The 72,089-nt window shown below is 44.7% G+C and overlaps 2 protein-coding genes across 5 annotated transcripts; one reads left to right on the top strand and one right to left on the bottom strand.

Annotated features, from left to right (window-relative positions):
* The first annotated feature begins 42,776 nt into the window (after positions 1 to 42,776).
* On the top strand, positions 42,777 to 47,729 carry LOC125552250 (phosphoenolpyruvate carboxykinase (ATP)). Of its 2 annotated transcripts, none has more exons than XM_048715742.1 (12): positions 42,777 to 43,018; positions 43,146 to 43,422; positions 44,613 to 44,830; positions 44,929 to 45,082; positions 45,180 to 45,365; positions 45,445 to 45,743; positions 46,029 to 46,202; positions 46,304 to 46,369; positions 46,468 to 46,646; positions 46,741 to 46,910; positions 47,006 to 47,174; positions 47,267 to 47,729. In XM_048715742.1, the coding sequence occupies exons 1-12, from the start codon at positions 42,886 to 42,888 to the stop codon at positions 47,408 to 47,410; spliced, it is 2,169 nt and encodes a 722-aa protein (XP_048571699.1). In that variant the 5' UTR covers positions 42,777 to 42,885; the 3' UTR covers positions 47,411 to 47,729. The 2 variants fall into 2 exon arrangements, with proteins under 2 accessions (XP_048571699.1, XP_048571700.1); XM_048715743.1 differs by having other exon boundaries at positions 42,960 to 43,018; positions 43,141 to 43,422.
* Positions 47,730 to 49,489: 1,760 nt separating this feature from the next.
* Positions 49,490 to 54,744, bottom strand: LOC125552248. 3 transcript variants are annotated; one of them, XM_048715739.1, is made up of 6 exons: positions 54,291 to 54,744; positions 53,101 to 53,281; positions 51,690 to 53,036; positions 51,513 to 51,592; positions 51,274 to 51,412; positions 49,490 to 50,304 (listed from the first exon to the last, which is right to left on the bottom strand). In XM_048715739.1, the coding sequence occupies exons 2-6, from the start codon at positions 53,105 to 53,107 to the stop codon at positions 49,799 to 49,801; spliced, it is 2,079 nt and encodes a 692-aa protein (XP_048571696.1). In that variant the 5' UTR covers positions 53,108 to 53,281; positions 54,291 to 54,744; the 3' UTR covers positions 49,490 to 49,798. The 3 variants fall into 3 exon arrangements, with proteins under 3 accessions (XP_048571696.1, XP_048571697.1, XP_048571698.1); XM_048715740.1 differs by having other exon boundaries at positions 51,690 to 53,026; XM_048715741.1 differs by lacking the exon at positions 53,101 to 53,281.
* Positions 54,745 to 72,089: the final 17,345 nt, after the last annotated feature.

Genomic DNA, 72,089 nt, shown 5'->3' with positions numbered 1-72,089 from the left:
CTTAGTCTTGATCAACATTGAATCTTTCCAACTCTCTTCATTTGGATGATGTCTTGAAGGTAAACATGAATGATCACACAATCTTCTTCTTCAAGACATGCTTGCAATAAGCTCAACTCACACATGACCAATCTTTGGATAATTCCTTGAAAAGCACTTTGGCCATCCCATAAACTCCTTGAAACCAACACATGGACTTCAAGACAATCCTATGGACAAATCCTTCAAATATAACTCAAAGCAACCGTTAGTCCATAGAGATTGTCATCAATTACCAAAACCACACATGGGAGCACCGCATGTCCTTTCAATCTCCCCCATTTTGGTAATTGATGACAATCACTTTCAAGAGAGTTTATATAAGGAATTATTTATCACCATGCAATGCAACAACCAATAATGCATGTGTATGAGATGCAAATGCTTAGGTACAAAACCAAAGCAAGAAGAAAAAACTCTCTAAACTTATCCACAAAACTCTCTGAAACTTCTCCCCCATTGGCATCAATTGCCAAAATGGGCGAAAAGCTTAGAAGGCCAATATAAATTGTGTTCCTCCATAAGTTGTGTATTTCTCAACAAGAGAGTGGAATGCAATACACATATCCAACGGTAATACTTGGAGGAAGACCAACTATATTGAGGCACCAAGATTGCTAAAGGAATGATATGCCACAAGGACATAACAAAGAGAGACACAAGCAATCAATCAATCAAAAGGTACCAATTGAAGCAAGCAATCAACGGGTATCAATTGAACCAACTAGACCAAAGATCCTACGAGCTACATGAATAAAGGATATTATGATATGAGCAAAGGAGTGTTCTAAAGAAACTAGAGGAGCTCCCCATGATTTGTGCACACATAAGAATTTTTGTATTTGGATACAAAGTGCACAAAATAGGATCACAGCTCCCCCAAAATCAATAGAAACTTACAACAAGTGCAAGTGAGCATATAGGAAACTAAGCCTAGTACATGTACCAAACACATGGTTGAGCAACAAGTGAAAGAGGCAACTTAAGAATGGGCTCAACCAAAATGATGTGTGTGAGTCAAGGCAATGCACTTGAGAAGACTAATGTGTGTGAGTCAAGGCATAAGCACCAATAAAGTCTTGAAAGAATGAGGCACACGGTGCAAGGCCTATCATTCCCACACACAACTACCAAATGGGTTCACAAGCTTACTAATAAGCATATAAAGAACCTATGCTTGTGACAACCCGTGGTGAAGATAGAGGATGAAAGCCTCATCAAGACGAGGGATACCAATTAAGATGGCAAAACCCTCGTAAATATAAGCATGAGGAAAATAATCTTCACCACACAAGAGTGCATCAAGATGCAACGATATAAGACACGCACTCAAGGCAAAAGCTTTCACGGAGCCACCAAAGAAATAACAAGAGAAAGACAAGGTGGACGTGAAAGAAAGGATATCAACTAGATATGCAACTTCTCTCAAGTGTATAAGATTCTAGGTAGACGAAATCATGATGATATATATCTACAAAGAAGGATGTACACCCGAAATAGTTACAACACGAGGAACAAGATATCCAAAGGGAGGTCATACATATACCAATAAGATATTTGCTTGGGAGCATAGCACATGGCTAGATATGGTCTTATCGTATATAAATGAAGTCCACACACGAACAACAAAGACATCACAACTAGCAACAAGAGATCATTGTTGGGATGCTTTGAGAAAGGAAACAAGTATCACAAGAATGAATGAATAACATGCCATGATACAACCTACACAAGGTTGATGCAAGAAATGTGTGCATGAAGAATATGAAGATACTTGTTACCGAGTTAACATTGGAAGGATGTAGTAGATACCAATTGAAGGTAGATAGTAGTTCATTGATCATCCTAGCTCGACTCCAATAAGCACATGATGACAACACCTTCCTTGTGAGTGAGCCGAGCATCCAATGTATCTCCAATTGTTCCTAGAACAACAACACAAACAAAATGGTACCCAAACTCATTGGGACCAAAGAGTTAGAAACACCAACAATACATAGGACAAACTCCACATAAATATGTGCATATAGAAAAGGAAATGAAATTCATGCACATCTCATCCAATTTGAGACTTGGTGGAGTTTCCCCTATATATTGGGTCGAAGAAAGAAAGCATGCCAAAGATACTACATGAAGTTAATATGCATGCTCAAGACTTTCAAGAACCGATACTAAATGACAAAGAAAAACCAAGTGAAGAAAAGATACCAAATGAATAAAACATCACTTGGAGGATATCCATAAAAGATACATCAAGGAATGAGATATCCATTGATACACTCAAAAAAAGGTATCAAACTCCCAAAAGTGAGGATGGTTCCAAACAAACCAAGCTCTCTACAAAGTTTCATGATGGCACAAAGTACCAAAATGAAAACGACTTGCCTTCCACCAACACACACTTGATAAGGATCGCAAGACGAGTGTTTTATAGAAATAGGATAGCTCCCCCAAGACTAGTGCATTGAGAGAATTTGCATTTGAATACAAAATGCACAAGGTGGGATCACCACTTTCACTATATCTAGAAAACACTAAACAAGATCAAGAAATAAGCAAGATCCACAAGTGGTATGGAAGACAAAGGGAGATGATACAATCCTTGGCAAGAGAAAAGGCAAATAAAAAACAAAATCCAATGTAAAGATGATCAATAAATTCTACCACAAAAGTGAGTACCAATTGTCAAAAGACAAGAAGTAAATGGAAATAATTCCCGGTGGTAGTTAGCAAGGATATCCGACATCATCTTCACACCAAACAAAAAAGCAAATTGCAACTTGTAGAGCTAACATGCCACCTAGGAACAAAATAATTTACAATATCAACTCTAGATGACAATATTTCAAATGTACACATTTTCTAGGCTAGTAATATACATGTAGCATATTACTCCCCCATAATATGATACCAATTAAAGATAGACAAGAGGCAATTAAAGGATCCAACAAGAGATAATTAATGGACTATTTAGAATTTGAATTTCTCATGAGAAGACATACCACATAGTGACTGGATAAGCTTGCAATATCAATACTAAGTGGTATTCCCCATGTACCCACCTTTATAGGATTGTGAAGTGCACAAAGCACATCACTCCCCCATAATGGGATATTCCATTAATCTCTCATAAGAGCCAACTAAGAAATAAACAAGATGCAAAAGGCTCAACGCATGACACACACGTACATGATGTGCAAACCAACACACACATACTTGATTGCTCAAGATAATCAAGTTGGAAGCACAACATATACAAACACATGCAAGGAACAAAACCAAAACATGCAAGGGGGCAAGTAACTTTCAATGTAAGCAATTGAGGTACAAGTTACCGCAAGGAGGCACATTGGATATAAGATATAATCTTGATGATTCAATTGACTTGGCTTGAGACAATAAGAATGATGAAGTCCCCTTAATTCTTCACAATGTAGCCAAGTCTCCAATCACCTCCAACATCACCTATTGATCAAGTTTGAGCTTGTTGGTCCCCAACCAAGTTGGGTCCTAAGAGGTTAGTTACAATAGGCTTGGATACCCAAATGGTTCTTTACTTCAAACCACTTTGAGTACCAACAAACTTGGCAACCACATTTCCAACCTTATCCTTCCCAAGAGAATATACATCATCAATAATAATTGGGTTGGATAAGTTACCACTAGTGCATGAAGAGGCGAGGTGACCTTTCTCGCGACATAGGTAGAAACGTCTACTCTTCACTTTCTTCTCACTTGATTTCTCAACTTGAGAAGCATAAGCTTGAGTCTTCTTGGGAAGAGGCTTTTCTTCAACTTGAGGTTGAGAATGAGAGTGTACTTGTGGCCGCTTCCCTTGTTGCTTGTCACTAATGGGCTTCTTCTTCAATGGGCAAGATCTACATGATGCCCTTCTACTTTGCACTTGAAGCAAACAATCTTGGCCGAATTCTTGACTTGTTCTTGGCCCTTCCTTTTGTTCACCTTGGACTTCTTCTTCTTGTTGGAGTTGAATCCAAGTCCACCTTTGTCATTGGGGATTTTTGCACACTCAAGATATTGTTGAGTGTGGATTTCCCTTCATGACTTTTTTCCAAGTCTTTCTTCAAAGAAGTGACTTGGGCCTTGAGCTCTTTGATTTCCTCTACATGGTTAGTCTCAACACAAGTACTAGAGGAAGTATAAGCTTCATCGTTAGAGCAACAAGGTAAGGAAAGAAATTCATCACAAGATGTACCAACATTGTGAGTAGATGAATTACAAGGACTAGCACATGGCAATATAGCATTTTGACTAGAATTAGTGCTAGTATCCACATGAGGCTCACTAGATGTTACCTTAGAAATCATGGCCTCATGAGATATCTTTAGCTCATTATGGGATACTAGAAGATCATCATGAGAGCTTGAGAGCTTTTCATGGTTTTCTTCCAATTTCCCATAATTGCTAGATAGCAACTCAAGTTGAGCCCGAAGCTCAACATTCTCCTTCAAAATGGATGCTTCACAAGTAATAGAGTTAGTATCCCAAGCATCATCATTAACAACAATAGGAGAGGACACCTTGGCAAGCTCTTTTAAATAAGAAGCTTCAAGTTGAGCATGAGACTCGGTGAGTTTGATGAGCTCACCCTTGATGATCCTTGAGCCATTTTTGAGGTGCTCAAAATCCTCAAGGAGTCTAGCATGAGCAACTTCAAGATTAGCATTTTTAGTTTTGAAAATCATTGGCCACCTCGAGTGCTCTATCATGAGATTCCTTTATTCTAGATAATTCTATAGCAAAGGTCTCCTCAAGAGATTCGGATGAGGTTTGTTCATGTTCAAGAGCTTGAGATAGCTCCGCGATCTCATTTGCGTAATCACGCTCATGAGCTTCCATTTTCTCAATGGTGACCTCATGCTCCTCTAGATGAGATTCCAACTCCTCAATGTGTTTCTTGCCTTCAATGGCAATAGACATGATTTCCATGAAGTTGGAACGAGCAAGTTTATTTTTGTGAAGAGCTTTAAAAATCATTTCCCCCTTAGTTTTTAAGGAGGCAACATTATCATTCTCTTCATCATAATCAACATCATCATCACTCTTGCCATCATCACAAGATATATTGGGATTCAAAGTGGGAGATACCTTTGAAGCCTTGGCCATAAGGCAAAATGCAATAGATGATGATGTAGGATCCGTTGAAGCACCATTCAAGACCACATCTTGTTCCATGGGGTGTTGGGTTTCCTCTACATTGTTAGCACAACAATTCGAGGACATATATGCATTTTTATCATGGCAACAAGACATAGTAAACATATCATCATGAGATTTAGTCAAGCAATTTCTACATGATATGCAAGGACCATCAACACAAGCATGTGAAACATTTGGAGTGCTCGAAGTGTTAAATCCCAAAGAAGGAGCATTGCAATAAGATAGTGATGAAGGATCATCCACAATAAACACACTATCATCATTGCAATGACCAACACTACTCACCATATCATTACCTTGTGGCAAACCACATGTAGGTGAAGTAGAAGAAGTTGAGAAGACTATACGGCCGGATGTGGAGGGAGAACATGTTGGGGAACGTTGCAGAAAACAAAAAATTTCCTACGGTTTCACCAAGATCCATCCGCGGAAGCGTTCAAAGAACGAGGATGAGGAAGTCGTACTCGACGTGATCCAAATCACCGGAGATCCTAGCGCCGAACGGACGGCACCTCCGCGTTCAACACATGTACGGTCAGCATAACGTCTCCTCCTTCTTGATCCAGCAAGGGGGGAGGAGAGGTTGAGAAAGATGGCTCCAGCAGCAGCACGACGGCGTGGTGGTGATGGAGCTGCAGTACTCCGGCAGGGCTTCGCTAAGCTCTATGGAGGAGGAGGAGGTGTTGGAGAGGGAGAGGGAGGCACCAAAGGCGTGGGGTGAGAGGCCCTCCTTCCCCCACTATATATAGGGAGCCTAGGGGGGGCGCCGGCCCTAGGAGATCCAATCTCCTAGGGGGGCGGCGGCCAAGGGAGGAGTCCCTCCTCCCCAAGGCACCTAGGGGGTGCCTTCCCCTTTTGGGACTCTTCCCCTTTTTTATCTCTTGGCGCATGGGCCCCTTGGGGCTGGTGCCCTTGGCCCATATAGGCCAAGGCGCACCCCCTACAGCCCATGTGCCCCCCCGGGGCAGGTGGCCCCACCCGGTGGACCCCCGGGACCCTCCCGGTGGTCCCGATACAATACCGGTGACCCCGAAACTTGTCCCGATGGCCGAAATAACACTTCCTATATATAATTCTTTACCTCCGGACCATTCCGGAATTCCTCGTGATGTCCGGGATCTCATCCGGGACTCCGAACAACATTCGGGTTACTGCATATACATATCCCTACAACCCTAGCATCACCGAACCTTAAGTGTGTAGACCCTACGGGTTCGGGAGACATGTAGACATGACCGAGATCGCTCTCCGGTCAATAACCAACAGCTGGATCTGGATACCCATGTTGGCTCCCACATGCTCCTCGATGATCTCATCGGATGAACCACGATGTCGAGGATTCAAGCAACCCCGTATACAATTCCCTTTGGCAATCGGTATGCTACTTGCCCGAGATTCGATTGTCGGTATCCCAATACCTCGTTCAATCTCGTTACCGGCAAGTCACTTTACTCGTACCGTAATGCATGATCCCGTGACCAGACACTTGGTCACTTTGAGCTCATAATGATGATGCATTACCGAGTGGGCCCAGTGATACCTCTCCGTCATAGGGAGTGACAAATCCCAATCTTGATCCGTGTCAACCCAACAGACACTTTCGGAGATACCCGTAGTATACCTTTATAGTCACCCAGTTACGTTGTTGACGTTTGGTACCCAAAGCACTCCTACGGTATCCGGGAGTTACACGATCTCATGGTCTAAGGAAAAGATACTTGACATTGGAAAAACTCTAGCAAACGAACTATACGATCTTGTGCTATGTTTAGGATTGGGTCTTGTCCATCACATCATTCTCCTAATGATGTTATCTCGTTATCAATGACATCCAATGTCCATAGTCAGGAAACCATGACTATCTGTTGATCAACGAGCTAGTCAACTAGAGGCTTACTAGGGACATGTTGGTGTCTATTATTCACACATGTATTACGATTTCCGGATAAACACAATTATAGCATGAATAAAGACAATTATCATGAACAAGGAAATATAATAATAATGCTTTTATTATTGCCTCTAGGGCATATTTCCAACAGTTCTCCCACTTGCACTAGAGTCAATAATCTAGTTACATGTGATGAATCGAACACCCATGGAATTCTGGTGTTGATCATGTTTTGCTCTAGGGAGAGGTTTAGTCAACGGATCTGCTACATTCAGGTCCGTATGTACTTTACAAATATCTATGTCTCCATCTTGAACATTTTCACGAATGGAGTTGAAGCGACGCTTGATGTGCCTTGTCTTCTTGTGAAACCTGGGCTCCCTGGCAAGAGCAATAGCTCCAGTGTTGTCACAGAAGAGCTTGATCGGCCCCGACGCATTGGGTATGACTCCTAGGTCGGTGATGAACTCCTTCACCCAAATTGCTTCATGCGCTGCCTCCGAGGCTGCCATGTATTCCGCTTCACATGTAGATCCCGCCACGACGTACTGCCCCACCATTCAAAATATACACGTATCCGGTTTGTGACTTTGAGTCATCCAGATCTGTGTCGAAGCTAGCGTCAACGTAACCCTTTACGATGAGCTCTTCGTCACCTCCATAGACGAGAAACATTTCCTTAGTCCTTTTCAGGTACTTCAGGATATTCTTGACCGCTGTCCAGTGTTCCTTGCCGGGATTACTTTGGTACCTTCCTACCAAACTTACGGCAAGATTTACATCAGGTCTGGTACACAGCATGGCATACATAATAGAACCTATGGCTAAGGCATAGGGGATGACACTCATCTCTTCTATATCTTCTGCCGTGGTCGGACATTGAGCCGAGCTCAATTTCACACCTTGCAACACAGGAAGAACCCCTTCTTAGACTGATCCATATTGAACTTCTTCAATATCTTATCAAGGTATGTGCTTTGTGAAAGACCTATGAGGCGTCTTGATCTATCTTTGTAGATCTTGATGCCTAATATATAAGCAGCTTCTCCAAGGTCCTTCATTGAAAAACTCTTATTCAAGTAGGCCTTAATGCTGTCCAAGAGTTCTATATCATTTCCCATCAAAAGTATGTCATCTACATATAATATGAGAAATGCTACAGAGCTCCCACTCACTTTCTTGTAAACGCAGGCTTCTCCATAAGTCTGTGTAAACCCAAACGCTTTGATCATCTCGTCAAAGCGAATGTTCCAACTCCGAGATGCTTGCACCAGCCCATAAATCGAGCGTTGGAGCTTGCACACCTTGTTAGCATTCTTAGGATCGACAAAACCTTCCAGCTGCATCATATACAATTCTTCCTTAAGGAAACCATTAAGGAATGCCGTTTTGACGTCCATTTGCCATATCTCATAATCATAGAATGCGGCAATTGCTAACATGATTCGGACGGACTTTAGCTTCGCTACCGGTGAGAAAGTCTCATCGTAGTCAACCCCTTGAACTTGTCGATAACCATTAGCGACAAGGCGAGCTTTATAGATGGTCACATTACCATCCGCGTCTGTCTTCTTCTTAAAGATCCATTTATTTTCTATGGCTCGCTGCTCAACGGGCAAGTCAGTCAAAGTCCATACTTCGTTTTCATACATGGATCCTATCTCGGATTTCATGGCTTCTAGCCATTTGTCAGAATCCGGGCCCGCCATCGCTTCTTCATAATTCGAAGGTTCACCATTGTCTAACAATATGATTTCCAAGACAGGGTTGCCGTACCACTCTGGTGCGGAACGTGTCCTTGTGGACCTACGAAGTTCAGTAGCAACTTGATCTGAAGTTTCATGATCATCATCATTAACTTCCTCTCTAGTCGGTGCAGGCACCTCAGGAACATTTTCTTGAGTTGCGCCATTTACCGGTTCAAGAGGTAATACTTCATCAAGTTCTACTTTCCTCCCACTTACTTCTTTCGAGAGAAACTCTTTCTCTAGAAAGGACCCATTCTTGGCAACAAAGATCTTGCCTTCGGATCTGAGGTAGAAGGTATACCCAATAGTTTCTTTAGGGTATCCTATGAAGACGCATTTTTCCGATTTGGGTTCGAGCTTTTCAGGTTGAAGTTTCTTGACATAAGCATCGCATCCCCAAACTTTTAGAAACGACAGCTTAGGTTTCTTCCCAAACCATAATTCATACGGTGTCGTCTCAACGGATTTTGACGGAGCCCTATTTAAAGTGAATGCGGCAGTCTCTAAAGCATACCCCCAAAAAGATAACGGTAAATCAGTAAGAGACATCATAGATCGCACCATATCTAATAGAGTGCGATTACGACGTTCGGACACACCATTACGCTGAGGTGTTCCAGGCGGCGTGAGTTGTGAAACTATTCCACATTTTCTTAAGTGTGTGCCAAACTCGTGACTCAAGTATTCTCCTCCTCGATCTGATCGTAGGAACTTGATTTTTCTGTCACGTTGATTCTCAACCTCACTCTGAAATTCCTTGAACTTTTCAAAGGTCTCAGACTTGTGTTTCATTAAATAGATATACCCATATCTACTCAAGTCATCAGTGAGGGTGAGAACATAATGATAGCCACCGCGAGCCTCAACACTCATTGGACCGCACACATCAGTATGTATGACTTCCAATAAGTTGGTTGCTCGCTCCATTGTTCCTGAGAACGGAGTCTTGGTCATTTTACCCATGAGGCATGGTTCGCACGTGTCAAATGATTCGTAATCAAGAGACTCTAAAAGTCCATCTGCATGGAGCTTCTTCATGCGTTTGACACCTATGTGACCAAGGCGGCAGTGCCACAAGTATGTGGGACTATCATTATCAACCTTACTTCTTTTGGTACTCACACTATGAATATGTGTAGCATTACGCTCGAGATTCATTAAGAATAAACCATTCACCATCGGAGCATGACCATAAAACACATCTCTCATATAAATAGAACAACCATTATTCTCGGATTTAAACGAGTAGCCATCTCGTATTAAACGAGATCCCGATACAATGTTCATGCTCAAAGCTGGTACTAAATAACAATTATTGAGGTTTAAAATTAATCCCGTAGGTAAATGTAGAGGCAGCGTGCCGACAGCGATCACATCGACCTTGGAACCATTCCCGACGTGCATCGTCACCTCGTCCTTCGCCAGTCTCCGCTTATTCCGCAGCTCCTGCTTTGAGTTACAAATGTGAGCAACTGCACCGGTATCAAATACCCAGGAGCTACTACGAGTACTGGTGAGGTACACATCAATTACATGTATATCACATATATCTTTCGTTTTGCTGGCCTTCTTGTCCGCTAGGTATTTGGGGCAGTTCCGCTTCCAGTGACCACTTTCCTTGCAATAAAAGCACTCAGTCTCGGGCTTGGGTCCATTCTTTGGCTTCTTCCCGGCAGCTTGCTTGCCGGGCGCGGCAACTCCCTTGCCGTCCTTCTTGAAGGCTTTCTTACCCTTGCCCTTCTTGAACTTAGTGGTTTTATTCACCATCAACACTTGATGTTGCTTTTTGACTTCTACCTCTGCTGATTTCAGCATTGCAAATACTTCAGGAATGGTCTTTTCCATCCCCTGCATATTGAAGTTCATCACAAAGCTCTTGTAGCTTGGTGGAAGCGACTGGAGGATTCTGTCAATGACCGCGTCATCCAGGAGATTAACTCCCAGCTGAGTCAAGCGGTTATGCAACCCAGACATAGTGAGTATGTGCTCACTGACAGAACTATTTTCCTCCATCTTACAGCTGAAGAACTTGTCGGAGACTTCATATCTCTCGACCCGGGCATGAGCTTGGAAAACCATTTTCAGCTCTTCGAACATCTCATATGCTCCGTGTCTCTCAAAACGCTTTTGGAGCCCCGGCTCTAAACTGTAAAGCATGCCGCACTGAACGAGGGAGTAGTCATCGGTACGTGCCTGCCAAGCGTTCATAACGTCTTGTTCTGTAGGGAGAACAGGTGCGTCACCCAGCGGTGCTTGTAGGACATAATCTTTCTCGGCAGCTATAAGGATGATCCTCAGGTTCCGGACCCAGTCCGTGTAGTTGCTGCCATCGTCTTTCAGCTTGGTTTTCTCTAGAACGCGTTGAAGTTGAGGACTACGTTGGCCATTTGATCTACAAGACATATTGTAAAATTTTAGACTAAGTTCATGATAATTAAGTTCATCTAATCAAATTATTCAATGAACTCCCACTTAGATAGACATCCCTCCTCTAATCTAAGTATATCATGATCCGAGTTAACTAGGTCGTGTCCGATCATCACGTGAGACGGACTAGTCAACATCGGTGAACATCTTCATGTTGATCGTATCTTCTATACGACTCATGCTCGACCTTTCGGTCTTCTGTGTTCCGAGGCCATGTCTGTACATGCTAGGCTCGTCAAGTCAACCTAAGTGTTTGCATGTGTAAATCTGTCTTACACCCGTTGTATGTGAACGTTGGAATCTATCACACCCGATCATCACGTGGTGCTTCGAAACAACGAACTGTCGCAACGGTGCACAGTTAGGGGGAACACTTTCTTGAAATTATTATGAGGGATCATCTTATTTACTACCGTCGTTCTAAGCAAACAAGATGCAAAAACATGATAAACATCACATGCAATCAAATAATAATAGTGACATGATATGGCCAATATCACATAGCTCCTTTGATCTCCATCTTGGGGCTCCATGATCATCTTGTCACCGGCATGACACCATGATCTCCATCATCATGATCTCCATCATCGTGTCTCCATGAAGTTGCTCGCCAACTATTACTTCTACTACTATGGCTAACGCGTTTAGCAATAAAGTAAAGTAATTTACATGGCGTTTCTCAATGACACGCAGGTCATACAAAAAATAAAGACAACTCCTATGGCTCCTGCCGGTTGTCATACTCATCGACATGCAAGTCGTGATTCCTATTACAATAACATGAACATCTCATACATCACATATATATCATTCATCATTCATCACAACTTTGGCCATATCACATCACCAAACACTTGCTGCAAAAACAAGTTAGACGTCCTCTAATTGTTGTTGCATGTTTTACGTGGCTGCAATAGGGTTCTAGCAAGAACGTTTTCTTACCTACGTGAAAGCCACAACGTGATTTGTCAACTTCTATTTACCCTTCATAAGGACCCTTTTCATCGAATCCGCTCCAACTAAAGTGGGAGAGACAGACACCCGCCAGCCACCTTATGCAACTAGTGCATGTTAGTCGGTGGAACCGGTCTCACGTAAGCGTACGTGTAAGGTTGGTCCGGGCCGCTTCATCCCACAATACCGTTGAAGCAAGATAAGACTAGTAGCGGCAAGAAAGTTGACAACATCAACGCCCACAAAAAATTGTGTTCTACTCGTGCAAGAGAACTACGCATAGACCTAGCTCATGATGCCGCTGTTGGGGAACGTTGCAGAAAACAAAAATTTTCCTACGGTTTCACCAAGATACATCTAGGAGTTAATCTAGCAACGAGTGATTGGATTGCATCTACATACCTTTGTAGATCACGCGCGGAAGCGTTCAAAGAACGGGGATGAGGAAGTCGTACTCGACGTGATCCAAATCACCGAAGATCCTAGCGCCGAACGGATGGCACCTCCGCGTTCAACACACGTATGGTCAGCGTAACGTCTCCTCCTTCTTGATCCAGCAAGGGGGGAGGAGAGGTTGAGGAAGATGGCTCCAGCAGCAGCACGACGGCGTGGTGGTGATGGAGCTGCAGTACTCCGGCAGGGCTTCGCTAAGCTCTATGGAGGAGGAGGAGGTGTTGGAGAGGGAGAGGGAGGCACCAAAGGCGTGGGGTGAGAGGCCCTCCTTCCCCCACTATATATAGGGAGCCTAGGGGGGGCGCCGGCCCTAGGAGATCCAATCTCCTAGGGGGGCGGCGGCCAAGGGAGGAGTCCCTCCTCCCCAAGGCACCTAGGGGGTGCCTTCCCCTTTTGGGACTCTTCCCCTTTTTTATCTCTTGGCGCATGGGCCCCTTGGGGCTGGTGCCCTTGGCCCATATAGGCCAAGGCACACCCCCTACAACCCATGTTCCCCCCCGGGGCAGGTGGCCCCACCCGGTGGACCCCCGGGACCCTCCCGGTGGTCCCGATACAATACCGGTGACCCCGAAACTTGTCCCGATGGCCAAAATAACACTTCCTATATATAATTCTTTACCTCCGGACCATTCCGGAACTCCTCGTGACGTCCGGGATCTCATCCGGGACTTCGAACAACATTCGGGTTACTGCATATACATATCCCTACAACCCTAGCATCACCGAACCTTAAGTGTGTAGACCCTACGGGTTCGGGAGACATGTAGACATGACCGAGATCGCTCTCCGGTCAATAACCAACAGCGGGATCTGGATACCCATGTTGGCTCCCACATGCTCCTCGATGATCTCATCGGATGAACCACGATGTCGAGGATTCAAGCAACCCCGTATACAATTCCCTTTGTCAATCGGTATGTACTTGCCCGAGATTCGATCGTCGGTATCCCAATACCTCGTTCAATCTCGTTACCGGCAAGTCACTTTACTCGTACCGTAATGCATGATCCCGTGACCAGACACTTGGTCACTTTGAGCTCATAATGGATGATGCATTACCGAGTGGGCCCGAGTGATACCTCTCCGTCATACGGAGTGACAAATCCCAGTCTTGATCCGTGTCAACCCAACAGACACTTTCGGAGATACCGTAGTATACCTTTATAGTCACCCAGTTACGTTGTGACGTTTGGTACACCCAAAGCACTCCTACGGTATCCGGGAGTTACAACGATCTCATGGTCTAAGGAAAGGATACTTGACATTAGAAAACTTAGCAAACGAACTATACGATCTTGTGCTATGTTTAGGATTGGGTCTTGTCCATCACATCATTCTCCTAATGATGTGATCTCGTTATCAATGACATCCAATGTCCATAGTCAGGAAACCATGACTATCTGTTGATCAACGAACTAGTCAACTAGAGGCTTACTAGGGACATGTTGGTGTCTATTATTCACACATGTATTACGATTTCCGGATAACACAATTATAGCATGAATAAAGACAATTATCATGAACAAGGAAATATAATAATAATGCTTTTATTATTGCCTCTAGGGCATATTTCCAACAGAACAATCATCCCCACAAAACTTGGACACGCCATATTTATCTTGAAGCTTTGTCCACAACTCATGAGCATCCCGGAACGACATGAGTTGAAATATAACTACATTGCTCAAAGCATCGAAAAGCACATTAGAAGCTTGAGCATTGAGATAAGAGTTTCTTCATCCTCTAAAGATAATCTTTGGGGATCATTTGGAGGAGAAAAACCCATATCTACAATTCGCTCTAAATTTGGGTCCATGAACCCTAAAGAGATTAAGCATGTGAATTACCCAAACATCAAAATTTGTGCCATCGAAACTAAGAGTGTCAGAGAATCCTAATCCTCTAGTCGACATCTTTACTCTCTAGGTGGTTAAGCCTACAAAGAGAGACGAGGCTCTGATACCAATTGGAAAAGATCGTGGATGTCGCCTAGAGGGGGGTGAATAGGCGTTTTGAAAATAATTACGATTTAGGCTTGAACAAATGTAGGAATAAACCTACGCGGTTAATTTGTCAAGCACAAAACCTAAAACAACTAGGCTCACCTATGTGCACCAACAACTTATGCTAAGCAAGATAAGCAACTATGGTGATAGCAAGATATATGACAAGAAAATATGGCTATCACAAAGTAAAGTGCATAAGTAAAGAGTCGGGTAAGAGATAACCGAGGCACACGGAGACGAACGATGTATCCCGAAGTTCACACCCTTGCGGATGCTAATCTCGTTTGGAGCGGTGTGGAGGCACAATGCTCCCCAAGAAGCCACTAGGGCCATCGTAATCTCCTCATGCCCTCGCACAATGCAAGATGCCGTGATTCCACTAAGGGACCCTTGAGGGCGGTCACCGAACCCGTACAAATGGCAACCCTTGGGAGCGGTCACCGAACCCGTACACTTTGGCAACCCTTGGGGACGGTCACCGGTACCCGTCAAATTGCTCGGGGCAATCTCCACAACCTAATTGGAGACCCCGACGCTTGCCCGGAGCTTTACACCACAATGATTGAGCTCCGAACAACACCAACCGTCTAGAGCGCCAAGGCACCCAAGAGGAACAAGCTCTAGGTGCCCAACACCCCCAAGAGTAATAAGCTTCTCAAACTCCACTTCCACGTATCACCGTGGAGAACTCAAACCGATGCACCAAAGCAATGCATGGCGGCACACGGAGTGCCCAGTCTTCTCTCTCAAATCCCACCGGAGCAACTAATGCTAGGGAGGGAAATGAGAGGAAGAATAAGACGGAGAACACTAAGAACTCCAAGATCTAGATCCAAGGGGTTCCCCTCACATAGAGGAGAAAGTGATTGGTGGAAATGTGGATCTAGATCTCCTCTCTCTTTTCCCTCAAAAACTAGCAAGAAACCATGGAGGGATTGAGAGTTAGCAAGCTCGAAGAAGGTCAACAATGGGGGCAAAAACGAGCTCAAGAGATAGGGAACCATTGGGGAAGAAGACCCCCTTAAATAGGTCCCCACGAATCTGCCCGTTATGTACAGAATAACATAGGAGCGGTACAACCTCTATGAGCACAGTACAACCGGTAACAGGCAATAAGTACAACCCCACACCGCCCAACACGCACCACAAAACAGAGACCAGTCCGGTGGTAGAGAGGTACATGACCGTACAACCTCCGGAGCAATTCTGGAGCGAGTACAACGCTCCAAACACCGGTTGTAACCGGTCAAGCGGTACAACCTCTCCATGGGGCGGTACAACTCTCTGTGTAAAACAGGCCAATATCAAAACAACCACAACTTTCGCATTACGAGCTCCGAATTCAACGAAACCAAGTTTGTTGGAAAGCTAACGACAAGGGCTAACACAATCTTGAGAGAAATAACAATAAGAAGCAAATGAAAAAAAGACCATAATAAAATGGTGAGAACCCATCCTCGGAAAATAACCGGTAAAACCTCCAACACCGAAAACATCATAGAAGATGCATGCGAACTCCGTTTTTGATGAACTCAAGCTTGTCATCAAGATGACCATAAGCTCTAAGACTCACAAATGGAACCAAACAAGAACCAAGAAAGATGATGCAAGGATGCAATGGTTTGAGCTCTCGACAAATGATACGATCAAGCTACTCCCTAGAGAGCCCCCCTTGATAGTACGACAATCGATCCTACAACCCAGTCTCCCAACTACCACTATGAGACGGGTAAAATAGAATACCTATCAAGGGAAAACCTTTGCCTTGCACATAGTCCACTTGAGCTAGATGATGACGATCTTGAATTCCTCAAATTGGACCACCTTTCTTGATTGTGTTGGCTCGATGAAGACTAGTTGATTGCTCCCCCATACTCCACTATGGTGAGCCACTCTTTGGCACATCTTCACAATTCCATTGACACCACAATGGACGGCAAGCTTCAAGCTTGATTGCTCCCCCATACTCCATTATGGGTGAGCCACTCTTTGAGTTGCTCCACTTGAACTTGCACACTGCAAACTTGATGACGATCACCACTTGATGTCATACTCCATGGGTTGTATGAGATCTTCCTCTTGGCGCAAGACCATGAAAACATACCTAACCCCACAAAGAACTCTCACGTAGACCATGGGTTAGTACACAAAGCATAATGGACAATGCTTACCATACCATGGGATCACTTGATCCCTCTCGGTACTTCTTCTACGCTTTGTGAGTTGATCAACTTGATTCACTCTTGACTTAGTCTTGATCAACATTGAATCTTTCCAACTCTCTTCATTTGGATGATGTCTTGAAGGTAAACATGAATGATCACACAATCTTCTTCTTCAAGACATGCTTGCAATAAGCTCAACTCACACATGACCAATCTTTGGATAATTCCTTGAAAAGCACTTTGGCCATCCCATAAACTCCTTGAAACCAACACATGGACTTCAAGACAATCCTATGGACAAATCCTTCAAATATAACTCAAGGCAACCGTTAGTCCATAGAGATTGTCATCAATTACCAAAACCACACATGGGGGCACCGCATGTCCTTTCACGCGGCCTCACTAAGGGTTCTCTGTGATCCTCGGTCACTTGTACAGCTTAGGAGCAGTAGGCTTTTATTGTCACCTCGAATTACCTCCACATCCTAAACCTATGCAAAGAAAGTGACATACTTCATGGCCTACAAAGGTACAAATGCTGAGTGGGCCCCTTCACAACATTCACGAAGTTATTAAACTAATCATTCAACGGGTGATCTCATATCCACATTATACGTTTCAGATCCTACACATGCCAAGGTTCATCCATATCCCCGGCAACTAGGGGTTTACTCACACATAAGAACAACAAGCATCATGAGGATGGTAATGGGATACATGGGCGAGTGATTCAACCGCTACACCCAAGGATCCACTAGGGTTCTTGATGTTGCAGATGATAAGGATGTGGATGATGATGATGATGATGTAGATGGTGGTGATGTAGACGTTGATGATGATGACGTTCCTCCCGTGGTGAGAGGAATCCCCCTCTTCTCCTGGTCGATCCTCTCTCCATATGGGACCTAGAGGCCAGGGTTCTGCCTTCTGGATGAGTTTCTGGCGTCTTTGTTCATCCCCTCAATGATCTGTTTCCACAAGGTGAAAATAGTTGATCCCTTGGAGGCACCGGCGCACCAAACGACCTCTCATACCGTCACGCGTGGTCGCTTGGAGCGCCACCATTCGCTCTGGAGGCGTAATGACGGCTATTTCTTTGGCCTTCTTCCTTGATTTTTCTATGGAATGTGTTTATCACCTTTAATACGTGATTCCACTGCCGTATTTGGTTGGTTTCTCCATAAAATGAATATTGCTCCAAAATACATAACCTGAAGGATCAACAACAAAAAGAAGTGTGTGAATGTGGTAAAATTCCAGAAAGCCCACCTTGTAGGTACAAAATATAAGGGAAAACATCACGTAAATTGGACTCATCACCCGCCGGTGTTCCTCGACACTGCACCGATCCTCGACCTCCCGGTGCCCTGGCTCGGGTTGGCCATGGGGCATCAACGCAACAAGGCAGTGGGATGTAGATTGGATCTTGGAGGTCCTACCAAAAGCTCTAGCTTTTACGGGGGCTATCGGGGTGATGGCCGTAGGTTGAGCATGTATTGGTGATTTCTCTAGGCGGCGCCGATAGTTCAGTGGTCAGGACTGTCCCAAGGCTCAGGGAAGTGTGAGGCAATGCCAAGTGAAAATTGTGCCTTTTGCTGATCGCAGGGAGGGGCAAAACAATGGCGAAGCCCTCAGGATCCGCTTTCTTCTTGAAGGTTCCATCAGGGTTTGGTGTTCACCCTCCCCCCAAACAACTCGGAGGGAACCTTGGATCTCCTTGGAATTGAACAATGGTGGCAATTTCACGTCATTCTCCCACTTATGAGAGTCGTTCTTGGAGTAGTCAGCGGTAGGAGGGACAAGCGAACCAGGGGAGTGATGTCGGGGTCATGAAAAAAGTGTCGATAGTCGACCCTTTGATGTATCCACTAGATTATCTTACATTCTTTGTTGTTGTGAAGTCGGGTACAACGACGACGGAGTCCATGCGGTAACGATGCCATGCGAAAGATGGTCGGTTCATTGACCTCCAAGGTGAACCTGTTGCATACTTTCTCCTTTTAACTCAATATCTAAATCGAAGATGCACTTTCGTAGGCATGCGTGCCTACTTGCTTGGTATGAATCTTCATCTGGCTTCTCATGGATTTTGCAGTGTGGGCTCTGTCAACGGTCTCTTGCGTAAAACTGAACTCACTTGCTTAGAGAAAGTGAAGACAATGACACTAATGTGCAACATCAACGATGTTTTCTTCACAGTGGAATGTGTTGTATCTTTTGTGTGAGTAATCAGTCAGTTGTAGTAATCTTCATCAGATTTTCACTAATTAATCACACATTTTTCTTCTTAGTTAATGAAAATGGTAAAAAAATACCATGTTTTAAAATATATGCACAGGTCGATGCACATAAGCAATGGTGTTAGACAATTCAAGGTCAAGATAAGATCAGGTTAAGTGAGTACATCTTTCAAGCAATTGAAAGGTTTTGGTTCAATCTCAGTGAGCCGTATGAATTCGGGTTTAAAATAAATCTTTTTCTCAAGAGCACATAAATTGTGTGCCTTACATTAATAGAAGGCAGAGGGTTGAATACAAGAAAGAGCTTTCACCATCCCGGTGGGAAGCAAGAGGAACTCCTACACGAACGGACAAAATACAACCATAACACAAAAGAGCCTATTCTAATTTGACTAAACCAAGCCGTGTCTCGACCAATGCCAGTCACCTCCAAAGATTAACAACTCCAAAAGAAACTATCATTGCCTACGCACCAACCACCCTTGATCACCTAAAAGAGTTGGCAGGTGGATGGTGGGACTCGGATAGGCGTAAGAAAGCCGTCGCCTTGGAATTACCTGTGACGGTGTGTATAATTCCCTAGAAGACCAAGCTCGAACTACGGCGAACACCAAAGGAACTCAAAAGGACCTCCAAGCCATGTATCGAAACGATCTCTCATTATAGGAACGATGTCGAGACGCCACCATCGTCGATTCGGATTCGAACCTAGGCTATCGCCCAGAGATAACAACACAAAGTGAGAGAGAGGGAGAGAGAGAGAGAGAGAGAGAGAGAGGTGCCGACACATAACAGTGACACCTCCAAAGAGGGGAATGACATCCACGGGCGCAGTCACCGCTGGCATCAGCCGGAGTCGTGCAAGACTTTGCCTAGTGTCTGAGAGCACACCGCCTCCATCAGCACCACATGCCGAGTATACACCGCCGCTCGGATTGGAAAAGGTGGTAGGCGCAAGCGAGGCGGCTGGCCTATGCCTAGTGTCTGGGCGGTGCTTAAGCATCCTAGGCGCGGCCTAGGCGGTAATATAGTTTCTGCTATCAGGCTATATCTATGGTTATTATATGTGTATTACTGCCAGGTACTTCCAGTAGAATACGTCCCGTTTGGCATATTAGTGCAATATGGCATGATTTCTCACTTTGGTACACAATTTCTTGCTTTCCCTGCCTAGACTTTCGCTTATGCCCTAGGCAGGGCGTCTGGTCATTGCCTAGCGCCTAAGCGTGCCTAAGCACCTTCTAGGAACTGCCTTTTCCAACATAGACGCACCTCATGATGCCCGGAGGCCACTGAGACCCGACGAACACCATGCCTGTCATGCCGCCACGGCACGGCCCGATCACACCCAGATACATATCGAGATCAGGGGTCAAGAGCCCCAGGCCACGGTTGTCGCCGAGGCAGCACCACCAGACGGAGTCCTGCCCTCCACCCCCACCACAGAGTCGAACCGACGTCGATGCTTCACCGCACCACGTCGTTGTTGGGTAACATAGTAATTTCAAAATTTCCTACGCACACGCAAGATCATGGTGATGCATAACAACGAGAGGGGAGAGTGTTGTCTACGTACCCTCATAGACCGTTCACAGAAGCATTATATCAACGCAGTTGATGTAGTCGTACGTCTTCACGATCCGACCGATCCAAGTACCGAAAGCATGGCACCTCCGAGTCCTGCACACGTCGGCTCGGTGACGTCCTCGCCTTCTCGATCCAGCAAGAGGGGCGAAGTAGTAAATGAGTTCCGGCAGCACGACGGTGGTGACGGTGTTGGTGAAGAACAATCTTCACAGGGCTTCTCCTAAGCACTACGAAAACTATGGCGGAGAATAAACTAGAGGGGACGGGGTTGCCGGCACACGGCTTGGTGTTTCTTGATGTGTCTTTGGTGCTAGCCCTGCCCCTCTATTTATATGTTGAGCCCTGGGGTCGAAACTTGGAGCAAAAGCCTCCTCAACGTTGGTTTTACCCGAAAGGCAAGAGTCCCACTCGGACTCCAGGACCAAACACCACAATCCTTGGCGTCTCCGGCGTTTGGCCCCTGGCTTCCGCAAAACTCCTTTTGCACCGACTTATAGCCCCATGGGCCTGACCCCTTGGCCAAACCATATCATCCAATATATGAATCTTTACCTCCGGACCATTCTGGAGCTCCTCGTCATGTCCGTGATCTCATCCGGGACTCCGAACAACATTCGGTCACCAACATACATAACTCATATAATACTATATCGTCAACGAACGTTAAGCATGCGGACCCTACGGGTTCGAGAACTATGTAGACATGACCAAGACACCTCTCTGGTCAATAACCAATAGCGGGACCTGGATGCCCATATTGGCTCCTACATATTCTACGAAGATCTTTATCGGTCAGACCGCATAACAACATACGTTGTTCCCTTTGTCATCGGTATGTTACTTGCCCGAGATTCGATCGCAGGTATCTCAATACCTAGTTCAATATCGTTACCGGCAAGTCTCTTTATTCGTTCCGTAATACATCATCCGGCAACTAACTCATTAGTTTCAATGCTTGCAAGGCTTATAGTGATGTGCATTACCGAGTGGGCCCAGAGATACATCTCCGACAACCGGAGTGACAAATCCTAATCTCGAAATACGCCAACCCAACAAGTACCTTCGGAGACACCTGTAGAGCACCTTTATAATCACCCAGTTACGTTGTGACGTTTGATGGCACACAAAGTGTTCCTCTGGTAGACGGGAGTTGCATAATCTCATAGTCATAGGAACATGTATAAGTCATGAAGAAAGCAATAGCAACAAACTAAATGATCAAGTGCTAAGCTAACGGAATGGGTCAAGTCAATCACATCATTCTCCTAATGATGTGATCCTGTTAATAAAATGACAACTCATGTCTACGGTTAGGAAACTTAACCATCTTTGATCAACAAGCTAGTCAAGTAGAGGCATACTAGTGACACTCTGTTTGTCTATGTATTCACACATGTATTATATTTCCGGTTAATACAATTCTATCATGAATAATAAACATTTATCATGAAATAAGGAAATAAATAATAACTTTATTATTGCCTCTAGGGCATTTTTCCTTCAGTCTCCCACTTGCACTAGAGTCAATAATCTAGATCACATCGCCATGTGATTCAACACTAATAGTTCACATTACCATGTGATTAACACCCATAGTTCACATCGCCATGTGACCAACACTCAAAGGGTTTACTAGAGTCAATAATCTAGTTCACATCGCCATGTGATTAACACCCAAAGAGTACTAAGGTGTGATCATGTTTTGCTTGTGAGAGAAGTTTAGTCAACAGGTCTGTCACATTCAGATCCGTATGTATTTTGCAAATTTCTATGTCAACAATGCTCTGCACGGAGCTACTCTAGCTAATTGCTCCCACTTTGAATATGTATCCAGATTGAGACTTAGAGTCATCTGGATCAGTGTCAAAACTTGCATCGACGTAACCCTTTACGACGAACCTTTTGTCACTTCCATAATCGAGAAACATATCCTTATTACACTAAGGATAATTTTGACCGTTGTCCAGTGATCTACTCCTAGATCACTATTGTACTCCCTTGCCAAAATCAGTGTAGGGTATACAATAGATCTGGTATACAGCATGGCATACTTTATAGAACCTATGGCCGAGGCATAGGGAATGACTTTCATTCTCTTTCTATCTTCTGTCGTGGTCGGTCTTTGAGTCTTACTCAATTTCACACCTTGTAACACAGGCAAGAAACTCTTTCTTTGACTGTTCCATTTTGAACTACTTCAAAATCTTGTCAAGGTATGTACTCATTGAAAAAACTTATCAAGCGTCTTGATCTATCTCTATAGATCTTGATGCTCAATATGTAAGCAGCTTCACCGAGGTCCTTCTTTGAAAAAATCCTTTCAAATACTCCTTTATGCTTTGCAGAATAATTCTACATTATTTTCGATCAACAATATGTCATTCACATATACTTATCAGAAATGTTGTAGTGCTCCCACTCACTTTCTTGTAAATACATGCTTCACCGCAAGTCTGTATAAAACTATATGCTTTGATCAACTTATCAAAGCGTATATTCCAACTCCGAGATGCTTGCACCAGTCCATAGATGGATCGCTGGAGCTTGCATATTTTGTTAGCACCTTTAGGATTGACAAAACCTTTTGGTTGCATCATATACAACTCTTCTTTAAGAAATCCATTAAGGAATGTAGTTTCGACATCCATTTGCCAAATTTCATAAAATGTGGCAATTTGCTAACATGATTCAGACAGACTTAAGCATCGCTACGAGTGAGAAAATCTCATCGTAGTCAACACCTTGAACTTTGTCAAAGACCTTTTTCTGACAAGTCTAGCTTTGTAGATAGTAACACTACTATCAGCGTTCGTCTTCCTCTTGAAGATCCATTTATTTTCTATGGCTTGCCAATCACCGGGCAAGTCAACCAAAGTCCACACTTTGTTCTCATACATGGATCCCATCTCAGATTTCATGGCCTCAAGCCATTTTGCGGAATCTGGGCTCATCATCGCTTCCTCATAGTTCGTAGGTTCGTCATGGTCAAGTAACATGACCTCCAGAACTGGATTACCGTACCACTCTGGTGCGGATTTCATTCTGGATGACCTACGAGCTTTGGTAGTAACTTGATCTGAAGTTACATGATCATCATCATTAGCTTCCTCACTAATTGGTGTAGGAGTCACAGGAACAGATTTCTGTGATGAACTACTTTCCAATAAGGGAGCAGGTACAGTTACCTCATCAAGTTCTACTTTCCTCCCACTCACTTCTTTCGAGAGAAACTCCTTCTCTAAAAAGGATCCATTCTTAGCAACGAATATCTTGCCTTCGGATCTGCGATAGAAGGTGTACCCAACAGTAACTTTTGGGTATCCTATGAAGACGCACTTTTTCGATTTGGGTTTGAGCTTATCAGGATGAAACTTTTCACATAAGCATCGCAACCCCAAACTTTAAGAAACGACAACTTTGGTTTCTTGCCAAACCACAGTTCATACGGTGTCGTCTCAACGGATTTAGATGGTGCCCTTTTTAACGTGAATGCAACTGTCTCTAATGCACAACCCCAAAACTATAGTGGTAAATCGGTAAGAAACATCATAGATTGCACTATATCAAATAAAGTACGGTTATGACATTCAGACACACCATTACACTGTGGTGTTCTAGGTGGCGTGAGTAGTGAAACTATTTCACATTGTTTTAACTAAAGGCCAAACTCGTAACTCAAATATTTCACCTCTGCGATCATATCGTAGAAACTTTTATTTTCTTGTTACGATGATTCTCCACTTCACTCTGAAATTCTTTGAACTTTTCAAATGTTTCAGACTTGTGTTTCATCAAGTAGATATACCCATATCTGCTCAAATCATCTGTGAAGGTCAGAAAATAACGATACTTGCCGTGAGCTTTAACACTCATCGGACTGCATACATCAGTATATATTATTTCCAATAAGTCAGTTGCTCGCTCCATTATTCCGGAGAACGGAGTCTTAGTCATCTTGCCCATGAGGCATGGTTCACAAGCATCAAGTGATTCCAAAAGTCCATCAGTATGGAGTTTCTTCATGTGCTTTACACCAATATGACCTAAACGGCAGTGTCACAAATAAGTTGCACTATCATTATTAACTTTGCATCTTTGGCTTCAATATTATGAAAATGTGTATCACCACGATCGAGATCCAACAAACCATTTTCATTGGGTGTATGACCATAGAAGGTTTTATTCATGTAAACAGAACATCAATTATTCTCTAACTTACATGAATAACTGTATTGCAATAAACATGATCCAATCATATTCATGCTCAACGCAAACACTAAATAACATTTATTTTAGGTTCAACACTAATCCCGAAAGTATAGAGAGTGTGCGATGATGATCATATCAATCTTGGAACCACTTCCAATACACATCGTCACTTCACCCTTAACTAGTCTTTGTTCATTCTGCAACTCCCGTTTCGAGTTACTACTCTTAGCAACTGAACCGGTATCAAATACCGAGGGGTTGCTATAAACACTAGTCAAGTACACATCAATAACATGTATATCAAATATAGCTTTGTTCACTTTGCCATCCTTCTTATCCACCAAATACTTGGGGCAGTTCCACTTCCAGTGACCAGTCCCTTTGTAGTAGAAGCACTTAGTCTTAGGCTTAGGTCCAGACTTGGGCTTCTTCACTTGAGCAGCAACTCGCTTGCCGTTCTACTTGAAGTTCCCCTTCTTCCCTTTGCCCTTTACTTGAAACTAATGGTCTTGTCAACCATCAACACTTGATGTTTTTCTTGATTTCTACCTTCTTCGATTTCAGCATCACGAAGAGTTTGGGAATCGTTTCTGTTATCCCTTGCATATTATAGTTCATCACGAAGTTCTAGTAACTTGGTGATAGTGACTAGAGAACTCTGCCAATCACTGTCTTATCTGGAAGATTAACTCCCACTTGATTCAAGTGATTGTAGTACCCAGACAATCTGAGTATATGCTCACTGCTTGAGATGTTCTCCTCCATCTTTTAGCTATAGAACTTGTTGGAGACTTCATATCTCTCAACTCGGGTATTTGCTTGAAATATTAACTTCAACTCCTGGAACATCTCATATGGTCCATGACGTTCAAAACGTCTTTGAAGTCCTGATTCTAAGCCGTTGAGCATGGTGCACTAAACTATCAAGTAGTCATCATACCGAGCTTTTGTCAAAACGTTCATAACGTCTGCATCTGCTCTAGCAATAGTTCTGTCACCTAGCGGTGCATCAAGGACATAATTCTTCTGTGCAGCAATGAGGATAATCCTCAGATTACGGATCCAATCCGCATCATTGCTACTAACATCTTTCAACTCAGTTTTCTCTAGGAACATATCAAAATAAAACAGGGGAGCTAAACGCGAGCTATTGATCTACAACATAGATATGCTAATACTACCAGGACTAAGTTCATGATAAATTAAAGTTCAATTAATCATATTACTTAAGAACTCCTACTTAGATAGACATCCCTCTAATCCTCTAAGTGATCACGTGATCCATATCAACTAAACCATGTCCGATCATCACGTGAGATGGAGTAGTTTCAATGGTGAACATCACTATGTTGATAATATCTACTATATGATTCACGCTCGACCTTTCAGTCTCCGTGTTCCGAGGCCATATCGCTTATATGCTAGGCTCGTCAAGTTTAACCTGAGTATTCCGCGTGTGCAACTGTTTTGCATCCGTTGCATTTGAACGTAGAGCCTATCACACCCGATCATCACGTGGTGTCTCAGCACGAAGAACTTCCGCAATGGTGCATACTCAGGGAGAACACTTATACTTTGATAATTTAGTGAGGGATCATCTTATAATGCTACCGTCGATCAAAGCAAGATAAGATGCATAAAAGATAAACATCACATGCAATCAATATAAGTGATATGATATGGCCATAATCATCTTGTGCTTGTGATCTCCATCTCCGAGGCACCGTCATGATCACCATCGTCACCGTCGCGACACCTTGATCTCCATCGTAGCATCGTTGTCGTCTCGCCAATTTTATGCTTCTACGACTATCGCTACCGCTTAGTGATAAAGTAAAGCATTATAGGGTGATTGCATTGCATACAATAAAGCGACAACCATATGGCTCCTGCTAGTTGCCGATAACTCGGTTACAAAATATGATCATCTCATACAAGAAAATTTAGCATCATGTCTTGACCATATCACATCACAACATGCCCTGCAAAAACAAGTTAGACATCCTCTACTTTGTTGTTGCAAATTTTACGTGGCTGCTACGGGCTTAACAAGAACCGTTCTTACCTACGCATCAAAACCACAACGATAGTTTGTCAAGTTGGTGCTGTTTTAACCTTCTCAAGGACCGGGCGTAGCCACACTCGGTTCAACTAAAGTTGGAGAAACTGACACCCGCCAGCCACCTGTGTGCAAAGCACGTCGGTAGAACCAGTCTCGCGTAAGCGTACGCGTAATGTCGGTCCGGGCCGCTTCATCCAACAATACCGCTGAACCAAAGTGTGACATGCTGGTAAGCAGTATGACTTATATCGCCCACAACTCACTTGTGTTCTACTCGTGCATATGACATCTACGCATATAACCTGGCTCGGATGTCACTGTTGGGGAACGTAGTAATTTCAAAATTTCCTACGCACACGCAAGATCATGGTGATGCATAGCAACGAGAGGGGAGAGTTTGTCTATGTACCCTCGTAGACCGTTTGCGGAAGCGTTACATCAACGCGGTTGATGTAGTCGTACGTCTTCATGATCCGATCGATCCAAGTACCGAAAGCACGGCACCTCCGAGTTCTGCACACGTTCGGCTCGATGACGTCCTCGCCTTCTCGATCCAGTAAGAGGGGCGAAGTAGTAAATGAGTTTCGGCAGCACGACGGCGTGGTGACGGTGTTGGTGAAGAACAATCTTCGCAGGGCTTCGCCTAAGCACTACGAAAACTATGACGGAGGATAAACTAGAGGGGACGGGGTTGCGGGCACACGGCTTGGTGTTTCTTGATGTGTCTTTGGTGCTAGCCCCGCCCCTCTATTTATATGTTGAGCCCTGGGGTCGAAACTTGAAGCAAAAGCCTCCTCAAAGTCGGTTTTGCCCGAAAGGCAAGAGTCTCACTCGGACTCCAGGACCAAACGCCACAATTATTGGCGTCTGGCCCAGACGCCATGGGCCTCGGCGTCTGGCCCAGGGCCAGACGCCAGGGTCTCCGGCGTTTGGCTCCCTGGCTTCCGCAAAACTCCTTTTGCACCGACTTATAGCCCCATGGGCCTGACCCCTTGGCCAAACCATATCATCCAATATATGAATCTTTACCTCCGGACCATTCCGAAGCTCCTCATCATGTCCGTGATCTCATCCGGGACTCCGAACAACATTCGGTCACCAACATACATAACTCATATAATACTATATCGTCAACGAACGTTAAGCGTGCGGACCCTACGGGTTCGAGAACTATGTAGACATGACCGAGACACGTCTTCGGTAAATAACCAATAGTGGAACCTGGATGCTCATATTGGCTCCTACATATTCTACGAAGATCTTTATCGGTCAAACCGCATAACAACATACGTTGTTCCCTTTGTCATCGGTATGTTACTTGCCCGAGATTCGATCGTCGGTATCTCAATACCTAGTTCAATCTCGTTACCGGCAAATCTCTTTACTCGTTCTGTAACACATCATCCCGCAACTAACTCATTAGTTGCAATGCTTGCAAGGCTTATAGTGATGTGCATTACCGAGTGGGCCCAGAGATACCTCTCCGACAATCGGAGTGACAAATCCTAATCTCGAAATACGCCAACCCAACAAGTACCTTCGGAGACACCTGTAGAGCACCTTTATAATCACCCAGTTACGTTGTGACGTTTGATGGCACACAAAGTGTTCCTCTGGTAAACGGGAGTTGCATAATTTCATAGTCATAGGAACATGTATAAGTCATGAAGAAAGCAATAGCAACAAACTAAACGATCAAGTGCTAAGCTAACGGAATGGGTCAAGTCAATCACATCATTCTCCTAATGATGTGATCCCGTTAATTAAATGACAACTCTTTGTCTATGGCTAGGACACATAACCATCTTTGATCAATGAGCTAGTCAAGTAGAGGCATACTAGTGACACTCTGTTTGTCTATGTATTCACACATGTATTATGTTTCCGGTTAATACAATTCTAGCATGGATAATAAACATTTATCATAAAATAAGGAAATAAATAATAACTTTATTATTGCCTTAGGGCATATTTCCTTCGGTCGTCAAGACCACCGTCGGGAAGGCTCGCGCTGCCGCAAGGGAGAGAGAGGGTCACGCCAGGGAGAGGCCATGCCGCCGCCTGCCCTACCCGGTTTCAAACAGACTTCACTCCCGTCCAAGGCTGCAAGGTATGCGACGTTCTGAAAACAACGGGCAGCGACCCCTGGTTTGGCAAATCTAGGAGAAGAGGAAAACCAAAACTGACGTATGTTTGTTTTGCTTTTACATGCTCAGGTCTCGCATCGACTGCCTAGTACTACCATTTTCGCGAGGCGGCAAAGCACGAGCAGCCGGGCAGCTACCAATGCTAGACCGGACCGGAGCGGATATGAAATTTCTTTATTTCAAGCGGGATTTAGTGTCACATCTACTATTCCATCCCGTAATGTAAGACGTTACGGAGGGAGTAGTAATTATTGGTATTGTTTTGTCCGAAATGTCATTGTCTAATAAAGGGGCTAGTGCTTCTCGGAGAAGGTGCCTAACTAATCTTTTGTTCTGTGTGCGTGAAGTTTTTTGTGTGGATTTTGCAACAAAGGAAGAAACTTGTGCTGTGTATGCCATACTTCCTCTTGACTTTTACGCGGAGCCATGCCTGTGCCTTGCCTATTCGATCGACTATTAATACCTACCTCCACCCCTCGTGCCTGCACCTGCATGGACATGCAGTCCCTTTCGTGGAGATCACAGCCCGGGCTCATGGTAGGTATTCCTACCTACGTAGGACGTAGCTTGCGTCCATTGAAGTTGAAGATCGATGAATGTGAACGAACTTATTAGGTCCGGAAAAAAGGATGGCAAGGTCCTGCCCGGGGGAGGCATGCACCGGTGCACCACCGCACCAGACCCAGAAGAAAACGAAGGCTCTCCCCCGACGTCTGCAATTGACACTAGTGGGACTGGGAGTACGATGCGCGCCCCCTGCAAAAGTCGAGCCACGGCAGCAGCACGCGCACACACACGGCGAAGGGTGCTTCGTCCTCGCGTGCCAGGCTCCGTTGGTTCATTTCCTCGCGACGATTCTGGGGTCAGTTTTTTTTAAAAAAAAAACAGAGGCAAAAGACTTGCCTCATTCATTAATAAAGGAGAAGAGTTTTAGAGTACAAATTAGTGGCTCCACAACATAGCCCGTCCGTGGGGTCAGTTTTTCAAGGCGCAGAATCAACCCGTGGGCTCGGCCGGGTGCGCCACTCGCAGCCTCGCGCTCAAACAGCGCACGCAAACCACAGAACCGTCGTGCCATGCCAGCGCCGCACTGCACTTCTACTAGCACGACGCGGAAAATCTGAAGAAAACGGGCTATACCTTTTTTTGCGGAAAATGTGGAGAAAGCGAGTCCGTCTGGTGGAGGAAAACGGGAAGGGCTGACAATATTTCCGTTTTGGCAAAAATCGGCCGTATGTGGGCGTGAGGCGACGTCTGCGGCGAGCCGCACGGACGCAACCTCTGGATGGCCCGCGCGCGAGGCGTGCATCCAATGGGGTCGAATCAGGCAACGCCGGCACGTATGCACCCAATCCGAATCCAATGTGTGTTGCTGTGTTTGAATCGTACACAAGCTGGCCAGGCGCCGCGGCACCGGAAGAGCCCGCCCCGGATGCCGCCTCTCAAGCCTCCCCTCGAGACAAGAACAGGAGCGCGTGGCGACGTGACGCCTGTGACCTGTGTGTGTTGTGCACGGCGCGGCGCTAGGTCGGCTCCAGTCCGTCCACAGCACACAACGGTCGGCACTCGGAGGTATTTGCGGTGCACGCACGCACGTACTACCAGTATCTTTTTTTTTGCATCGAAAGGGGATTTATTCAAGTAATAATGGTTCGGTTACAATCTGCCCGAAGGCTACTAACCAAGAAGTCTGGGCTATGACCAATCCAGCTATCAGTACCCTCAAGCGTACAAGCACGCTGAGCACAAAGGTGAGCCGGAAGGTTTTGTTCCCTGCCAATATGCCGAACCAGAAACGAAGAGAAACTAGATATGATGTTCTCCACTTCATTCAAGATAGGCGCTGCAATTGATCGAGAATTACGGCGCGAATTTCATAGGTTGACAAGCTCCAGGCAATCAACTCCATTATCACATGTGAGTATCCACGTAGATGTGCGAAGATCACCCCTTCGCGGAGAGCTAAGAGCTCGGCAACAAAGGGGTCGGACACACCTGGTAGAGGCTTGCTCCATGCTCCAAGGAACTCCACATGAGATCAGGCCACACCACCAGTGCCTCCTGTCGAGGAGTCCGTAAAAACAGAACCGTCAGTGTTTATGGTGGTCCAGCCCGCCTCGGGCGGTTTCCAACCATGTACTCCCTGTGACTTGCGGCCCTTCGGGACGTCGAGGATGGAGAGGGTTTCATGTACCCACTTGATGGCCTGAACCGGATCAAAGCCATGCCGATCGTGAGTCCATCTGTTGCGCGGAGACCAAATGGTATGCATAATAGAGATGATCTTGCATCTTGCGTCCTCTGAGAACATTGGATCTAGCAAGATGTCGCAAGCCCAAGTTTGTAGATGCAGCCTTGGAAGGTGAAGATCAAACCTGTGTTCAACTGCCACCCAGAACTGTTTTGCATGTATGCATCCAACCAATGCATGCATCAAATCTTCCTCCATAGCTTGGCATACACCACATATGCCAATGGGTTTAATATGTCGATACTTCAAGGTCATCGAGTCTGGTAGAATGCGGCGAAGAACTCTCCACCAAAAGACCCTCACTTTCGGTAGCACATGCAATTTTCATAAGGCAGTCCACAACTGTTTGTTTGCCGATGAAGATTCTGTAATCGCCCCTTCCTCATGAGCACGAAGCTCGTTTCGAGTCACAAGAGAACGATACGTCGATTTAACAGTGTAGTTCCCCGATTTTTCTAGAGTCCAAGCAAGGCTGTCTTCTCCACCATGTGCGCTCAAAGGGATGTTGAGAATAGATTCTGCATCTGGATGGAGAAAATTTTGCCATACTAGTTCAATGTTCCATGTTCCTGTATATTGATCTATCAAATCTGAAACATGCGATAATGGTGCAGACCCCAGTCGTCCCCTAGGTTCCAGAGTTGTAGTATTGGGTATCCATGGATCAGTCCAAGTTGATATACTTGTGCCGTCGCCTATCCTATGGATCAGCCCCTGCTTCAATGCTTCTCTGCCCGCCACAATGGCCTTCCACGTCGTCGAGGCCCTCGCCGGAACAGTAGCATGAAGAAAATCTATGTTGGGGTAGTACTTCCCCTTCAGCACACGAGCACAAAGGGAGTTTGGATGTGTTAGAAGACGCCACCCTTGCTTGCCAAGCATAGCTAGATTGAATAGTGGGAGATCCTTGAAACCCATCCCGCCCTTGATTTTTGGTGACGCCAGTTTGTCCCAAGACAGCCAGTGGATAGCCCTTTTATCAATCGAACTCGACCACCAGTACTTTGCCATGCAGGATGAAATACCCGTGCATACTTTTTTTGTCAACTGAAAGCAGCTCATGTTGTACGTTGGGATTGATTGAACAACTGATTTCAGCAGCACCTCTCGGCCGACACATGCCAGATTCCTTTCGGACCATCCGCGGACCTTGCTGCGAATACGTTCATTGATGTGCATAAACGTTCCGCTCGTAGTTCTTCCAATTGCTGTCGGTAGCCCCAGATATTGCTCTGAAAAAGCTTCTACCGAGATCCCAAGTGCAAATTTCAGGGATTCTCGAAGGGGTGCGCCCGCATTAGCACTGAAGAAAATTGAGCTCTTCTCCTTATTTACCGCCTGGCCGGAGCACTCGGCGTATATTCGAAGAATGTCATTGAGCCTGTCTACACCTTGGGTCTTTGCACTAATAAAAATAAGACTGTCGTCAGCAAATAACAAGTGATTAACCCATGGTGCATGGATACTCACCCTGATCCCTCTGTCAATGTATGCTCCACCATAATTATTCAGGAGGGATGTAAGTCCTTGAGCACAAATGAGGAAGAGATATGGTGAAATAGGGCATCCTTGTCGCAGCCCTCTCGAGGGGCTGAAAAAAGGAAGAAGTTCACCGTTGACCTTGATCGTGAACCGCGCCGAGGTGAAGCACTTCATGATCAACCTGATAAAATGATCATCGGAGCCCAGTCTCGTCAACATTGCTTCAAGATAATGCCATTCCTGTTGGGGAACGTAGTAATTTCAAAAAAATTCCTACGCACACTCAAGATCATGGTGATGCATAGCAACGAGAGGGGAGAGTGTGTCCACATACCCTCGTAGACCGAAAGCGGAAGCGTTAGCACAACGCGGTTGATGTAGTCGTACGTCTTCACGATCCGACCGATCAAGTACCGAACGCACAGCACCTTCGAGTTCTGCACACGTTCAACTCGATGACGTCCCTCGAACTCCGATCCAGCCGAGTGTTGAGGGAGAGTTTCGTCGGCACGACGGCGTGGTGAAGGTGATGATGTTCTACCGACGCAGGGCTTCGCCTAAGCACCGCTACGATATGATCGAGGTGGATTATGGTGGAGGGGGGCATCGCACACGGCTAAGAGATCAAGAGATCAATTGTTGTGTCTATGGGATGCCCCCTGGCCACGTATATAAAGGAGTGGAGGAGGGGAGGGGCCGGCCCTCTCTATGGCGCGCCCTAGGGGAGTCCTACTCCCACCGGGAGTAGGATTCCCCCTTTCCTAGTAGAACTAGGATCCCTTCCAAGTAGTAGGAGTAGGAGAGAAGGAAAGGGAAGGGAAAAGGAGAAGGAAGGAAGGGGGCGCCCCCCCCCCTCCCTAGTCCAATTCGGACCAGCCCATGGGGAGGGGTGCGGCCACCCTTTGAGGCCTTTCTCTCCTTTCCCGTATGGCCCATTAAGGCCCAATACAAATTCCCATAACTCCCCGGTATTTCCGAAAATACCCGAATCACTCGGAACCTTTCCGATGTACGAATATAGTCGTCCAATATATCGATCTTTACGTCTCGACCATTTTGAGACTCCTCGTCATGTCCCCGATCTCATCCGGGATTTCGAACTCCTTCGGTACATCAAAACACATAAACTCATAATATAACCGTCATCGAACTTTAAGCGTGCGGACCCTACGGGTTCGAGAACTATGTAGACATGACCGAGACACGTCTTCGGTAAATAACCAATAGTGGAACCTGGATGCTCATATTGGCTCCTACATATTCTACGAAGATCTTTATCGGTCAAACCACATAACAACATACGTTGTTCCCTTTGTCATCGGTATGTTACTTGCCCGAGATTTGATCGTCGGTATCTCAATACCTAGTTCAATCTCGTTACCGGCAAGTCTCTTTACTCGTTCTGTAACACATCATCCCGCAACTAACTCATTAGTTGCAATGCTTGCAAGGCTTATAGTGATGTGCATTACCGAGTGGGCCCAGAGATACCTCTCCGACAATCGGAGTGACAAATCCTAATCTCGAAATACGCCAACCCAACAAGTACCTTTGGAGACACCTGTAGAGCACCTTTATAATCACCCAGTTACGTTGTGACATTTGGTAGCACACAAAGTGTTCCTCCGGTAAACGGGAGTTGCATAATCTCATAGTCATAGGAACATGTATAAGTCATGAAGAAAGCAATAGCAACAAACTAAACGATCAAGTGCTAAGCTAACGGAATGGGTCAAGTCAATCACATCATTCTCCTAATGATGTGATCCCGTTAATTAAATGACAACTCTTTGTCTATGGCTAGGACACATAACCATCTTTGATCAACGAGCTAGTCAAGTAGAGGCATACTAGTGACACTCTGTTTGTCTATGTATTCACACATGTATCATGTTTCCGGTTAATACAATTCTAGCATGAATAATAAATATTTATTCTGAAATAAGGAAATAAATAATAACTTTATTATTGCCTCTAGGGCATATTTTCTTCAATTCCACCCTATCATAAGCTTTGAGCATGTCAAGTTTGATTGCACGACATGGATTGTTGCCCCTTTTCCTCCTCTTGATAGCATGGATGGTCTCATAAGCCACCAGGACATTGTCCGTAATCAAGCGACCAGGGACAAATGCACTTTGTTCTTCTCCAATGACATCATCAAGAATGGTCCGAGCCCTGTTAGCTATTGCTTTAATGGCAATCTTATAGAGCACCGGGCACAGCGCAATGGGCCTGTACTGTGAGATTTTTTGCGGATGGCGAACTTTCGGAATCAAGGTAATAGCTGTGTCATTCAATCCAAGAGGTAGTTCACCACCATTGAGGAAACCTAGCACTGCCATAGTTACATCCTCCCCAACAACATCCCAATGTCGTTGATAGAAACCAGCTGTGAAGCCGTCGACGCCCGGAGCTTTGGACGGTGCCATATCAAAGAGTGCCTTCCTAACATCTTCAACCACATAGTCCTTCTCAATAAACTCATTCATGGCCTCAGACACACGAGGTTTCACACATGCTAGTAGCTCATCCATCGGGAAGTACCCTTGCGATTGGTACAATGCTTGATAGAAGCTCATAATTTCATGTTTTACCTCCCCTGGGTCGCTGCATGACTGACGGTCCGCTCTCTCCAGGGATGTTATTCTGTTTATGCGCTTTCGATGGGCAGTCTGGGCCTGGAAGCATCCAGTATTCCGGTCAGCCTCCTTAAGCCATGTCACGCGGGATCGCTGCTTAAGCCATATTTCCTCCTGTCAAAGGGCTTCTCGCAGCTGTGATTCCACCGCTTTCTCTTCCTCCATTGGTCCGCGACCCAACGAGGTACATCATAGACGATCAAGACACTGCTGAAGTTTGCGTACTTTTTCCGTTCAGTCTCCAAACTCACGCTGACCCCAGGTGCCCAGGTCGTTCTGGACCACCGAGAGAGCATCAACCAGCCCTTGAAGCCCACCTTGCCCAGCTCTTGTCCGCCATAGTCTCCTGACCATATCATCATAGTCTGGATGAGATTGCCATACTTTTTCATAGCGAAAGGAGCGTTGTGCACGTGACCATCCCGGCTCCATTGTAGCCTTTAGCTTCGCAAGTAAGAAGCAATGATCAGACTCAACACTGCTGATGTGCTTAACACACGAGAATTCAAACAAGTCAAAAAACTTTTGGTTGACCAATGCACGATCCAATCTAGCTTTGACGTTTCGATCTCCTTGCTGTTTGTTATCCCATGTGAAAGGGCCGCCGCGCCAACCCAGCTCCTGGAGTGCACAGTCAGCTAGCTACCACATCCCGGAATGCACGCATTTGTCCTTCCGGTCTTGGGTTAATTCCAAGCTGCTCGTCCGCCTGAAGAATTTCGTTGAAATCTCCCATGCATATCCATGCTTCATGCGGGACAACAAATAAAGTGTGCATGAAGCACCAGCTATGGTGTTTGTTTTCCACCCGTGGCTCGCCATAGAAGCCCGTGAAACGCCAAATTTTATTTGCTTGTCTCACGGTTACATCAATATGGGAAACACTATAGTTTTGCAAAGTTACATTGACATCACTTGACCAAAAAAGGCCAATCCCTCCACTAAGCCCGTCGCTGTCGACAGCAAAACAACATGAGAAACCTAATGAAAACTTCAGATCCTCAACTCTCTTGCCCTTGATCTTCGTCTTCGTGACAAATAACAGGGTGGGCCCTTCTTGCTTCACAAGTTTGCGAAGCTCACGAACTGTCCAGGGGTTCCCAAGCCCCCGACAGTTCCAGGACAAAGTGCTCATTGACTCGGGCAGGGCTGTCTAGCAGCCTCTGCCGATGCTTCAGATGATGGAGGGGTGGGCTTCTTTTTCTTCTGTTCCCTCTCGGGAAAGGCCTCCTTGAGGTCTCCCTCTTCCGACTCTGTCACAATATGCGTCCCCTCCCCGATATCCTGATCCATGCGTGCTTCGCCATGTTCAGTAATGGCAAGCTGTGTAGGTATCACCTTGCGGTATACCTGAGTGGATTGAGGCCCTCCTTTGCGCTTGTTCTTCTGTTTTTTCTTGACAGGTGAGGTAACCTCCGTACCGTTCTACTGCTTGGTGTTGGACTCGCGTGACTCGCGCGTGCTACGCTGTGTGTCAGGTCTCTCCTTGGCCTCTGCTCGCCTGAATTTGCTTTCTTTCTGTCCTCTGGCGCCCTGATGCTGGATTTGAAGGGTAGACCCCCCCTCCCCCCCTTCTCATCACGAGTCCCCGGCGTATGGCAGAATAAATCCGAATGTCCCAAGCGGCCGCAAGAGAAGCAGAAGTGCGGAATATTTTCATATTGGATGTCATAGCAGTCCGTGCTTTTCCTCTTGGCCGACTCAATCAAGATCCATCTGCGTAGGGGGTTTTGCACCGCAATGGTTACTCGAGCTCTAAGAAATCCCCCCACAGGATCAATCTCCACCACGGTGGCCTTTTGATAAATCTGTTTTGCAATAGCCAGGCCCCGAGTGTTATTCTTCAGGTTATAAGGGAGATTCACAACCCTAGCCCACACCATCAGCCGATCAAAATTGAGTTCCGATGGCTGCATGTGTGATTCGAAATCCTCAAGAATCACTGCGTGTTTGCTGATATGCCACGGGGATCCCTCCCAGATGCGATCCCGATCTCTCTTAGATTCAAACTCCGCAGCAAACATGTTTTCCCCTAATGGACGAAAAGCCAAGCCCCTAGGGTTTCCCCATGCTGGGCGAAGGGTGTTTGATATGGTATTGATGTGGAAAAGGTTTCTGTGCAGGACCTTGCCCGCCAGGAGCCACTTGGGTGCTGCGCCGTCGTCCATGTCGTTGATCACCAGAGGCTTCGCCTCCTCTTCGGAGATATCGAGCTTGCCGAGCGCCTCTTCCATCTGCTCCCGCACCGAGCGCGGAGAGAGAGAGCCGCTACCTTGCTTGCCGTTGCCCGCGCCTGATGTCGCCATCGAGCGCCCCGCCGAAGGAATCAGCCGCCGCCGTCAGAGTCGCCTAGCCCTAGTCGCCGTAAGGGTTTTAGGGAAGAAATTAGCGGCCTGTATCTAAACCATGGTCGAGAAATAGCGGAACAACGTGTCGACGACGACAGGCCTGGCCTATCCCGATGTACCGGCTGGTTATAGGTAAGTGACGTCGAGCACACGGCCCCTACCGGTGTGGGGAGTGGACTGTTACGGCGGCCATGACGAGCTGATGATCCCAACGGCCCGCGGTGGCCCTGTGACTTGCGAGAGGGCGTGCGGCGCGGCGCCGCCCGGCAAGTTTACGCCGCCAAGCGATGCCGTTGCCGGCTCCTCGTGCGCCTACGTACGTCGGCGCCTCACCAACGCTGTAGGCACCATCACGCCCTCGTCCCCTGCTAAAAAATGCTACACCGACGTGGTTTCCGCAGTAAGCTGGACCAAACGAAAATAAAATGATAACAAGCACGGGATATCAGAAGCAGGCGCACCAACTGGCAGCCATTTTGACCAGCAATGGATCCAACACATGCGCGGTTCCTCCCTAGTCGCCGGCACATAGCTTCGGCGAAACTCCTATGGCTCTTCCCAGTGCTGCCCCGTCGAAAGGGGAAGGCCGGAAGGGCACGTTGCCGGAGCTAGGACCAGATCAAGTCATGGACACAGAGGCCGCCTATCGAGGGCATCCAGTCCATCCGGTGGTTGAGTCGGGAGGATAATGTTAGACGGTGCGCGCGCGTGTGACACGGATTAGCGTCGGATAACGGACGAACCGGTAAAAGAAAAGGGATCTGTCTGCACATGGACATACGATCGCAGCTGTACGGTACTCTCAATCAAGAAAAACAAACGTTTCCCACCACCGATCCTCCATCTTGCTTATGCGGGAAACAAGTCAAACACCAGTATTAAGGACGGGTTCGGTGCACGCAACGCAACGCAACGCGAGCATCCAATCCATTCCCAAGTTTTATTTTCTTCCCTTGCCACCTCCTGTAACAGCGGATGCACATTTGATTAAACGCCGCAGATGATCTCTCTCGCTTTGCCAGGAGCCAGTCAGTAATGGCGAGCTCATCCGAAAAGTCAAAATAAATATCGCACTTGCATTTCGCTTCTGCGTGCAGAATTCTCTAGTGGAGTTCACAAAGATCATGCCCCAAACGCAAGGTAATGTCACGCTCGCTGTGCGTTTGATTCACTGCATTCACGGTCATGCCTGATTTATATAAAATGGATTCATGGGACCAATTTGGTTGCCTTCTCGACCGAATGACTCCCTTGCTGCTTCACGGCAGTATCCTCCTCATGGCTAGCCAAAAATCCTAAGAACGATCTTATCAGAGAAGTTAGCAGCCAGTAAACGGAAGAGCAGAGCGACAGATGAAAAGGACCGATACACACACAAACACAAGAAAAATAAAAAGTTGGAGGGGACTAATCCATGAACACCTGTCAAATCAAATTAGTTAATGTAATATAAATTCCGTTGACCTCAGAATGCACCGCGAGTTCCTTGCTTTTAGACTACGGCCATCTTCTATCATACTCAAAAAAAAAATTGTCTGCATATAAGATTTGATCAAAGTTAAATTTTACAAAGTTTGATTAACTTTATAGAAAAAAATGTCATCATCTACAATACTAAAGTTATATGCTATGAAAATTAATTTGATCATTCATCTAATAATGTTAATTTCAGTGTGAATGTTGATATCTTTTCCTCCAAAGCTAGTATGACTTTGACCAAACAGAAATATCATCATTTACAAAGTTTGATTTTGACCAATTCTTATATGTGAACTAAAAAGATACAGAGGGAGTACTACTAGTACTGAACCTGATGTTGCTCCTAAGATCTGACTTGTGTATTCCATTAAAAAATAAGCGAGTAGTAGCATACATGTTAAGCAGATAACAGGTGGAGAAAATGGTGCTTTGTTTTCGCAAGGGGCAATACGTACGTTGTCATCCCTATCCATCCATATCACACACACATTGACACATGTGCAATGGCAACGCACGAACTCTGGCTAGCTAAGCCAGTGCTCGATCAAACGTTGACACCCTCCGATCTTATTTATTTTTTATACTACATGACATGTCGAGCTGCTCAGCAGTGCTAGCCTAATTTTCTGTTGGATTATCCTGAGAGGTTGGATAGAAGCTGGAGCTAGGCCTGCAGCGACCCGGTAAGATGGTCAGATTATCTGCAAATGATAACGCCAATGACAGAGGGCCTGGATGCATACTAGTAATAACCTGGCTGGTCACTTGGCTATGTACTGGATGATGATAAGCAGGCGGGGAAATCCCATTTGAAATCACCTACTGCATTGTCAAGTCAAAAGTGTTATAGTATTACAGTAACACAACACATACATAATGTCATCCTGTCAGTGAACGGGCTGCACCTCCTGCCGCGTTTCGCAAAACGAGAAACGATGAATTTCTATTGGAATTCTCTTGGTTACGATTCGAATTGGTATTTTAATCCACTGCGTGCGAGGATATTCATAGTTATCCATCACCCCGTTGTGCTGATATCTGTCATTTCATTGATCTCTGTTTTGGATTACAAAGAAAGAGGTTTACTTTGCAGTTGCTGAACAGTGTGTGTGTGTCTGTTGTGTATTTATAATCTGTTGTAGAAAATTAGCCATAAAAACATGCAAAAGTGAAAAGTGGGTCTAACAAACAGTAAATGAGGGTAAGGGATGGGGCAAACTGGATTACATAACTCAGTTTTTTTCAGTAAAGTATTACATGAGCAAATAAGTCTAAAAAAATAATTAAAAATGTATATTGCACAAACTAAAGGCTTCGATGATATTTTTGCCATAAAACTTATATTGGGGTGTATAAGATAATAAGCCATTTGTAGATAAAAAGGCAACAATTTTGCAACGAGTTAATATTTGCACTTGAAAAGGTAAGTTTGAAGATGGTCGAAACTTCATGCCATTGTGTAACCAAGCACTCTTGTAGCTTTGAAAACTTTGTGTTCAGAGACAAATACATCACCAGTTACCTCCAAGATATCTGAAATCCTCGAGATCACAAAGAATGATAACAAAAATAAACGGCTTCTTTTATGTACTATTCTGAATGTGGGAGTAAATACTTCCTACAAATGTTGAAATTCTTTACTACTCCTTCCGTCTCTGAAAAGAACACGTATAAATCGTCTCCTAATTCAAATGGTGTAATATATTACCAATTTTGTAGAAAAAAAATCCAACAACTACAATAAAATTTAATATCACTAAATACATAATAAAAGTGTTGGCTTCCGTCTTGATGTAACTTGGTACACCGAAAAGTAATGTTCACACTTTTGTATCCAAGACCTGGCCCCTTCAAATATTGGAAAAGAAGGCTTTTGCCATCAATGGTTACAACATGCGGGCAGCGTTCTAGCGGTTGCAGCTTGCTAGGTTGATGTACGATGATTCTGTCATCAACGATTACAACACATCATTGCAGTGGCGGCCGCTTAGCCGCCCTCAGAACCGCAACACCATCAACATCATCATTGCAGATTTTCGCGCAATGGCTCTCTGGCTGGCACCGCCGCTTCCTCCACCTTCATCAGAGCCGGATTAGCCCTTCATGGCTTGTGTTGCCGCCTTTTATTTTCTCTTTAGGGCTTGTTGTCCTTAGCAGAACCCTCTGTTGCACTTTCTTTGTTGTCTGTTACTTTGGCGTACGTGTGTAGTGTGAACGTTTGTTGGACCTTGTGCTTCTGGTGGTAGATTTATTTATAAAGCGGGGTGAAAGCCTTTTCTGATACGATTACAACACATAGACACCGCCGTCGTGGCTCTTTGGTCGTCGTAGTTCGCAGCCCACCCCGCGATTGCAGCTCCTGCGTGCTATAACTCTACCGTCCATCAACGGTTGCAACGCCACCGTCCACAGGTGGTAGCATCATGTGGTCAAACTACGCCTTGCCTTTATCACATCCGTCGACGTAACTAGCCATCTCCAACGCCATCTGGCAACAATCAACAGCGTCGAGTAGCTCCCGGGAAACGTCACACTTTGCCTTTATCACATTTGGTTGTCCATGTAACTAGCCATCCCCAACGCCATCTAGCAACAATTAGCGGCATCGAGGAAGCTCCCGGGCAACGCCACACCTTGCCTTTATCACATCTGGCCGTCAACGTAACTAGCCATCTCCAACGCCATCTGGCAACAATCAGCAGCGTCGGGGAAGCTCCCGGGAAACGTCACACCTTGCCTTTATCACATCTGGCCGTCAACGTAACTAGCCATCTCCAACGCCATCTGGCAACAATCAGCAGCGTCGGGGAAGCTCCCGGGAAACGTCACACCTTGCCTTTATCACATTTGGCTATCGATGTAACTGGCCATCCCCAACGCCATCTAGCAACAATCAGCGGCACTGAGGAAGCTCCCGGGCAACGCCACACCTTGCCTTTATCACATCTAGCTGTCAACGTAACTAGCCATCTCCAACGCCATCCGGCAACAATCAGCGGCGTTGGGGAAGCTTCCGTGCATTGCCACACATATCGCCTCCTCTCGTCTTTCATGCGGCAGCGCCAACGCCCGGGGTTGGTGGCGTAGAACAACGCCCCAAATCGCGCAGTCTAGCCTTGCGGCGTTTTCTCGGTGTGACAACTGCGCATGACACGCACCCTCAGTCTGCCGTGCTCGAGATAAGGTTGAGCGGTGTTCGGCGGCGCATGGGTCCACCGACGCCTGACCCGTGCGGAGCACAACCGATCGGTGCACGTGATCGGCCGCCCGATTTGAATCCTTTGCCACAATTCCAAAATCAACCCATCTTACACACCATCCTAAATAGCCAAAAAAAAATCACCAGTCCAATCGTTTTATTCCACACTACTAGTACTATATCACAATTCACACGCTGTGGTTCCTTTCATCATATGGGTCACAAGTCACAACCCAACGCGGGGGTGTATTCGTCCCCCATCTGAACTCATTTAGTGCGCGCGATGAACTTTGGTGGTGATTTCCCGCACCCGCTTTCACCACAAGCTTCCCTTCCCTCAAGCCAACCCGAAGGGCATGGTCAAGTAACCTAACCATGGTTAGCTCCGGCCCCTTTAAAAGCCTCCCTCGCCGGGGCTCTACACATCTCTCACTAGCTCCTTGTGCCGTCGTGTGCCACCGCCACCACCCCCCTACTGCCTCACGTACCCCTGTTCTCTCCTCTCCTCGTGCGTGCCTCGTACAAATCCTCTCTCTTCCTCTGGTTCTTGCTCGCACCAATGGTGCGTAGCGTAGCGTAGGATCGCTGGGTTGCTAATGTTGGTTGTTCTTGTCGTTGTTTTCTTGGAAGAGCAGAAGAAGGCGGGGCGGCCATGGCGGCGCCGAACGGGCTGGCGCGGATCGACACGACGCACCCGGAGAAGAAGGCGGCGGCGGCGGCGGCCAAGCACGAGAACGGGATCTGCCACGACGACAGCTCGGCGCCGGTGCGGGCGCAGAACATCGACGAGCTGCACTCCATGCAGCGGAAGCGCTCGGCGCCCACCACGCCCATCAAGGACACCGGCGCCTCCCCCTTCGCCGTCGCCGTCTCCGACGAGGACCGCCGGAAGCAGCAGCTCCAGTCCATCAGGTCAATCAACCGATCAATCCTCTCCTCTCCTCTCGCGCACCCCCGTTCGCTTCTGCCTTTGCTTCTACCCTGACATGATAAAAGCGGCCATTAATATTTTCTTGGCAATTATACAATTAATTGGAGAATGGCGAATATTTTAAGGCCTCCTTTTATTTGACGCTTTGCTTTTCGCTGGACTTGGGAAGAAAGAACGGAGGACGGGACATGCACGATAATAATCTTCTACTGTACTTGTCCATTTGACCGCCACGTGCGCGTCGGATGACGGCAATATACGTCACCGCTCGGTCCACCCTTGAGCATTTCGCCTATAGACACTGGACGCTGGGCCATAGTTTTTGTTTTTACAGAAAGTAACACCAAGTTAAGAAGGAAGAAGAAGGAAGAATATAAAGTTTTTTATTTTGATGAGACGGGAATAGTCTGGATGAAACTTTTTAGGCGAGGGGTAAATCCGTAAATGAATTGAATTGAAGAAAACTGGAATCACTAGGGCAGAAAAAAAAGAGGGCTGTGACGACGATCACCCCGCTGGTCGTTTTCCAACCAAAAGTGCCTGTGCCACCGTCGCAATAAAATCTGCGCCACATCTTCTGGGCATGGTTCCACGTATGTATTCACGTGGCCTCATGCCTGCATCGAAGTGCCAAAATGTCACTTAAATAGTTTTGTTCTTATCGCACCGCAGAGAAGTCCCATATACTAAAAGCTCGCACCACAAAGTTTGTTCCTTGATTATTCATACTACAATACAAAAAATAACAAGGGCGGCAACATCTTTTCTAGAGCGTAATGTCAGCACAAGCATTCTAGGAAGCGCACAATCACAAAGGGGCGGTGGTTCACGCGCGTAGCGGACACGATCGCGCACGCGATCTGGGATGATGCACGCATGGGGCCGGCGGCAACTTGGGCATGGGGGTGCCGGAAACATTGGCTTGACGCGACGTCGCCGTCGCCGTCGTGCCGGTGCAGCCGGCCACCGTATTCCCAAGAAACCTCGTGTCCTTTTCGTATTAGTTCCTCAAACACTGTCTTTTTTTGGTCTAGCTCATCGCGTACATAGATCGATCTGCTGCGTTGACAAATGAGCTCGCGTTACATGGTGAACTCACTGCCGGGTGCAATTTTAGTTCTGATGAAAATGGTTTTGTACCACATGCAAACTGACGCTGTGATGGATGCAGCGCGTCGTTGGCGTCGCTGACCCGTGAGACCGGGCCCAAGGTGGTGAGGGGCGATCCGGCCAGGAAGGGCGAGGCCGCCGCCAAGACCAGCGCGCCGGCGGCCGCGCCGCCGCCGCCGCAGCCCCATCACCACCACCACCACCACGTCGCCCCCACCATCAGCGTCAGCGACAGCTCCCTCAAGTTCACCCACGTCCTCTACAACCTCTCGCCCGGCGGTACGCGCCTGTCGTCTGAAATCTGTTAAGATATCTCTGCATGCCGTGGCCCGTGTGTTCTGATGCTGTGTTCCAAACAACTCAAAAAAAAAAAACAGAGCTGTACGAGCAGGCCATCAAGTACGAGAAGGGGTCGTTCATCACGGCCACCGGCGCGCTGGCGACGCTGTCCGGCGCCAAGACCGGCCGGTCGCCCAGGGACAAGCGCATCGTCAAGGACGAGGCCGCGGCGCAGGAGCTCTGGTGGGGCAAGTGAGTGCTCTGCCGCCATAGCTGAACTGAACATGTGCTTCTTCCTTCTTCTTCCTTCTTCTTAGTCTTCAGACAAGTGATGAACATGTAATTGCAGGGGCTCGCCGAACATCGAGATGGACGAGCACACGTTCCTGACCAACAGGGAGAGGGCCGTGGACTACCTCAACTCCCTGGACAAGGTGTACGTCAACGACCAGTTCCTCAACTGGGACCCCGAGAACCGCATCAAAGTCCGCATCATCTCCGCCAGGGCCTACCACTCGCTCTTCATGCACAACATGTAATAATAATACTACCACTTGCAGTACGTTTTTTACAGTAAGAATTGTAGTAGTGACCACTCATGGTATGTGCATCAGGTGTATCCGGCCGACGGAGGAGGAGCTGGAGAGCTTCGGCACGCCGGACTTCACGATATACAACGCCGGCAAGTTCCCCTGCAACCGCTACACGCACTACATGACGTCGTCGACGAGCGTGGACATCAACCTGGGGCGGCGGGAGATGGTCATCCTGGGCACGCAGTACGCCGGGGAGATGAAGAAGGGCCTCTTCGGCGTCATGCACTACCTCATGCCCAAGAGGCGCATCCTCTCCCTCCACTCCGGCTGCAACATGGGCCGCGACGGCGACGTCGCCCTCTTCTTTGGACTCTCAGGTACGTTCGTTAACAGAACGGAACAGACCCATCATCCATGGATGGATCCGGCCGCAAGAACGCTGCGGTGCCGTTACCTGCCCAATCGCATGCACCTGACTGACGCCTTCGCCTTGCTCATCAGCCTGTCCATACCATACAGCTCTAGTTTCGTTATCGTGTGATGTCACTTTTTCAGTTTTCCAAAAATATGAAACGCATTTTTTGTCTGCATTTGCCACATGTTTTGTGAAAAAGTTGGGAAAATTGATTTGTATTTTGTTTCTCTCGCAACAACAACAACAGGTACTGGAAAGACGACGCTGTCGACCGACCACAACAGGCTCCTGATCGGCGATGACGAGCACTGCTGGAGTGACAATGGCGTCTCCAACATCGAGGGCGGCTGCTACGCCAAGTGCATAGACCTCTCCCGGGAGAAAGAGCCTGATATTTGGAACGCCATCAAGTTCGGAACAGGTAGCTCTCTCTATCTCTCTGGTCTTTTCAAACCTGAACAATTTAACAGTGGGAATCGTATTTGCCGTGGCTTGCATCCGACTGAAATGTTCTTCGTGCAGTGCTGGAGAACGTCGTCTTCGACGAGCACACCCGCGAGGTGGACTACACCGACAAATCTGTCACAGGTAAAAACCCATCATTATCGCCAACCACAGATAAAATCTGACAGAAATCACGTAGCAAAGATGGTAGTAATAACATTGCATCCCGGACCGTATCGCAGAGAACACCCGTGCCGCGTACCCGATCGAGTACATCCCCAACGCCAAGATACCGTGCGTCGGGCCGCACCCCAAGAACGTCATCCTCCTGGCGTGCGACGCCTTCGGCGTGCTCCCGCCCGTCAGCAAGCTGAACCTGGCGCAGACCATGTACCACTTCATCAGCGGTTACACTGCTCTCGTAATAACACTCTGCTAAGCATTCGTTGATTCACCAGCTTGTTTGTTCCTCAGGGATGCCTCTCTGATCGCTTTTGCCATCGTCATCGTGACAGGTTGCCGGTACAGAGGACGGCATCAAGGAGCCGCAGGCCACCTTCTCGGCCTGCTTCGGCGCGGCCTTCATCATGCTCCACCCGACCAAGTACGCCGCCATGCTCGCCGAGAAGATGCAGACCTACGGCGCCACCGGGTGGCTCGTCAACACCGGCTGGTCCGGCGGAAGGTGCGATCCCTGTCTATCTTATCCTTGCAATGCGATTCCTCACGACCACCATGCGTATGAGATGATGAGCTGACCCTGCATTCGTCGCTGTCCAGGTACGGCGTCGGCAAGCGGATCAAGCTGCCGTACACCAGGAAGATCATCGACGCCATCCACTCCGGCGAGCTCCTCACGGCCAACTACCAGAAGACCGAGGTCTTCGGCCTCGAGATCCCCACCGCCATCGAGGGCGTGCCGTCTGAGATCCTCGACCCGATCAACACCGTAAGCCCTCTTCAGCTCATCCAGCCATTTTTCTGCTTTGGTTGCTTCTCTTCTTGTGAGCATGCACTGAGCGATTGCTTTCTCGCGTGCAGTGGACGGACAAGGCCGCGTACAAGGAGACGCTCCTGAAGCTGGCCGGCCTGTTCGGGAAGAACTTCGAGGTGTTCGCCAGCTACAAGATCGGGGAGGACAGCACCCTCACCGAGGAGATCCTCGCTGCTGGACCCAAAGTCTGATTTCCCATGAAGCAGATGAAGAGTGCGATGTGAAGGAAATGTGTTTTTTTCAGAATAAAGCGGTGGTGTGTGTGTGCTGTGTCTAGGTTGATGATGATGATGACGAAAATCGGGTCCATGTGCGGGGGGGTACTAGTAGACTTGGTTCCGTATATTTTTCATGCGCAATGTTAGTAGTTTCTGTCACAGATTGGTGCTTGTTTTGGGTATGTACAGATGCACTGTGCTTTCAGATTTGGAACTCGGATCGGTCTGCCTGATATGAATCGTGTGACCCTATGTTCTTCCCTGTTAATGCATAACGCCATATTATTCTGCTTGGGAATGTGCCTCTTGTCTTGTATACATCGCTTTTGCTAATTTCCGACCTCCTGAAAATCTTGAAATCTGAGTCCTGTTAAACGTACTGATAAGAAAACACAGGCTACTCTGGATTTTTCTATAAGATTTCAAAACAGGGCAATTCTCCGCGGATTGAAGAGAGAGCTTCTTGAAGTAAAAATAAAGTGAGGTTCGAGCCTATGAAATTGAGGGTACTCTACATGAATGCAATCAATAGGATTTATTTTTGTTGCTAAAGCAACCAATAGGAATTTAGCAACCCTAAATCCTCCAAAATTTCAGTGAAAATCCTACAATCCAAAGAGACCCTTAGAATTCCATAATACTGTCTAAAATTGCATTCTCTTGAACGTGTGCAGTTTTGTTATGTAAATTGTTACAATAAAATGAGGTTGGGACGATGATGGTTAGATACTGATCGAAAAATGTGGCTGAGATTTGAAATAATATAGCAGGTCACGTATGAATAGATGATAACCCATCACTGGTGCTTTTGCTGCAAGATAGTCAGATAATAAGGACTCTCATGCCTAGCTTTATTAAACCGGAAAAGGACTTGCAGACCAGTGCAAAATGGCTTTTAATGCAAAAATAGTAGATAGAGAAACCACTGCGGATCAGACGAACAACTTTTTAAAAAATGGAAAGAAATGCTGGTCATATTAAGACTTCGTGTAGATGGTCAGACTTAAACTTTTACTGTATTGCTACTAACAGAAAACAAAAGAGAAGTCGTATTCGCCGTACATCAGATGTACTGAAGTACAGGTTTGGTACGACACGGTTTGGACAAAACGAGCTTTCCTTTTCGTGGTGATGGAGTAGCTAAAAGTCAGCAATAATTTTAAATCTAGCAGGCGAGAGCATGATGTTTTGACAAATCACAAGTTCTTTGATTTCCCTTGCTGCTGCCTCCAAGATAGAGCCGGTGCGCGCACGCGAGGTAGACCAGTGTGGCTACTTCATGTCATCCCTACGGGTTTGGAGACTTCAGTTTCAGGCATAAAAGAGTGATGTTGATCAGTATCTGTTTCTACAAGAAATGAAGATGGAAACGAGCCAATAAACTTTGTGGTGCTGAAAAAAAAGCAATGCCTCCTTTTGACATGACAGGTTTTCTCTTCTTCTGATTGTTTGCATCAAAATTAAATGTCTGCGCCGGTAAGTAGAAGTGGTTGCAAACGTGTTTTGCCCCTTGTTTACGGTGCAGCGTTTGCAGTCAATTTTGACGATCGCAACCAAATGGAAATAGATTCTGGTCACTTGAAAAAGGGGGGATGAGTGGAGACGAAAGTCATAATCACAGAATCTTGTTGAACCAATAGATAAAATACAACTATTTTTTTCTTCTCTTATATGGGTGTATGAAGGCTTCAAGTTAAAAAAAATCCTTATCTTTTTAGTGTGGGATGTTGAAATGTGCAAAACTCATACAATAACCCGTGCAAGTAGAACATCAGTTCATAAAATAGTGAATATATGAAAGAAAGTAGTTGAATGCAAAACCGATTCCAAACACACGGTCATCATTTCAGTTCAAGGCACAGGATAGCAGGTGTGCTTTTGACAGATATGTAAAATGCTGAACTCCTGGTACGTGTTTGCTTACAAAGAAGTTGCTACAGAATGGATGCGAAGAAGCAAAACCATCATCGAATTTGATCATAAATTTTTTATTCTCAAAACGATCATAACATTATTGACTGCTAAATGTTCTCTCCAGAAAGATACAGCCAGTGGAAGTATGAATGCCTTTATCTTTGCTTTCTATAAAAGTAGTTCATGTACAGATTATCCACCAACACTGCAAGGGTGGTTCTTTTCTTTTTTACAAAACCCTTCAATGGAGTTAACTATTTGAGTTAACCCAATTACAGTCTATAATCGACATGAGACAAGTGGTTAGAATCCTAAATCCAATTATACACAAATGTTCTAAATTATAGTATAAATTTACTACCTTGCAGGGTAGCTTCGATCTTCATACAGCTTTATGGTTCAGAAAAATACATCTTCAGACAACTTTCATCCTTCAGTCATCATCTGTCAGCAATCAGCAGTATCATGGTTTTCATGCCCAGAACAATTCTCAGAATCAGTTTCCAACTCTGATGCCTCACCTTGCAACTTCATTTCCTCAGATATCTGATCATCATGGCAGTAGCCTTCGACATTCACCGCCGGTGGCTCACTGTGGTCATTCTCCTCGCCATCTTCACTAGACGATGACATGGAGATCGCCTCAGGAACTAGACGTGTCAGCCTGCTTGAAGGTAATCTTGCTATTTTGGCCCCTCCAGATCTGATCTTGGACTCGATGGCCTTGATCAGCGAAGCTGCCTCCTCAACAGGAACAACACGAGCACCATAAGCAAGAGCTGTAGCATGCACAAGAGGGTGTGGACCTTTTTCTCGCCTGGTCAGTTCAGACACAAGACCTGGCAATGGACCTAAATTACAAAAACTTCTTTTTGGTTGTCTGATGGGTTCTGCAGGGCGGTATGAAATTGGAACTGCTTCGATAGGTGCAGCCAACAATTTGTACTGTCCATCTGTAGCCCATGGAAATGAACATATATCAGTCAATGCCTTGTACTGCTTTGATCTATTAAAAGTTGAAAAGACTAATGTGCGTGTGTGAAAGCCTTAAACAACAGTAGCTTCGTGTGTTGATTCATGAAAAACAGTATAACTTGTTTTGAAGCTATCTGCAATAGTATGGGACTATAAATACAATAGTCATTGACTCTGAGGACAGAAACATTTTAATTTGCAGTATGTCCAAATTTTAAAATGTTCCAGAATCAGCACTGAAAACCTGACCAAACTATTTGCAAAGCTATGATATACAATTTACTATTCTGGACATGGAACATCTTAAAGGATGAAACCACAGATTCAAAAAATGATGAAAATTACTCTCATTTCCGGTCTCAGCTTCTAATTTGACACCTATCCTGAAAGATCAATTTTCTATGTACACGTCTACTATTTATGTTCCATGGGTTGGAATTGTGGGCTTACCACCTAGGTACCGACAAGGGGAGGGTTGTGTGCATCAATCAATGCAAACGCCGAGGGTTTTCCTCCTTCTCGAAAAAAAGGAAGCGACAAGGGCAGGTCATGGTCAAAGGAAACCTATACAAGTTTTATCATAAGTTCTATCCATACTGAATTTCCCATGTTCCATCTTACTCCTTTCCTCTTTCTTAAACAAGTAGAATTGCTCCCACTCAATGAAACCTGCTGTCGTCTTAAAAACACACAAGTAGAACTACTTGGCATGGAAACATGATAACCCGTCAATCTATCATTAACTAGACCAAATGGAAACATTAGATTTGTTTTTTCAAAATTACTGCAACAACATGCATGATACTCCCCTCCGTAAAGAAATATAAGAGTGTTTAGATCACTAAAAAAACACACTTATATTTCTTTACAGAGGGAGTACTTCTTTGCTGGGAAGATAAAGTTATAAATATTTATTCTGTAATCAGCACAAGAAAATGAAATCTAACCAGCAGAAGCTCCAGGTGAATTCCTCGGCAAAGGCATGTGAAGCGTCAGAGGTATAGCAGGAATAGCAACTGTAGTTTCTTCAGAATGTCCATGATAGGTTGAATGATTTCCCTGTGTTGCCCGACTCGAAGTGCTATTCTGCAATTAGAACTACAAATAAGAACCTTGTAACCCAATAGGAAATATCAAATGCTGTGGAGAATATCACTGAAACAGATGAGGAGGTTGGCAGGGTAACCTGATATTTCTCAGGACAGTCCTCCTTTCTGTTCTCAGCATGCAAATAGGAACATTCTGATCCATGCCCGCATTGTCTCCCTGTTGATAGAACATGCAACATTTGTTATAAACAGAAGAGTTTATAAGCAATAAGTTACTGGGTTAATTGATAGCATCTTATACATAGTGTATTTACCACTTGAGGTGAAAGCACACAATGACGGATGATTGCTATCAGAATTAGCTAAGCCGGAATCAGTCAACAGGTTGGTAGGAATGAACATTAGTTTGGACACAGACTCTTGAAACATCGTGAGCTGCGAAGGTGTTGTTTTCTGTTTGGCCACATCTGAACATTGCGAAGCACTCATAGTTTTCATCTGTACGACCTTATGTTTACTTTCACTACCAGAAACTCCACGGTGCGGCATTATTGGATGACAACTTTTGACTTGAGCAACCTTCTCTGCCGCCTCTTTCAAGGCAGACATCGCCACATGGTAAATTTCTTCTGTGACTGATCCTTCTTTCGCAAATTTTATAGCCTCCTGACATAATTGGTTGTAAAGTACAGTGAGTGAATCTGTAGAATTACATTGAATCCCTGCACTGTATTCCTCAACCTTCACTTCATCAGGATCTGAACTCTTTGCAGCAAATTCAGCATTTTCTCCAGAAGTAATGTTCGATGTACTAGGGGCCTGTTTAGAAGATAACAACGAATGATTATGCTCCTTCTCAAATTTAGATACCATCCATTTTCCAGAGTTCATCTTTTTCACTACAATCATAGCTTTGCAACCAACTCTGGTTATCATTCTTGGGCGCTTCGTTTTCCCTTCGTCTGTGATCTCTTTCTTGGCTCGAACTTCACGGAAGCCTTCCTTGGAGCACACAATCTGGCGAGAAATGATTGAATTATCACGTCTTGAACGGCAATACCTGCTAATACGCGCACGGAAACCATTAAGCCTCGCATAATTTATATAGAACAATTTCGCGGCTTCTTCAGAATCAAATTCCATTCCCTCAGCCGGTTCCTCAACAGAGTCTTCCTCGGTAGAATGTGGCTTTTCAACTGGATTAAGGTCCTGATGTGCTGACCTAATATCAAGTTTTCTTGGTGGAACTGATCCATGATTATGGGTTTTCACAAATTTAGTAACTACCCATTTGCCAGGATCAATTTTTTTTATCATTATCATAGCCTTGCAACCAACTCTAGTACCTGTCCGTTCTTGCTGTTTTTGGTCAGGGTGGAGGCCTTCACAGTTACGTGTTTCATGAAATCCCTCCTTTGAGCATACAATACGACGAGAAATGATTGAATTATCACGTCTGGAGCGGGTATACCTGCTGATCCGAATTCGAAAACCTGCATGTCTCGCATACAAGCTGTAAAAATCCCTTGCAGCATCTTCAGACTCAAATTGCATACCTTCGCAAGGTGTCAATTCTGTGTCATCTTCATGTCCAATTAAAATTTCTGCTTCTGATGGTTCATGTGATGAAATCTCCATAACAGTAAAGGCTCTGGGAAGTCCTGTTAAATCATCATTTTGCTCATTGTCTCGTTTTGATTCAAATTGTTCTGATTAATAATATACCTTCCATAACCAGTATCCACCGTCACAAATCTATGTCGATTTTCTTCAACGTCTCTTACTTTTGAACAATATAATTACAACAATCACCAATGTGGCGTCTTAGTAGATATCATTGTGCTGCACGGCAGCACAGATATGGCCCTATCTTCAAACTTGTTCACATGATACGCAGAGTGCAGAACTGTAAAATGATATAAATTTAGATGATATAAATCAGATATTACCGAAAAAGGCTTTCGCCCCGCTTTATAAATAAAGCAAACCGCCACGAGCACATACAAGGACTAGTTCAGAAACACACGCCCAAGAAACACAACAAATAAGTTCAGAGGTACCGCTAAGGGCACAGCTCAACAAGCCCAAAACACACACGACACACAAGATAGGCTCATCCGGGGCTAAGGCTGGAGAGCAAGATAGACGACTAATCAGGCTCCGGTGGGATCAATCAGATATTGCAGCAAGCAGGATTGCATCTTGGTAATGAAATTTTCTAGGAGCCACACCAAGAAAAAAAAATCTAATAATCGCAAAAAAAGTACTGTATTCTTACCATTCAAATTTTGAATACTTTGTCATAATGTCAATCGCTGACATTCAGAAACCAAGTTAGGCATGCAAAGTTTCAGTTCAACGATTTCAATTTAAGCCACACGGTTCTAAGTTGAGTAGTACTACGACTTTTGGTTGACCTGTCAAAGGAAACTTATTACAGGTAAAAGACAGCCTTGGCACTGTTAAAGATACATTTTTCTCCTTCTATTCGTTGGATCTTTTGAGACCCTTTTTCTACTTTTATGGAACTTTGTACTACTGACTGTTTACTTCCATTGATGATGATGACAGTACTAACAAGGACCCGCACTAGTAGCTGTCTAATATGAACCTTACTCTGGTACACAAGCCAAAATAGCACACGATCCTCCGGCGCAGCCGCCGCACCTAAGTTCTTATTATGGGCAGACACGGAACTGATCGAACGCTCAGAACTGTTTCAATGATTGAGCCCATGCGCGGCAAGAAGCCAACAGCAACAAAAATTCCATTTATAGGCATGCATGAAATCAAGGTATATATCACGCATAAAGCAAGAAAACGATTAACTTCAGCCCATATAAAACTAGAACAACAACATCAGAATAAAAGTAAAGAAACGGAAAGACTTTTATGTGGAGGAACTCGGCACGCACCTGCATAAGTATTGCTCCCGATAATCCCCAACCCAGCTCAAGAAAACCGATGAGCCGGCAACCAAGAAACGAACGGCCCGAGCGGTTGCACGGGTGGATACGACAGGTGGTGGGGGCGGTCAAATCGAACCCAGGCGCGACGACCAAATCAGTACGGAACGCCAGGAAGGAGAAGGAGAGGAAGAAGAAGAAGCGCGGAAGGGAGGAGAGGGGTTAGGCGTGGAGAAGTCGCGGCGACTGCTCATCGTTAGCATTAGGGAAAGGGATCACCGGTGGGATTAGTGGGGGGATGGAGGAGAATTCGGGAAGAATTTTTTTTGATTAAAGAAAGGAGACGGCCGGGACGCGAGTGGGGGAGGGAGACGGCCGGCGAAGGTGGTGGTGGATGAGGCCGGATCTTCGGAGCGCGAAACGGACGGCGGAGCGTGGAGCGCGCGGGAGTGGCGGAGGGCGGGGATCTCGAGATGTTCGTGCGTATCCGCCCGCCCAACGGCCCAACCGTCCAAGTGGATAAACAACTCACGGTGAGGCGGGCCGTGATGCTGACGTGGGGGTCGTAGACTAGGGACCCACTCGCAGGGAGGCTGTTTTGCGCCGGGGAGGGGATTGGATGAGCGTCGACGCCGCGTCCCTGTCATTACCCGGCGGCCGTGCTCTTTTCCGTCTTGGAAAGTTGTTGATTTTGTTTGAAAAATCAACCCCGGTTCCCGGACATCTTTGCGACCTCTGATGGAATGAGAAATAAAGGGTGTTTGTTTTCATGGATTTATTGGTCTATGGACTTAAATAAGTCTTTATAAGTTCCATCTAAATCAAATAGGAGGGATTTATAGGGATTTAAAGTGGATATTTGGGACTTATAAAATAAGACTCTCAAGGAGGGACTTATAGTGACTTATAGTTATAATATGGTCTTATAGAGACAAGTCCCAGGAATCAAACAGGCAGAGACTTGGACTTGGGACTTATAAGTTGGGACTAAAAAAAGTCTTAGGACTTATGGACCAAACAGGGCCATAGTCACGAGGCATTTGGTAGACCACATCGTTTTGTCTCCCTAACTTTACTAAGACATGTTAAAAATTACTCCTCCGTCCCATAATATAAAATGCTTTTTACACTGGTTTAGTGTCAAAAAATGCCTTACATCATAGGACTAAGGGAGTATGTTCTGTATATAGTTCTCCCGCAAAAAAATGTTCTGTATATAGTTTATAGTTTGGTAAGTGTCGTAGTCTTAGTTCGCAGGTGTCACACAAAACGAATTAGAGCATCTACATGCGCGGTCATCAAATCCGAGCCCTCAAACGCTAGCGGACGCGTCCGCAGGCATTGATTGGCCAGTCCTCAAATCGCGTCGTCCATATCCGTTTATCTCATATCTGATCAAAAAGTCACTTTGGAACCCAGGTACATTGGAGCCCTATTTTTTGAACTGTGCCAAAATGCTTTTTTGAAGTTTTAAAAAATTCTGAAAACAAATCAACATGTTTATATGAATGTATATTACACATGTGCAAATTTTGATGCTGAAATAAGTAACCATGTGAGTTACACAAAAATGACAAAATCGTGGTTTTGAAAAGATGAACAGTGCATGCATTATTCACTATTTGAAAATCACCATTTTTTCATTTTTATATAGGTCGCATATTTACTTATTTCATTACCAAACTTTACACATGTGTAATATACATCCATATGATCACGTAGAATTTTTTTCAGAATTTTTTGAAACATTAAATGTGATTTTCAAAGTATTTAAAATAAGGTCCTCCAATACACCCGGGTTCCAAAAATCCACTCTCATATCTGATGTCTTATATCCATACTAAACCATGCAATATGGATAAAATTGTGTACATCATGAAACAAACATAGAATCCGACATAGAAATGCACACTTCGTTCACCAACGGATCTCCAAAAGGCCGCCAAAGTTCACATAATGCATATAAACAACGGACAAGTTTAAAAACTACATCTAAAAACTTGAAATTAAAGTGGAGACGACGAATCTTCACCACTTCCTTGCCGGCCCTTTCCCTTTCTGGTCGACGCCGCAGCTGTACGCATCGGCGGCTGGTGGTAATTCGTCCAAGTATTCGGAGGAGGCGTCGTGGTCGTAGTCGTCATTGGAGGTCGAGTCGAAGAGAACGATGAGCCATTTGAGCCATCGGACGGCCCTGTCCTGTTGCTGCTTGAGCTTCGCCACCTGGCTCGCCCCCGCCGCCTCGTGCTCCGACTGCTCAATGGCAAGCCGGAGCGCCTTGGTGTTCTTCCGATGGAGTCGCTAAACGTCCATCTCCGCCATCATAAGCGACCAGCGATAGACCCAAGCAAGGAGCCGCTCATCCTCGTCGGGCTCCGCCGTGTCCCTATCACTTGCTAGTTTCCTCTCGCGGTGGGTGGCGCGTGCCTCCGATTCTAGCGTGTGCGTCCGAGCCGGAGTGGCGGGCACAAGCACCCACCGCTACCCTTGTGGACCAGCCGTCTGCGGGGTAGGGGACAGCGCGGGAGCGGCGCAAACTGCACAGTGAGGGATCCCGTGCTGGCTATACGACACACTTCGGCTCCGCCTACTTAAAAAATTGACCCCCCCCCCCCGTTGGGTACGAGGGGCGAGGAAGAAATACTTCCTCCATAACTCAAAGTGGGCCTCGCATCCCAGAAACATCTCGTAAAGGGCGACGAAGCCAGAGATATGCAGAATTGATCCAGGGGTAAGGTGATGGAGTTGGATCCCGTAAAACTCTAGTAGGCCCCTTAGGAAAGGGTGAATGGGAAATCATATGCCTCTTAGAAGGAAGGATACAAAACATACCCTCTCATCCTTGCTTGGTGTAGAAAAGTTCTCTGCAAACGCTTCGCCGTTCATCGAGGTCAATCCAGCCCAGACGGGTATGAGATCCGCGGCTGGGAGGTACCCTTGCCGCTGGAGATCGCACAGCTGAAGGCGTGAAACGGAGCAGCTGCGCCAGTCGCGTGGGAGTTGGCCATGAGGGCGCGAGGATGAGCCAGTGGCGCCGGCCATGTGCCTTGAGGTTTTTCTGAGCGGGATGGGATTTTCTTTCTTAAGGATGAATGAATCACTCGATGCGCCCTTGGCCTATTTTATAGGCATGTTCTCTGGTCCTGGGAGGGTGTTCTTGTAAAAAAACACCAGTCTTCTCACCTTCTGGCAGACGCATGGAAATCGAGGGTCGCTGATGGTAACTGGAACTACATCGGTATTTCCCTGGAGAGGGAGGGATGATGTAGCACAACGACGGTAGGTATTTCCCTCAGTTATGAAACCAAGGTATCGAACCAGTAGGAGAACCAAGCAACACAACATAAGCAGCACCTGCACACAAATAACAACACCTCGCAACCTGATGTGTTAAAGGGGTTGTCAATCCCTTCCGGTGTACAGCGCCTCAAGATAGGCAAACGAACGTGAGATAAATTGTAATAGATTGATAGATCGAACGCCAAATAAAATAAATAAAGATAAAACACAGCAAGGTATTTTTGTATTTTTTGGCTTAATAGATCTGAATAAAAATGCAAAGGAAGAGTAGATCGCAAGGCAAATATATGAGAAAGAAGACCCGGGGGCCGTAGGTTTCACTAGTGGCTTCTCTCGAGAAAAATAGCAAACGGTGGGTAAACAAATTACTGTTGGGCAATTGATAGAACTTCAAATAATTATGACGATATCCAGGCAATGATCATTACATATGCATCACATCCAAGATTAGTAGACCCACTCCTGCCTGCATCTACTACTATTACTCCACACATCGACCGCTATCCAGCATGCATCTAGTGTATTAAGTTCATGGAAAAACGGAGTAATGCAATAAGAACGATGACATGATGTAGACAAGATCCGTTTATCTATATGGCGGTAGATATACATCTCGTCTTTTTATCCTTAGTAGCAATGATATATACGTGTCGGTTCCCTTTCTGTCACTGGGATCAAGCATCGTAAGATCGAACCCACTACCTGGCACCTCTTTCCATTGCAAGATAAATAGATCAAGTTGGCTAAACAAAACCCAAGTATCGGAGAAGAAATACGAGGCTATAAGTGATCATGCATAAAATAGATCAAAGAAACTCAAATACTTTCATGGATATAAAAACATAGATCTGATCATAAATTCGAAGTTCATCGATCCCAACAAACACACTGCAAAAGAGTTACATCATATGGATCTCCAAGAGACCATTGTATTGAGAATTCAGCGAGAGAGAGAAAGCCATCTAGCTACTAACTACGGACCCGAAGGTCTACAAAGAACTACTCACGCATCATCGAAGAGGCACCAATGGAGGTGGTAAACCCCATCCGAGATGGTGTCTGGATTGGATCTGGTGGTTCTGGACTCTGCGGCGGCCGGATGAATATTTCGTCGATGCCTCTAGGGTTTCTGGAATATTGTGGTATTTATACAGCAAAGAGGCGGTCCGGGGGGCACCCAAGGTGGGCACAACCCACCAGGGCGCGCCTGGGCCTCATGGCGCGCCCTGGTGGGTTGTGCCCCCCTCGGGTCACCCCCCAGGTGCAACCAGGGCCCATTGCCTTCCTTCTGGCCCATAAAAAATCTCCGTAAAGTTTTGTGGCATTTGGACTCCGTTTGATATTGATTTTCTGCGATGTAAAAAATATGGAAAAACAGCAACTGGCACTTGGCACTATGTCAATAGGTTAGCACCAAAAAATGATATAAAATGACTATATAATGATTATAAAACATCCAGGATTGATAATAAAATAGCATGGAATAATAAAAAATTATAGATATGTTGGAGACGTATCAACATCCCCAAGCTTAACTCCTACTCGTCCTCGAGTAGGTAAGTGATAAAAACAGAATTTTTGATGCGGAGTGATGTTCATCAACTCATATCATATTCTTTTCTTTATAGCATGGACATTTGGGCTTTTATGTGATTCAAAGCAATAGTCTAGTTTTGACATAATAATTTAGATACTCAAGCATATCAACAAGCAACCATGTCTTTCAAAATATCAATGCTAAAACAAGCTATCCCTAGCCCATCATGCTCAAACATTGATCCATTTGTGAAACACACTCGAATATTAACTACACTCAATACTTGAGCACGATCATATTGCCTCCTAGTTGGTGCTATTATGAGAGAAGATGGAGACTCAAATTTAAAAAAAATGCATAAAGTAAAAGAAAGGCCATTCGCAAAGGGAAGTGGGGATTTGTAGAGGTGCCAGAGCTCAAAGCAAAAAATAAGAGATAAAAATATTTTGGGAGGTGTACCCATCCCACCAAGGAAAACGACTTAGAGTTCCCAACACTTTCAATGCTAGATATGCCATAGGCGGTTCCCAAACAGAAAATAAAGTTTATTCCCTTTTCCACCATAACTTTCACTTTCCATGGCTAACCGTATCCACGGGTGCCCTCCATACCAACACTTTTCAAGAAATTTATTATTTGACAACATAAAGTAAATTCATTTTTTTCATTTCAGGACTGGGCATCCCTAATACCTTTGCCTTACTCTCGTGCAATGACAAGTGAATAAACACTCATCTTGAGAATAACACATCTAGCATGGAAAATATTAGCCACCCCTCACCGCTCCGCGAGTGAAACAAACACACAAAAGAGAAGTTTATTTTGAAAATTAGAGATGGCACATGCAAATTTGCTTAGAACAACAAAAGAATACCGCATATAGGTAGATATAGTGGACTCATGTGGCGAAACTGGTTTAAAGGATTTTGAATGCACAAGTAGAGGTCATACTTAGTGCAAAATGAAGGCTGGCAAAAAGATTGAGAAGCGACCAACCAAGAAACGAATAAGCATTAAGCATAATTAACACCGAATAATGCACCACAAGTAGGATATAATTTTCATTGCATGATTATTGACTTTCGTGCATGCATAGGGAATCACAAACCTTAACACCAATATTCCTACTAGAGCGCAATTACTCATCAACATAACTCACATATCACATCATCATATCTCAAAACTATTACTAAGAATCAAGTTTATTTTGTCCAATGATCTTCATGACATTTCCTTTTTCTTTATCCTTCTTGGATGTCTATCACTTGGGCACTAATTTTCATGTGTTGCTTTTCATAAGCTCGAACAAATATAAGTGAAGATCATGAGCATAACAAATTTTCTTTCTCTCAAAATGATTTAAGTGAAGCAGGAGAGAATTTCTTCAAAATTTTACTAACTCTCAAAAAAATCTAAGTGAAGCAAGAGATCATTTCTTCAAAAATTAACAAAGCACACCGTGCTAAAAAAGATATAAGTGAAGCACTAGAGCAACTCCTAGCTCATAAAAGATTTAAGTGAAGCATAGAGAGCAATTCTAACAAGTCATGACATAATTTTGGCTCTCTCAAATAGGTGTGTCCAGCAAGGATTGATGATTTAAAACACAAAATAAAACAAGCAAGGACACATATCATACAAGACGCTCCAAGCAAAACACATATCTTGTGACGAATAAAAATATAGCCTCGAGTAAAATACCGATAGTTGTTGGAAGAAAGCGAGGATGCCACTCGGGGGCATCCCCAAGCTTAGTTGGTTGCTCATTCTTGGATAATAGCTTGGGATGCCGGGGCATCCCCAAGCTTAGGCTCTTACATCCTTCCTTCATCCACCGTAAGATAACCCAAAACTTGAAAACTTCAATCACACAAAACTCAACAAAAATCTTCCTGAGATTCGCTACTATAAGAATAATAAACCACTACTATAAGTATTGTATCAAACCAATTAATATTTTGTTTTTGTATTATATATACTTGAAAGGATCGAGAAGAGGTTTCTAGAGGGGGGTGATTAGACACTAAGTGCTAAAAGTTGCAGTTTTTAATTTCTTTAGGTTGAAGTGGAGTTTTGGCACAAGTTTAACAACCACAATACATATCAAGCAAGCATGCAAAGAGTATATGAGCAGCGGAAAGTAAAGCATGCAACTTGCAAGAATGTAAATAGATGAGATTGGAGTGTGCAAACGCAATTTGGAGACACGGAGATTTTGTCGTGGTTCCGATAGGTGGTGCTATCGTACATCCACGTTGATGGAGACTTCAACCCATGAAGGGTAACGGCTGGAGACTTCAACCCATGAACTCCTTGCTCTTGTGCTTCAAATGATAGTCTCCCCAACACTCAACTCTCTCTCACAGGATATGGATTTGGTGGAAAGAGGATTTGAGCGGAAAGCAACTTGGGGAAGGCTAGAGATCAAGATTCATATGATAAGAATGGAATATCTTGGCCTCAACACAAGTGTAGGTAGTTCTCTCTCAGAAAAAGTAGGTTGGAAGTGTAGGTTTGTTCTGATGGCTCTCTCCACGAATGAAGAGGTGGTGGAGGGGTATATATAGCCTCCACACAAAATCTAACCGTTACACACAACTTGCCAATCTCGATGGGACCGAATTGATAAACTCAGTCGGACCGATTCAGCAAATCTAGTGACCGTTAGGGTTTTCGGTGGGGCCGACTGGATCAACTCAGTGGGACCGATGTGCTAGGGTTAGGGTAAATCCAAAACTCGGTTTGACCGATTACTCAAACTCGGTGGGACCAATTTGGGTAATAAGCGAAACAGAGAGTTGTCCAAGCAAACTCGATGGGGCCGAGTTGCATATCTCGGTGGGACCGAAAATATTGCAATGGGTAACAGAGAGTTTGCAAGCCCATCTCGGTGAGACCGAGATCCCATCGGTGAGACCGAACTGATTAGGGTTTCTGGCAGTGGCTATGTCAACTGAACTCGGTGGCTCCGGATAGAAAGAATTGGTGGGGCCGAGTTGGATATTTGGTGTGGGACATATTTGGAAGTGAGAAAGTGGTTGAGGGCTTTGGAGCATATCACTAAGCACTTTGAGCAAGCAAGCCATTAAGCAACACCTCATCCCTTCTTAATAGTATTGGTTTTTCCTATAGACTCAATGTGATCTTGGATCACTAAAATAGAAAATTTAGAGTCTTGAACTTGGAGCTTGAGCCAATCCTTTGTCCTTAGCATTTTGAAGGGGTTCCACATCCTCTAGTCCATGCCACTTCATTGTTGAACTTATCTGAAACATACTAGGTAAAAGTGTTAGTCCAACAAGAGATATGTTGACATTAATTACCAAAACCACCTAGGGAGCACTTGTGCTTTCAATCTCCCCCTTTTTGGTAATTGATGACAACATACATCAAAGCTTTAGATAAAGATATAGAGAATAGTAAGTAAAGCTTTGGAAAGACATGTAACATGCATAGGCTCCCCTACATGTGTGCAATCATGTGAATATGGAATATAGGAGCATGTGAATGCATAAACATAACAGAGTAAGCAATGTGTTACATGTATCTTGGCTATATGCATCAGAGCAAATGATGTGAATATGAGAAATGTACCTTCATGCTCATGAGTCCTTGCAAACAATATGTACATCAGCAAGAATTTCTCATACGCATGACTGTGATGCATATACTTACCTTATGGTCTTGAGTTGGCTTAGGATGGGATGAACCTACATAAACAAGGTTAGATAACACAGATACACCTACTGGCCAGAGCAAACAAAAGAAACCACAATAGTACCAAGACTAGGATGACATGTAGAGTGAGTACTAAGTACCACATTGGATATAGACATGTCCCCAAAGGTAAAGATGTGCAATAAATTCAAGGATTTCCTCCCCTTAGATGTCTTGCTCCCCCTGAATCTAGCATGGGATACTGGGAGAAGATAGGGAACAGAAAATCAGAGCAAAATTAGAGCTCAAAGGAAATAAACAGAGCTAATGCAAATGAGCAAATATGAACATGTATTTCCCCTCTTGAAGACATGTGACTTCTCTCCTCTTGAACACCAAGCATCTGGGTCCTTGATGATTACTCTTTCTTCCCTTGAGTATTCTCTCCCCCTATAGATATGATTAAGCTTTGATGTGATCTCTCTCTCCCCCTTTGACATCAATTTCCAAGAAGGGTTCTTCTAGATTTTTTCATGATGGGTTTGGTCCTTGAGTCACAGAACAAAGCAGCAAGTTGAATGGGATGCTGGTCGAGGACAAGATTCATTGAGTGGAGCTGGATAAAAAAGAATGCAGAAACAAGTGGCAAGATGTCTTTCCTGTAGTGAAATCGGTGACACCGAGTTGTGTGGTTCGGTTGTACCAAGAGAATTCGGTTGGATCGAAAGCATCAGACCAGTGAGACCGAGTTCAACGCAGAGAAAACATTTGTCACCTCAACTCACTAGACAAGTAAGATCTCACAAGAATTTGCAAGGAATTAACTGAAAGATTTGCAATGAATTGGATGCAAGGAATGCAGAACAGAAAATAAAAGAGAAGGAACTAAAAAACATAAGTCTAGATGAAGTTGGAAACAAATATGCATGAGACAAATGCAAGAGCACACAAGAGAACTTCATCTAGAATTGGTCGGCGACAAAGTCACCTATGTTAGAGTATATTGACTTAGGAGTCAAGTGAGATCACTTGATCATAGGTCATACTCATCGTTTAAGCTCAAAATGGGATTACCATTTTTCGTTTAAGCTTTTGATGTATTCACATCTTGTCGAGTTGCTTTAACTCATGACTTGGAGTAAAAGCTTTCTAAGATGGAATAACATACCTTGGGTGGTGGCGTTGCTCATGATCATGTAGTTGAACTTGTGTGGGTTGCTCAAGGTTGATGTAGCTCATCAAGAGTTGGGAGCACCACTTGGAGTTTGAGTTCATCTACATACATGGCTTAGTTCTTGAAAGGAAGAGCACTAGTGTATCCAGAATGACAATCATGAAACTCAACATAAAGTTTGTCAAAGGATATGTTTGAATGGTTGCGTGCTTCCTTGTCTTCATCCACCATTCTGTAGAGACTTGGTGATATAGAAATTGCTCAAAATGTGAGTGAGTTGCAATCTCATAGATTTAGATTCATCCAAGTACCTACATGGGTTAGATAACATGCAAGGTGCAAATATATCCAAGACATGAGATAGTCAACATAAGAGAAATATCAAGGATTAGTCATAGGCTCATGCCTTGCATGTATCAAATGGAGTTCCTACTCCAAGTTTGAAGCATCAATGATGTTCAATTAACCTCTTAACCTGCAAAACACTTTCTCATCAAGTGGTTTCGTGAATATATCAGCTAACTGCTTTTCGGTGCGAACATGCTTAAGTTTAATGTCCCCTTTGGCAACATGATCTCGAATGAAATGATGACGAACTTCAATATGCTTAGTTCGAGAATGTTGCATGGGATTGTGAGCAATCTTAATAGCACTTTCATTGTCACAAAGTAATGGAACATGTTTCACATATATCCCATAATCTTTAAGAGTTTTGGTCATCCAAAGTAATTGAGCACAACATGATCCAGTGGCAATGTATTCCGCTTCGGCGGTGGATAATGATACCGAGTTTTGTTTCTTGGAAGACCAAGACACAAGAGATCTACCAAGAAATTGACAAGTACCCGAAGTGGACTTTCTATCAACCTTGTCACCGGCATAGTCCGAGTCGGAGTAGCCAACAAGATCAAAGGAGGCCCTCTTTGGATACCAAATGCCAAAATTTGGTGTATGGATTAAGTATCTCACTATCCTTTTCACGGCCTTAAGATGACATTCTTTAGGAGCGGCTTGATATCGTGCACACATGCACACACTTAGCATAATATCGGGACGTGAAGCACATAGATATAACAATGAACCAATCATAGAGCGATCAACCTTTTGATCAACCGGTTCACCATCTTTGGTTAAATCAAGATGTCCACTAGTAGGCATGGGTGTAGTCATACCTTTGCATTCTTGCATATTGAACTTCTTGAATAAGTCCTTGGTGTACTTCATTTGAGAGACAAAGGTACCTTCCTTAGTTTGCTTGAATTGCAAACCAAGAAAGAATTTGAGTTCACTCATCATTGACATCTCAAACTTCTCCGACATTAGCTTTCCAAACTTTTCACTAAAATGAGGATTAGTTGATCCAAATATAATATATCGACATAAATTTGGCACACAAATAGTTCTCCATTAAACCTTTTAGTAAAAAGAGTAGAATCTATTTTTCCAATTTCAAAGCCTTTTTCAATAAGGAACTTGGTCAAGCATTTATACCATGCTCTAGGAGCTTGTTTAAGACCATAAAGAGCTTTGTGAAGTTTGTAAACATGATTAGGTTTCTTAGGATTGACAAATCCGGGAGGTTTCTTAACATAAACTTCCACCTCTATTTCACCATTCAGAAAAGCACTTTTAATGTCCATTTGGTACAAGGCGATATCATGATGATTAGCATAGGCAAGTAAGATGCGAATGGACTCAAGTCTAGCAATGGGGGCATATGTCTCACCATAGTCCATAACTTCGACTTGAGTGTAGCCTTGGACGACGAGACGTGCTTTGTTGCGAACTACTTGTCCATCTTCATCTTGCTTGTTGTGAAACACCCATTTGGTACCGATGATGTTGTGGTTGTTGTCGGGCTTCTCAACTAATGTCCAAACTTGATTTCTCTCAAAGTTGTGTAGCTCTTCATGCATGGCATTTATCCAATCTAGATCTTCCAAAGCTTCTTCAACCTTCATAGGTTCAATGCTAGATATGAATGAATAGTGTTCACAAAAGTTAGCTAAACGAGTTTTTGAGCGAGTGATTCTCCCGGTTTGGATATCATTGTAGACTTTCTCGACGGGATGGTCTTTAGCAATTCTTGCTCGAACTCTTGAAAGCTTTTGCTTGGATCTTGGTTGAACATCTTCTTTATCTTGTTCTTCTTCTTGGCCTTCTTCGTTGTTGACGTTGTCGTTCTCTTGTCGTGGTGGAGAAGGAGGTTGTTGGCGTTCATCTTGGTGCACTTCCTCGTTTTCTTCATCTTGGTGTGTCCCACTTGTGGATGCTTCCGTATCAACTCTTGGTCCACCTTGTCGTGAGGTAGAAGCTTCCACTTGGACGGACGAGGTACTCTCCTTCACCTCCGTTGGACGAATCTTGCCAATAGAAAAGTCTTGGATTGCTTCCGAAGGGTCTTTGTCTCCTACATAAATTGGCAATTTCTCTACTTGCGAGCCGTTAGATTCATCAAACTTCACATCTACCGTCTCTTCAACCTTTCGGGTGAAATTATTGTAGACACAGTATGTGTGAGAGTTTGAGCCATAACCAAGTAGGAAACCTTCATGAGACTTAGGAGCAAATTTAGAACGATGATGCTTATCAAGAATGTAGCACTTTGAGCTGAATACTCGAAAGTATCCAACTTGTGGTTTGTTACGGTGAGGAGCTCGTATGCCGTCTTGCCGAGTAGCTTGTGAAGATACAAGCGATTTGTTGCATGACAAGCTGTCTCAACCGCTTCCACCCAAAAGTGCTTTGGCGTCTTGTACTCATCAAGCATCATTCTCTCCATTTCGATGAGTGTCCGGTTCTTCCTCTCAACAACCCCATTTTGTTGAGGTGTGTACGTAGCCGAGAACTCATGTGAAATCCCTTCTTCGTCAAGAAAGGTGTCCACATTTGCGTTCTTGAACTCCGTTCCGTTGTCGCTGCAAACCTTCTTGATTTTTACTTTAAATTGATTTGGGCCTTCCTAGCAAAGTTTTTGATGATCTTTTGGACCTGCAATTTATCATTGAGAAAGAACATCCACATAAATCTTGAAAAATCATCAACTATAACTAGACCAAAAGAATTTCCACCGAGACTTTTGTAAGCGTTAGGACCAAAAAGATCCATGTGAAGTAGCTCGAGTGGCCTCCTTGTGGTCATGATGTTCTTCACGGGATGCCTTCCTCCAACCTGTTTACCTGCTTGACAAGCATTGCAAAGTCTATCCTTATCAAATATGACATCGTTAACACCAAGGATATGATTTCCTTTAATAAGCTTGTCAAGGTTTCGCATACCAACATGACCTAATCGTCTATGCCATAATCAACCTATAGAAGATTTAGCAATTAAGCAAGTTCTAGGTTGAGCCTTTTTAGTGAAATCAACAATGTAAAGATCACCTCTACGTATACTGGTAAAGTCCATTTTATGATTGTCTCTTCGAAACACTTGGCAATCTACTTCAGTAAATAGGACATTGAAACCGAAATCAGCAAGTCTAGATACTGAAAGTAAATTGTACCCAAGAGATTCAACGAGCATGCCATTTTGTATGGAGCTATCATGTGAGATGGCCACCTTACCTAGGCCAACTACCTTACCCTTTGAGTTATCACCAAAGGTGACATACTTTTGAGGGCCGTCGTTTTCAGCAAGCTCACGGAACATATCTTTATCTCCGGTCATATGATCAGTACATCCACTATCAAGAACCCATTCCTTTCCTCCAGCCATGTAGCCGCGAAGATTTGCCATAAGACCAAAGTGTCTCATTGCATGATTAAGATCATAGTCACTGTCATCATCATCCTCATCATAGTGTCCATGTTCAACATCATCTTGTGATTGATCAATTCCTAGAGAGGGTAATTCATTAGATAAATGATCATTTCTATGGTTATCTTTATGAATTCTAATAGCTTTGGAAATGATATTGCTAATGATTCCAACATCTCCTTTGGCACTCGTAAGATTAGTAAGCTCAAATAAGAAGTCACCAAATTTGGGATCATTGGAACTCATCTTAATCAAGGCAATAGACTTATGGAGAATTTCATCTAGATTTTTCAAGGAATAACTTGGAAAAGCGTTCCTCTAGAAATCTCCATATAGTGTAGGCACAATTAAGAGTAGGCAAACATTCAATCAAGTTTCTAGGCAAGCCTCTAGTGATAAGATTAACAGTTCTAAGGTTGCGGATCATGTCAATAGACTCATCAAGGGTAGGATGCAAAGGATCAACATGAGGTGCACAAGGGCTAGTAATGTACTTGTTCAAATGATATTCATTGAAAATCTCAAGCATTTCATTTTTCCACTCATGAAAATATCCTCCATCAAGAATAGGCACTCTACGTCTAAGACTCCCCAAAGTAGACTCATCCATCTTCCTCCAATGGTGTTTAAACCAAAGCAATGGAGACCAATGCTCTGATACCAATTGAAAGGATCGAGAAGAGGTGTCTAGAGGGGGGTGATTAGACACTAAGTGCTAAAAGTTGTAGTTTTTAACTTCTTTAGGTTGAAGTGGAGTTTTGGTACAAGTTTAACAACCACAATACATATCAAGCAAGCATGCAAAGAGTATATGAGCAGCGGAAAGTAAAGCATGCAACTTGCAAGAATGTAAAGAGATGAGATTGGAGTGTGCAAACGCAATTTGGAGACACGGAGATTTTGTCGTGGTTCCGATAAGTGGTGCTATCGTACATCCACATTGATGGAGACTTCAACCCACGAAGGGTAACGGCTGCGCGAGTCCACGGAGGGCTCCACCCACAAAGGGTCCACGAAGAAGCAACCTTGTCCATCCCACCATGGCCACCGCCCACGAAGGACTTGCCTCACTAGCGGTAGATCTTCACGAAGTAGGCGATCTCCTTGCCCTTACAAACTCCTTGGTTCAACTCCACAATCTTGTTGGAGGCTCCCAAGTGACACCTAGACAATCTAGGAGACACCACTCTCCAAGAAGTAACAAATGGTGTGTTGATGATGAACTCCTTGCTCTTGTGCTTCAAATGATAGTCTCCCCAACACTCAACTCTCTCTCACAGGATATAGATTTGGTGGAAAGAGGATTTTAGAGGAAAGCAACTTGGGGAAGGCTAGAGATCATGATTCATATGGCAAGAATGGAATATCTTGGCCTAAACACAAGTGTAGGTAGTTCTCTCTCAGAAAAAGTAGGTTGGAAGTGTAGGTTTGTTCTGATGGCTCTCTCCACGAATGAAGAGGTGGTGGAGGGGTATATATAGCCTCCACACAAAATCTAACCCTTACACACAACTTGCCAATCTCGGTGGGACCGAATTGATAAACTCGGTCGGACCGATTCAGCAAATCTAGTGACCGTTAGGGTTTTCGGTGGGACCGACTGGATCAACTCGGTGAGACCGATGTGCTAGGGTCAGGGTAAATCCAAAACTCAGTTTGACCGATTACTCAAACTCGGTGGGTAATAAGCGAAACAGAGAGTTGGCCAAGCAAACTCGGTGGGGGCGATTGCATATCTCGGTGGGACCGAAAATATTGCATTGGGTAACAGAGAGTTTGCAAGCCCATCTCGGTGAGACCGAGATCCCATCGGTGAGACTGAACTGAGTAGGGTTTCTGGCAGTGGCTATGTCAACTGAACTCGATGGCTCCGGATAGAAAGAATCGGTGGGGTCGAGTTGGATATTTGGTGTGGGACATATTTGGAAGTGAGAAAGTGGTTGAGGGCTTTGGAGCATATCACTAAGCACTTTGAGCAAGCAAGCCATTAAGAAACACCTCATCCCTTCTTAATAGTATTGGCTTTTCCTATAGACTCAATGTGATCTTGGATCACTAAAATAGAAAATGTAGAGTCTTGAACTTGGAGCTTGAGCCAATCCTTTGTCCTTAGCATTTTGAAGGGGTTCCACATCCTCTAGTCCATGCCACTTCATTGTTGAACTTATCTGAAACATACTAGGTAAAAGTGTTAGTCCAACAAGAGATATGTTGACATTAATTACCAAAACCACCTAGGGAGAACTTGTGATTTCACTACTGTATTCCAACTTTTCTATGACAGAAACTCATCAAAGAAAACCAAAGATCCATCAAAATAAACACACAACACAAAGAAAACAGAATCTGTCAAAACAGAATAGTCTGTAGCAATCTGACTATTTAGAATACTTATGTAACTCCAAAAATTATGCCAAATTAGGACGACCTGAGTAATTTGTATATTGATCTACTGTTATTGTAATGGGTATTTTATCGCTCTCTGGTAAAAAATGACAATTGTTTTCGTGAGTGCAAACTTTCTGTTTTTTCAGCAAGATCAAACAACTATTGCCCACGAAGATCCTAAAGGCTTTACTTGGCACAAACACTAATTAAATATAAAAACACAATCATAACAGTAGAATAATTGTGCTAACACTCAAGAACAGAAAGCAAAAAGCAAAAATAAATTTTATTCATTGGGTTGCCTCCCAACAAGCGCTATAGTTTTACGCCCTTAGCTAGGCATAAGGCAATGATCTAAGTTTTGTCATCTTTGTTCTTCTTAATTTCCTTGGGGGTATTTTTATCAGGAGGTTTTGTAAACATAACATAAAACATATTATTCATAGAAACTTTAGCATTCCTTAGTTGATTTTCATCATAACCCCTTTGATTTCCCGCAACAATCCAAGAATAGTGTTGATTAACATTATTAAAAACTTGTTGGATTATTTCTAGAGCGGGAACCTCTTTTTTAAGATTCTCATCAAAGATCTTATTATCCCCCAGCAAATTCCTTAGTGCATAGTCATTATTGTAAAGAATGTCATCTATCATGGGCTTTTCACAATTCATACCATAAAAAATAAAGATTTCCCTAGCTTCCCGAATTATGTAGTCAAACTCGTTCATAAGAACGAGAGTGGCCAAGTTTCGGCTCTAGGATTCTTTATTTCGGGGAGCTCAAAAAACAATCTTTGCAAAGTAGGATGAGTGTGGATAAATTTACTTTCAAGTTTTAGAACTAGTGCTGAAATAGCATCCGCATAAGATCTAGTAGTTTTAAGTATAGGAGCATCATCAAGACTCAAATTTCCAACACAATTGAAGAATTCTTGGATACGTTCTTTTCCCATAATGTTCCCTTGCCCCAAGATAAAAGTTTTATCATCCAGATTGCCTGTACGTCCCATCTTAGGAGTCAGTCCATCATCTGTTGGTGCCATACCGAAATCACTCATGATTGCAAGTAGAGAATAGATCTGACAAGAAAACGGCAAACAGAACAAGAGGGGCGAATAAAATGGCAATTTTTTTGTGAAGTGGGGGAGAGGAAAACGAGAAGCAAATGGCAAATAATGTAAATTACAAGGAGATAAGATTTGTGATTAGGAACCTGGTTATGTTGAAGATCCTCCCCGGCAACAGCGCCAGAAATTCTCCTTGATGGTAGCTGGAACTACATCGGTATTTCCCTGGAGAGGGAGGGATGATGTAGCACAACGACGGTAGGTATTTCCCTCAGTTATGAAACCAAGGTATCGAACCAGTAGGACAACCAAGCAACACAACATAAGCAGCACCTGCACACACAAATAACAACACCTCACAACCCGATGTGTTAAAGGGGTTGTTAATCCCCTCCGGGGTACGGTGCCTCAAGATAGGCAAACAGACGTGAGGTAAATTGTAGTAGATTGATAGATTGAACGCCAAATAAAGTAAATAAATATAAAACGCAGCAAGGTATTTTTGTATTTTTTGGTTTAATAGATCTGAATAAAAATGCAAAGGAAAAGTAGATCGCAAGGCAAATATATGAGAAAGAAGACTCGGGTGTCGGTGTCAAAACAGGCGGATCTCGGGTAGGGGGTCCCGAACTGTGTGTCTAAGGTCGATGGTAATAGGAGACAGGGGACACGATGTTTACCCAGGTTTGGGCCCTCTCTACAGAGGTAATACCCTACGTCCCGCTTGATTGATATTGATGAATACGAGTATTACAAGAGTTGATCTACCTCGAGATCATAATGGCTAACCCTAGAGGTCTAGCTTGTATGGCTATGATGATGAATCTCTCTCCGAACTAAGTCCTCTAGTTTATATAACACCAGGAGGATCTAGGGTTACACAAGGTCGGTTACAAAGAAAGGAATCTACATATTCGGTCGCGAAG

Source organism: Triticum urartu, chromosome 4 (genome assembly GCF_003073215.2).
Source record: "Triticum urartu cultivar G1812 chromosome 4, Tu2.1, whole genome shotgun sequence".
Taxonomy (NCBI): domain Eukaryota; kingdom Viridiplantae; phylum Streptophyta; class Magnoliopsida; order Poales; family Poaceae; genus Triticum; species Triticum urartu.
Note: the sequence above shows the minus strand (reverse complement) of the source record. Positions and strands in the feature narration are given on the sequence as shown.

Excerpts from the sequence above, each read along its gene's own strand:
- LOC125552250 (XM_048715742.1), top strand. The coding sequence starts at position 42,886 with ATGGTTAGCTCCGGCCCCTTTAAAAGCCTCCCTCGCCGGGGCTCTACA. Across the intron at positions 46,203-46,303 it reads CGCCATCAAGTTCGGAACAG|TGCTGGAGAACGTCGTCTTC; the intron begins GTAGCTCTCTCT and ends TTCTTCGTGCAG. Across the intron at positions 46,911-47,005 it reads ACCGGCTGGTCCGGCGGAAG|GTACGGCGTCGGCAAGCGGA; the intron begins GTGCGATCCCTG and ends GTCGCTGTCCAG.
- LOC125552248 (XM_048715739.1), bottom strand. Across the intron at positions 51,593-51,689 it reads GTGTGCTTTCACCTCAAGTG|GGAGACAATGCGGGCATGGA; the intron begins GTAAATACACTA and ends TTCTATCAACAG. Across the intron at positions 50,305-51,273 it reads TTCACCTGGAGCTTCTGCTG|ATGGACAGTACAAATTGTTG; the intron begins GTTAGATTTCAT and ends CATGGGCTACAG.